Here is a 72,089-nt window from a genome sequence, read left to right as displayed (position 1 = left end):
TCTCCTTTTTCATTTTAATCATTTCTCAACATCCTAGTTTCTCAACCAACTTGTCTGTACCAACTTTCTCAACCCCTAGCCAGTCTCCAACTCACTTCCCATTGAGTTTTAGCCTCTAGATTTCAATAAAACAGGAAGCAACAAGATGTTATCAATAATTTCCATGCTGCTGAATTTTATAATCCCATCTCCCTTTTATTACTTCACAGCAATATTTGCTCAAAAACACTTGGCTTTCTGCAGCACTTTTTTTTATTCTTGAATTGTCAAACATCATATTTTCTCTCATGTTTTTTCTAACTTCAATGGCAATCAGACTTTTCCCTTTTTCCTCTCATTTTTGGACATATCAAAATATTGAAGTATTCTACTAATAATCCCCCAACATCTTCATTTTTCTCACATTCATACTCCCTAATAAACCACCCAACCCCAAATGCTTTAACATTGCATGCATTTTCTACACTGTCAAATTCAAATTTCCCATCCTTTTCTGAACAGTGAATTCCATATTGTACACCCAACTTTTTTACATCCCTGGTGATTAACTTACAAGCATAAGTATAACACATTCACAATACAACTCATGCTTCTACTGCATAACTCTGCACCTACCCAAAGATCACTATTTCTTTTGCAGTTAAGTAAAGTTGGCTCAATAGCAAAACCTAGGCAGCACTTTTGAATCCATTTTCCACCATACTAGTCTATCAATAGGCAACATCAGATGTATGGCAACATCAATTTCAAAGACCTTAACTTTTCTCTCTTCCCATTTCTATCTCCTTAACAAAGACAACCACTTCCTTCTCTTACCTGGACTGTGATTATGTAAGGAGGCCCTAGGAATTAGGATCCTGGAATGAAATGCCAGGCTGTGATTGAATATGGCCCATGTCAAGAGCCCTAGAGCCCTAGTGCAAGAAAGATTTGTCTCCCATGAGAAAGAATTCTTCCCAGGGGTGGTAACTGGGGGCCAGGGCTGAATCTTCATATGCATAATTGCTGGCTTTTTATTCATGTTTTCAATAGATTTTTTTAAAATTTTTTGTTTGTTATGCATAAAGATTTTTATTAAATTTTGTTGACAAGGTGTTGTGCAAAAGGGGTACAGATACATAATAAGGCAGTGAGTACATATCTTGTGATATCTTACACCCTTGTTTTTCTATCCCTTCCCTAGATCTGGTAGGCATATTTACAGCACCCAGTGTACAAAAATCATATATAGTAACCACGTGGCGTATGCCAAAGAAAATTCACCAAGAAGTTTAAATATAACTTCAACAATAGAGTCCTCCTGTGTCCTTCTCTTGGAGTTGTTTTTGCTTGTTTTCAATAGATTTTAACACTGCTATGGTCAAGACTATAAACCATTATATATATATATATATACACACATATATGCATATATACATATGTATCTTCTTTTAATGGAAGTTACTGTATTATTGTATAGACCTAGAGTCACAGTTTTATGACCAGGAATTGAAACAATAATTACAAAACCACTTTCACTATTTCAACTATTGGAGTCATATTCTTATTTTACCAGCAAATAGAAATAAATTCTTTAAAAAGTGATTCAGGGCATGTAGTGGACTTGCTTGACATGTATCAATATTTTCCAATCGTCCTAATTGTCCTGCAATACCCTGTGACAATTTTGGATCAGTCTGATGGTCAGCTCTGATTAGCCCTGCACCATCTTCTCCCTTTCTCCATTTTAGCTGTATCCTATTTTCTCTGATGCTCTAAATTTACATTTGGGTTTTTTTCATTCTAGAATGTTCCTCCTTCTCCTGAAATCTTTATTTAGTAACTCCATCTACATCAAAGTTTTTGCTCAAATAAATGCTCAATGCTCAAAGAAGACTTCACTGTTAATCATATCTAGTATTCTTCCCTTATATCATTTTGCCAGTCAATTTCTCCAAGATTGATCTGCTTTATTTCCTTCAGGGTATTTTTCCTTATCTATAATTATTTATGTATTTTTGTCTGACTCCTTCAATCCCATCTGCCTTCCTATAAGGTTTATGAAAACTTGGATCTTATCTGTCTTATTCATCCTACAATGTATGTGCTAGAAAAGATTCTTACATAAAATGGGTACTGGACAAGAATTGTTGTAATATAAATGAATATCTCAGGAGTTTGCCAAAAAAGAGTAAAATTTAGAAATTGAATGAATGTATACATTGAGAGAGACTGTAGTGCCATTTCTAGAAATAATTGGGGCATGTTTTAAAGGATATAGTATGCTAATATTAATGTACATCCTCATTATATAGACACTACAAAAACAAGCTTCACTTTATATCCACAGACAGCAAAAGCCTCACCTTACTAGTTCTATTTGTAACAAGTCAGGGTGGTGGATGTTATTATCTCTGCTTACAAATAGCAATATGAGGTCTAGAGAGATATAATAATTTTCTCAAATCCATATAGCAAATAAATGGTGAAGCTGGGATTCTAACCCCTCTGGTTTTTTATTATCATTCTAAGGTCTATATCTTTGCTTTTATCCTACAAATAATAGACTACTGAGTATAATGGTGACATTTTTTTTCTTGTGAACACATTTATTGCTATTCATAAGCCCAAGGATGTGAGTATAGGGGTTGGCCTGTAGGGCTAAGAGAAGGAAAATATGAAAACTGCATGCATAAAAACTGCAGATGATGGGTGTCCCTTTCAGATACTGTGGTGTTTCAGTGGGGCCTGTTGAATCGCACACACATAATCAGTGTAATTCCAGGAGCTAGCCCGCTTGGCTCAGCAGTTTTAATATACAGATCAATTTTACATTACCTCCTTCTGGCTGTGAGTGCTCATAGAGAGAGGTCATAAAACATTTATTGGGCCAAGGATGCAAATTGAGCAAAAAGTGAATCTTCATTCTGTGGATAGCCTCTTGAAAGAGACTTGTCAGATGAGTCTGTGGTGAGCATTTGCCCTGCTCTACACACTATGAAATTTTTATTTTCATTTCTTTTAAACAACTCACCTCTTGATGTGGGTGGCAGATGGAAAATTATGTATAAATATATGGAACATGAATTATTGTGCCATCATGTATATATAGACACATGAATTATTGTGCCATCACATATATACACGCATGTGCATGCGTGTATATATGTGATGTATATATGTGATGGCACAATAATTCATGTGTTATATATATTTTAAAAATAGAAATACTTGTGGCAATGCTGCTAGAAAACTGAACCTGGAATATTATGAGAGAAATTCTCCAATTATATCCTGTGAGGAGATCAATACTTGAGAACAACAAGAGAAAGTACCAAATCACCATGGATTGGGATGTCACATGCAAGGTTCATAGAGTGGCACCATATCCTGATTGTCAACTAGTTATTCATTGTGTAGAGAAGTCCAGGGCCTCAATTAGAATTTGAAGATGTGAAACAACCAGCATAATTTCTGCACCTGCTGTGTTGCGTTTAATTACTCCCACGGTGGCATGGCCTGCTGCTGCCTATCTCAATCTATCGCCACCATTTGTACTAAAGCAGCTAATGAGAAATGAAAAATGGATCACTGAAGCACAGTTGTCCTGGCATAGAGAAGCCAGGAGAGGAAAAAGAGAAGTATTATCTTGGTTGGTTCAGCTTAACCCACAAAATGTTTGTGTACACAGAACATTTTATTCTGAGCACAATTTAAAGTTGACCTTCCCAAAGGCTTGACTGGCTTTCCATTCCAAATAGGAGTGACTGGGGTGGGGATATGGCCTAGTGGCAAGAGTGCCTGCCTCATATACATGAGGCCCTGGGTTCGATTCCCCAGCACCACATATACAGAAAATGGCCAAAAGTGGCGCTGTGGCTCAAGTGGCAGAGTGCTAGCCTTGAGCAAAAAGAAGCCAGGGACAGTGCTCAGGCCCTGAGTCCAAGCCCCAGGACTGGCCAAAAAAAAAAAAAAAAAAAACCAAATAGGAGTGACTGGTTCCCCTTCTAGTCTATTGGAGAATTTAAGTCTGTGTTATTCTTTAGATCTTGAAGCATTATATATCTTTGGTGGACAATACCCTGGGGGACAAGAAAGAAGAATAGAGTATGGAAGTCAGTCACTGATGCCTCACATCTGTAATACTAGCTACTCAGAAGATAGAGACCTGAGGGTAGCATTTCAAAGTCAGTCCCGGCAGAAAGACTTTTAGACTTTTGTCTTCAATTAACCAGTGAAACGATAAAAATAAAGCTGTGGCTCAGCTAAGGGATAGCACCCATGCTCCAAGTTCAAGCTTTAGTATTTAGAGAGAGGGAGGGGGGAGAGAATATGCCTTATTCTACTTTTATTTACCTATTGGATGGACATAATGCTACAGATAATAAATATGTAAACAGTACCTGTTGAAAAAGATAAGAATTTGTGTTTGTATGTTTGTCTTAAAATATAACAGCAAACATATTAGTAATATCTGGAGATTTTCCATGCCAAGTATTTACAAGTTTACATCAATTGAAGAAGAAGACATTATTAATGATGCATGATATGTAATATAATTATCACTCTGGCCATAAGCTTTTTGGGGGTCTTAGTTATCCAACATCCCCTGTAATCAGCAGTGTTGGGTACACAAGAGATGATCAAAAATTACTTATTTAATTCAACACACATATTCAGAATATTAATAAGAGTGGACTTTTGTTTTGAAAATGATTCAGCACATATATAAGCATGCTTCTATGGCCAACAATTCAAATTCAATTGGGCCTTTCAGGAATTTTATGTTTTCAAGTTGATCTTTTTTTTTAAATTTTTTTATTGTCAAGGTGAAGTACAGAGGAGTCAAGTTGATCTTGATATTTTCCTTCATTCTGACCTATCCAAAATCATTTTTATTTCTCTACTATTGTTAAACCCTACATAAACTACGACTGCTATCCCAGTAAGAACAGTTCTGGGTTAAGAAGCCCAATTTTTTTTCTGTAGAAGTCCAAGAGACAGTCACTAGCAGGCTCTACTTTATTTCTGCTCACTAAAAGTCCCAGCAAAAGAGAAACAACTGACTTTAATGGCACTTATTTTTGGTTATTTTATGAAGAGATATTTAGAAAATAATGTAATTAAGCTGTCAATCCAGCAATAATTGCCACAGTTTATGTGAGAAGGCAGGATTCAGTCCAATTCCTACAGAAAATACTGTAATGTGTATCATCTCTGCTCTTAGTAAAAAACTATGTATCTTCTTCACAATCACAGAACTTGCAAAATCCAAACAGTTCTGTTCATAGTAATATACCAAACTTGCTTCAGTTTGGGATGAAAATACTTTAGTAATGTAAGGTGTCAGAAAAAAAATAAAAACAATTACTCCCTACAATGATGATAATTCAGATAAAGACAAATGAGTGTTTTATTTAGAAAGCAGACATCTCATGCTTTTCAACTGTCTTTTATATGAAAAAACTGTGCTATATGGGGGAGAAATATTTTGATTATATTTTGGTGTCCTTTATTAATAGTAAGGAAACCTTAGCCAGGAGAGCAAGAAAATTCTTTTTTTCTTTTCTTATTTATTGTCAAAGTGATGTACAGAGAGGTTATAGTTTCATACATTAGGCCTTTGGTACATTTCTTGTATTGTTTGTTACCTCCTCCCTCATTTCACCCTTCCTCCTCCCCCTTACTCTCTCCCCCTATGAGTTGTTCAGTTGGCTTACACGAAATGGTTTTGCAAGTATTGCTTTTGGAGTCATTTGTATTTTTATCCTTTGTCTCTCGATTTTGATATTCCCTTTCACTCCCTAGTTCTAATACCAGTATATACAGTATCCAGGGTACTCAGATGAGATACAGTGATAGAAAATATAATCAATTATGTTTTATTGCAACAGTTTCACGTGTGCATATTAGGTACTTTGGACAGTCACATAAGATTCTCTTGTACACTTCCAACCTTCCATCAGTTCTATCTCCTCAAAGAGTCTTCCTCCTACTTTTCTGTCTTTTTGAAGAACATAGAAGAGAAAAGCAAATGCTATTTGTATCTCAGAATCTGGTTTATTTCCCATAACATGATGATTTGCATTTCCATCTATTTCCCTCAAATGGCATATTTTTTGTTCTTCATGTGCCAATTTTTTTTTGTTGTTAGCTGTGGTGGTCATGAGGATGCTATCCCTGAGCTCTTTTGCTTAAGGGTAGTATTCTACCACTTTGAGCCACAGCTCCTCTTCTGGTTTTCTGGTGGTTAATTGGAGGTAAGAGTCTCATGGCCTTTCTTGCAGGCTGATCTCAGCCTCCTGAATAGCTAGGAATACTGGTGTGACCAACCCACACCCCACTTATAGCACATTTTTTATCTGTATTATAAGGCACATTTATAAATTCCATACCTTGGCTGATATGAAAAATGTGACAATAAACAGGAATGTGAGGGTATCTTTCTATTGCAGGCCAACTTTGATTTCTTCATGTTTATCCTTTCCTAGCAATGTCCATAGTGACTGTACTCATTTATATATCCCTATCAACAATTTACACAACAGTTTCAAGAGTGCCTTTTTTCCACAACAACCACAGCATTTATTTTCATTTGTTGGGCTTGTTTGTTCATTTGTTTTTATATACTGGGACTTGAATGAAGGGTCTTGCAATTTCTTCACAGGTGCACTACCACTTCAGCTATTTCTATTTTTGTTTTGTTATTTTTCAGACATGGTCTTGCATCGTCTCCAAAACAACCTGGATCATGGTTCTCTCAGTGATAGTTTTTGCATAATTGAGATGATGAGTGAACAACCATGGCTAGTTTTTCATTAGTTGAATGAGGTTGCAATTTTTTTGCTCCAGCTGACCTCAAACTACAATCCTATGCACTGCAGTCTCCCCAGTAGTTACCTGTGCTTTCCCCACCGTGCATGCCTTCTTTCTTTTGTTTTGTTAATGATAACTATTTGACTAGGATGAGAAGGAATCTCAGCATCATTTGATTTGCATTTCTCTCATATCTAAGGATGTTAAACATTTGTTTGTGTATAAATTGCCACTTGTCCTTCTTTGATCACTTTTTATTCATGTAATTTTACCATTTCTTCGTTGAATTGTGTGTTATTTTAGTATTTAATTTTTAAGCTCTGTTTATATTCTTATAATTACTTATAAGATGAAGGGCTGGAAAAGATTTTCTCTTATTCTAAAAACTGTCTCTTCAACTCTAGGAACTTTTTTCTTTGCTATGAAAAGGACTTGCAATTTTAGAATCATAAGTTTCACAATCCTATTTATTAATTTTTCCTATTATTTTTGAGCTATTGTACTCATATTCAGAAAATTCTGAACTGTTTTCTCCAGTAGTTTCAACTTAACATCTTATATTAAGGTCTGCTTAATCCATTTTGAGTTGAATTCTATACAAAGTGAGAGGAATCTAGTGCTAGTCTTTTTTTTTTTTTTTTTTTTTTTGCCAGTCCTGGGCCTTGGACTCAGGGCCTGAGCACTGTCCCTGGCTTCTTCCCGCTCAAGGCTAGCACTCTGCCACTTGAGCCACAGCGCCGCTTCTGGCCGTTTTTTTTCTGTATATGTGGTGCTGGGGAATCGAACCTAGGGCCTCGTGTATCCGAGGCAGGCACTCTTGCCGCTAGGCTATATCCCCAGCCCCTAGTGCTAGTCTTTTACATGTGGATATCTAGTTTTCCCAGAAACATTTCCTAAAATGTACTTGACTCCTTGTTGGGAATTTCATGGGTGCATAGGAGTATTTCTGGGTCCTTTAGTCTATTCCACTGGTCTATATGTCTATTTCAATGCAGGTACAATGTTCTTTTTCTCATTATAGCTCTATTTATAGTTTAAAATTAAATATTGTAATACTTTCAGCATTGATGTATTTTGTTCAAGGTCTTTTTTTCTGCCTCCATATAAACTTCAAGATTGTTTCAGAAGTTTTATAAAGAATGTCACTAAAATTTTAATGAGTATTACATTGATTTTCTTGGCAATATTGCCACTTTCACAGTATTCACTATGCTAATCTATAAGCATGATAGTTCTTTCCATCATCTAATATCTTCTTCAATTTCCTTTTTCAGTGTTTTAGAATTTTCACTATCAATTTTTACATTTCTTATAAATTTTTGAGGATTTTGTGACTGGGATTATTATTTTCTGGGTTTCTTTATTAACATGTTGATTACTGGAATGTTAAAAAAAATACCAGTTCCTAAGGTGGGAGAAAAATGAGGGAGGAGGTAAAAAGTTTGACAAGAAATGTATTCACTACCTTACTATGTAACTGTAATCCCTCTGTACATCACCTTGACAATAAAATTAAATTTAAAAAAATATAAAAAATACTAGTTCCTGTATGTTGATTTTGTAATGTGCTACAAAACTGTATTGTATCCTGCTAAATGTGTTAATTAAACCTAAGAGTTTACTGTTGGAATCTATTAGGTGTTTAAAGGATAAAGGTATCTGGAAATAGGGATCAGTAGTTTCTTTCCTTTCCTATCTTACTGCTCTAAGAATTTAAGCACTATATTGAACAAGAATGAAGAGAATGGACATATCTCATTTCTAGACATGTTTAACATAATGTGGTCTACAGGTCGGTTGCATAAAACCATATTGAAGTATGGTCTTCTTTTTTATTTCTTTCAGGCTTTCACCATGAAATTTTGTTGAATTTTGCCAATGCAATTTTCTGCATTTATTGTGACCAATAAGTGATTTTCCCTTTATTGTATTTATACAGTGCATTGTGATTATTGCTTGGTATATATTGAAGTATTCATGAATCCCTGGAATGAACTCATAGATTAAGTATGAGTTTAAAATATAACAAATGTCTAGTACAGCCATGTTCATAGCAGCATTATTTACCATAGCTAAAATATGGAACCAACCTAGATGACCCTCAGTAGATGAATGGATCAAGAAGTTGTGGTACATATACAGAATGGAATTCTACACGTCTATCAGAAAGAATGACATTGCCCCATTCATAGGAAAATGGAAAGACTTAGAAAAAAATCATTCTAAGTGAAGTGAGCCAGAAACAAAGAAACATAAACTCTATGGTCTCTTTCGTTGGTAATAATTGGTAGATGTCTAGGATAGTCCTAGTAGATGACCACAGTAGGTCAATAGGTATGTACATAAGATGATGATAAATGAAATGATCTCTAAAACATGGAAATAAGTGGTTTGATGTTGTTATTTTTAATGTACTATGTAAAATTATTTTTTCTGCTGTTCATTTTCCATATACCCAGTTATATTTTATGACTTTTATTTACTCACCAGTAAATCTGAAACACTTTTTAATTTTTTTTTATTTTTGAAGAATCAGGAATTGTTAAAATAAATACACTAGACAGCTAGATATCTCCCATTATTTTCCTTTGAGATGAAGTTCTAACGGAAAATGTGCTAAACCTGTTCACAAACATAGTCTAAAAGATGCAATTGAGGACTTGGCTGAGAAGGGAGAACAGAAGTCGATCAGACTCATGGAGACAGGACAATCATGGGCAAAAGGGAAATGAGACTTACCAGGCTGTAGTAGAGCTTTGCACAGAGATAAAACAAAGTGGGGGCTGAGAATGTGGCTTAGTGGTAGAGTGCTTGCCTTGCATGCATGAAGCCCTGGGTTTGATTCCTCAGTACCACATAAACAAAGCCAGAAGTGGTGATGTGGCTCAAGACGTAGAGTGTTAGCTTTGAGCAAAAAGAAGACAAGGAGAGTGCTCAGGCTCTGAGTCCCAAACACCAAGACTGGCTAAAAGTATATCTGAATTTTCATCAACTTCTTTTTTTGCCCCTTCTCCAGACTGCTCGTAATTGTATTGTGAAAGCCAAATACCAGAACAGAAGCAACTGCATTACTTGGGGCTTAGTAGATCCTGTAGAAGGAAATGGTTTTTCCAACAACTTAGAGAGACTGATGAATAACGGTGATCCTATCACTGGGAGTGAAGTTCTGGGCTCAGCAGTACTAAAAATGAATCGCACACACTTCAAGAAGTTCAAATTAGAGAGGAATTTGATGGGGGCCAAGAGTCATGGGAAGTCAGATGCAGGGTAAGTGTGCTGTGCAAAGAACAAACATTGTGGTTACATAGGACAAGGACAAGACTTAATCTTGGTAGTAAAATGAATTTACCAGAATTTATGAGCCTAGCAGTTGTTTATGATACTTGAAGATATTTCTTGAAGGAATTTAGAAAAATCTAAGATCCTTAGTAGTTCATGCAGTATGAATCAGAAGTCATAGATTTTTAGGAATAATGCTAATACTGTAATATTCTTCCTCCACACCTACTAAACATGGGCTCTTTCAAATTACATTATCTAGCTACAGACCAACTTTACTTTACATCAGTAGTCTGGGGTCCATAAAGGTCAAGCAGAGTTATTCATAAATTTGACTTTGACTTTAGGGAAAAGAGAGAGAGAGAGAGAGAGAGAGAGAGAGAGAGAGAGAGAGAGAGAGAGAGAGAGAGAGAGAGAGAGTGTCAACGGACATATAAGTAGAGGATTTTCCCCAATTGGAAACATAGTTCTGTGGACATGGCTTGAGTTGTAGAGCACCTACCTAGGAAGTGAGAGTCACTGAATTCAAGTCCAAGTATCAACAAACAAATAAACAAACAAACTAATAAATAAGGGAACCTGTTTTGAGGTATTCACCCAAGTACACAAACTGAAATCAGAAATGTCAGGTGAGGGCTGATTTTCCTTCTTGAAATCAAGGCTACGAAACTGTTTAAACTGTGCATTACATTTCAAAATACTGCATCTTTATTGTCCTAAAAAGAAGTTGGAGCTCTGCTATCCCAAGTTTATAAAATCAAGGCTCTTCCCTGAGAGCTTTTCAGTCCAAAACTCAATATTGTCATTGCAAAGATTATGCCTTTTTAAAGAGCAAGAGATGAGAATCTGTACTATTTGATATACGTGTGTGTATATATATATACATATACATGAAAGCTTTTCCATTATTTTTCTATTGTTCGTATATTATTTTATGTTTTAATATCATTCATATCATTTTATATTGAAATTTTTTCATTAACATTAATAAAATGATAGTGCTTTATGAAAATTTTAATGCAGAACCCCGTAAATTAAACAATAAACATCTTTATTTTATTGTCACTCTCCAGGTCTTGCCATGCTAAACAATTCAGGAGCTTTGTTCCGGGGCATTTCTTATGTAAATACAGTCATAAAAATATGCATATTTTTATGAAAAGTGGGACCTTACTCCACATACTACTTTTGTAACCTGCTTTTTGCACAGCAAACTTTCTTTACATATTAGGTCTTGTGACAGATTTAATATCTGATCTCTTTCAGGAGTATATAAGGATCCCAGGAGCATTCTGGCCAACTACATATAGTTTGTAAGTAGATTTCAAGCTCAAATCTACTGTCTCTTTAATCATTTATTAAAAATAGCATATGTTTAGACAATTTAGCCTCCACTTTCTAGTTCAGTGATTATTAAATATTTTTTGGCCAACAGAGAATAAATACTTTGGACTGCTAGGGCCACACAAGGTATCTTACTTACATTATCTTCTTTTCTTTTCTTTTCCCTTTCTTTCCATTTCTTTCCTTTTCCCTTTTAATCTCCTTTAAAGCACTCCTATCTTGAGGTTCCTACAAGAGAGCAGAAACATTCAAGTTTGTGTCCAAAGTCCTAAAGTATATTAATTCTGGATATAGTTGCAATTGCACAACTTAACAAAATTGGTTTTTTAAATGTCAAATTTTGTTTGCCTGCTACTGAATGCATCTTTTCTTTTGGACAGACACAGACATTCTTGAAATGTACCATTGCTTTAGGAAGCTCAGGATCACTGACTCTGTACGTGTACATGCCACTCAGCCTGACACTACCCATCACACAGTGAGCTACCAGGCTTCCCACAGCCCAGGCAGGTCAAAGGGAAGTGGAGCTTTGATCTGACTGAAAATAAGTATGAACATACAAAAGAAACAAAACAAAAAGGCAAAAATTGTTCAAATATCTTATGTTTTGGTGTGTGTATGTGTGTGTGTGTGCACATGTGCGCTCATGCACATGTGTCTGTGTGTCTGTGTGTCTGTGTGTGTGTTGCCAACAATTTACTATCATTTGAGCTGAAGTCTTCATTTGAAGATACTAACAGGCTGGTCACTAGAAGGTTGGCTTCCATTTCTTATTACAATGATGTCTTAGTTCTTAAGATAGTCAAGTCTTAACTTTTCCATGCCTCATGCTCAATTCATATAAGAATAAAAATAATTTGGTATGACATTTCTCTCTATGAAGACATAGCAAAAAAACTGTGTGTATACATATTTGCTTGTTTAGATTTTACATTTGTAAAAGAGTAGATTATGCTTAATTATTTTAAAGCAACAGTTAAAACAGGGAAATCTGACAAAAATAATTTTAAAGTACCAGTCACTAGCTGTGTCAGGAAACACAAAATCTAGTACAGTTTTTATGCCTCACAATCACATGAGAATAATTTTTAAATTCTACTCCCAAAAGGAGGAAGTCAGATTTTAAGGAACTTAAATCTTTTTCTATTTCTAAACTCCCACAATTACAAAACTAATGCAACTTTCTTTGGATACATTTAATACATTTATTCCCCAACAAGAACAGCAATGCTAACATAATGTCTGTTCTCTGTTTAATAATAGATTCAGGAAAGAAGGAATAGAACCTAAAAGATTCCAGTGAAGAGGCAAACAGCAGAGTGGCTGTTTTGCTTAACTGTCTGTCAGTAAGTATTCATGCCTGCCTGTGCTCTGATGCTGGCCCATGCTGCTCTGTGTGGTCTCCTCAAAGTTCTGTCAATAGCCTGAAACTATGTTCAGACAAACAGTCAAACGTGTCTTAACTCTAGCCTCTTCACACACACTGGCACAACGGGTTTCCATTTTAATCTCAGTGGTTTCTACAATGGTTTACATCCAAATTGTACAGGACTCTGTAGAAAATGGTAAGGATGAAGATTTTCTCTAAATTTACATGAACATTTTCTTCAACTTGTGACAGCATGATTTGAAGGAGCTGAAAAAGTAAAATAAAGAAATCAGAACCTATAATTCTTCCATAAAATCACAGTATAAACCTGAAATTGAGCCACAGGTGGGTGTGTGAACTGTAATCCCAGTATTCAGGAGACTGAAGGTCTGAGGATCACAAGTTCAAGGGCAGCCTAGGCTATATAGTTAAACCATGACTCAAAAGTAAATTATATAGACATTATATATTATTATATAGACATTGATTGTCCAAAATATGAGATACTTTTAATTAGGATCTCTCAATACTATTGGGTTTTTTAAGTTCCTCAGTTGTCAAGGTTTTAAGTGAAAAAAAAGCCCAAAGAGATTATCTTTCATGGGAAGTGCTAATTTTGAAACTTGTAAATGTAACTCCTATTGAGACAATTACAATCTTCTCTGACTATTCTAATTGACCATAGCTTTTCTCTTTTCAGTCTACTTTCCTAGGTCTCATAGTAACCTGTTCAGATAACATAGATTTTCCCTGGCCCATGCACACACACACAGAGTCTCCCCAGTGCCTATTCTTACCTAGATGCTTCAACATGTGACCTACTTCCTTTCAAATGCATTCTATATGTCTCTGCTTCCTATGAGGTTGATCATTTCCTGAGGTTACTACACACAGGCATGCCTTATACACACTGTTTCTCCATCAACACAATGAGAACAAACTCTGTGGCATTCCAAGAGACCATCATGTCTACCATGTATTCTCTTCTGATGTATTCAAATTTCACTTTTGTATACAAAGTTAAAGTACTGGTGTCATGTGCCCTGGAAATTACAGCTAATCCATCCATCTTCCACCAACTGGAAGCACTAATGAAGTTTCACAATAAGACTTGGAATGTCTAAATTTACTCAGTAGTACGCAACTAAGAACTCTTTTCATCTATCTCTACACCACCCACCTATGCTATTAAATAGAGTAATACTTAAAATAAACTCATTCAACCACACATACGTAGATGTGTGGGATCCTTTTCACCCCTTGTGATTGTATTAAGGTAATGATCTTGTGATGATTAGAAATTCTGTACTGCATTCAAAACAGAGCTTTGATCCACTTGTGACTAAAACTCATTCACCTTGCAGATTATTCAGGGTAATGACAGAAATCACATGTGAGCTTAGGTAAAATTTCAACATAAAGGAAGGTTTTTACATAACAATTCCCAGCCAGTGTCTGATCCTTCTATTATGTGTTCTTGCAGAGGTTGCACAATTTCTTTTCAGTGTTTTTTTCAGGTTTTACTCTGCAATTTATGACATTTTATTAATATCTATTCTTTGTACAGAGCTGTAGGCTTGATGGAAATGAGTAATATGTATATTTTGCTCAATACTGTAGGCTCAGCTGCCCAATGTCTAGCTGTGGGCTTATACCCATTAGGTATAAGCATAGTGGTTTAATGAGTGAACAGGGTACATACATTGAAAGTGGGCTCACTGATAAATTACATAAATGAATTCTAAGCACTTGCCAAGAAAGTAAGAGGGCAGACAACCTAAGACTAAAAAGGCAACAGCCCTATCAATGATTCATTTGGAAGTTGCTATGGTTTTAATGTGACCCACAGAGTTCATGTGTTCGATCACTTTGGGAAGTAGAGCTCTTGAAAGGTAGTTAGAACCCTTAAGAGTAGATTGATGTCATGATTTGTTATTCTGAGAGTTGGTTTGTTATAAAAGTATGTGAAGCCCCCTTTTGCTTTCTATCCCATTCTCCTGCACTGTGGCCTTGATTGGAGGATTGGCATTAGCACTAAGACTTTGCCAGATGGGGCCCTTCCACCTTGAACTTTCCAGAAATGTAACAAAGGAATCTCTTTTCTTCATAAATTACATAGTCTCTAGTTTCATAATAGTGTCAAAGAGGTTAAGAGAACCTACGAACCTATTCTTATGTTAAAAATATAGGTAGCCATATATGGTGCTGGTAGCTCATGGAGGTGATCCTGTATAATCAGAAGTACAGTATCTGAGTCAGCCCAGGCAGGAAAGCATTGTGAAACTCCTATCTCCAATTAACCACCAATATGCTAGAAATGGAGCTATGGCTCAATTGAGAAAGCACTAACCTCGAGCAAAAAAGCTTAGGATCAGTACCCAGGTACTAGTGCAAGCCTCCAAAACATCAAATACACACACACACACACACACTTACTGGTACAACATTTAAAATTTAATGATGCAATTTTACTTAATTACTTTTAAAGCACAAATATTTTATACTATTTACAGTATTCCCAAATGCCAAAATTTGTGACTTATGTAAAAATAACTGTATTTTTCATTACTTATCATTCAAGATGATAAGTAATCATTTAGTTACCCTTTGGCAATTAAATTAGTTCTTACTAATTCAGTCTTCATAGGAAAACACTTCGACAAAATTTGCGCCCAAAGTACCAAGTACAAATACCTTTCTTGGAAAGCAACTGAGGATGTTAGAAGGATACAGAAACCTAAAATCAACTGAATTTTAAGACACAACAATATTTCCTGTTACTCAGTTCAGGCTCAAAAAGTCTCCTAAAAAATTACATTTTTAATGTTTTATGGAGAATACACACAAAATACAACTTAAAATGGAATTAGATGGTGCCAGAGCTTATCTGTAATTGATTTGAGGTCCTCAGACTCCTTCCTCTCATCTCTGATATTCATGAACATAAAACAAAGTCACAAGACACCTCAAAGCCTACAATGTCTTCTGAAGCCAGCAAAGAATTCCTGCAGCAGATGTGAGCTTTTAAGGTACTGGAGGCCAGGCTTAAGCACTTCAGTTGGAAAGGCAATTTTGCCAGTAGCTGCTGAGTTTTTGGTATCCCTCAGTCCAAATCAACCAGGGCCATCCTGCTCTTTCTTAGAAGGAAACATTTCTACCTTTGCCATTTGACTTTTTTTCTTGTACTCAAGTGATACAAAAAAAAAAATCAGAGATGGGATTGTTTCTGTGTGCAGCCCAAGCATAACCCATCAGTAGACACAGCTCTGTTGTCTAGCCTTTTCTTGATGCTGTTATTCAGCAGTAAAAAGGAATCTGAAAATCTTGCTACTTGAAAGCTGTAGATCACAGCCAAGTTGCTTAAAGTTTTTGGAAATCAGTCCACCCCATTATGGAATGAGAAGAATTATAATTAACTCAACAGAGATTAGATCATAATAGTGATATCCTCTCAAGATTTTCCAAGCATATTATCAACTATGCATTAGATGTTAGATATTACCCAAATAGTGTTCAAAATAGTACTTAAAAGATTATGAGTATATATTTATTTGTGTGCACATTTAATTAAATCACTTAGATTTTTAATCACTTCAAAGTCATAGTTTTCCATTTATCTCTATCAATAGTGATTCACACTTTTTTCCAATAATCTAGCCCATGTCTTTCTACTTATTTTCCTTCCAATTAACTTCAATTTCAACACTGAACATCTCATTAATATCATGAAGATTAGATAGAACTGTACTAATAAGTCAAGTTTGCTACTAAAAAATAACTAGGTGAATATTCTTGGAGGAAGGATAGATGGTTTCTGAAAAGAATGATCATCCATATAAGGATTTAGGAAAAAAAATAGTAAAAGCCTGTAATAGGGGCTAAGACACAAGTACACCTATGACACTGTAGCATGAATATAGCTCTAGAAAAAATATTAATCAATACAAATGATTTTGCCCAATAAAATGTTATTCACAAACAAACAAAATACTTACTTTGTTACAGAAACTGGGTGTCACTGTCAATGAAACTGAGAGAATCAAGGTTCCAGCTCAGCCCAAGCAAAGAGTTGAAAAGACCAAATAGCAACAGAAAAGGCTGGTGGTGGCAAATAACTGCCACAAATATGCAGGAAACATAAATATTGGATAATGGTTAAGTCTGATTTATACTCCCTGCAAAAGTGAGACTTCATTTTAAAAATAACTACAGACAAAAGAGCTTGTGACTCAAACAGTAGGTGCCTGATTACCAAGCACAAAGCCCTGAGTTCACACTCCAGTATTGCCAAATACGGATATGTATATGTATGTATATGTATATGACATATATCTATAGGTATATAGTTATGTTTAGAAATTTGCCTGGGAATATGGCCTACTGGTGGAAATATGGCCTAGTGGTAAAGTGCTCGCCTCGTACACATGAAGCCCTGGGTTCGATTCCTCAGCACCACATATATAGAAAAAAGCCAGAAGTGGCACTGTGGATCAAGAGGTAGAGTGCTAGCCTTGAGCAAAAAGAAGCAAAGGACAGTGCTCAGGCCCTGAGTCCACGCCCCAGGACTGGCAACAAAAACAAAACAAATAGAAATTTGGGTATGCAAAAAGAAGAATGAAATGGGAAAACATGAAACAACACATAAGACACATAATGATTGATTCCAAATATGTAAGCTCTGGAAACAGGCAAAACACGTCTTAATTTGCTAATATGTGTATTGTATGTTACAGGGACATAGAGACACACTTAAAATAAATCCCCATGATTCCTGTCTCAAATATTTGCTCCTGTCATCTTTTCCTGTTGAATATGGATAAGGCCTATGGTTCACTTTTAATCAATAGAGTATAGCAGATATGAGATACACAGAATTATATGTACATGACAAAGTGACATAAGACCTTCACACCAGTTTAGATGGCTATAAAAATAATAATGTACTCTATTCTTCAAAGCAGTATAGGAGAAAGGATTTTTAATGCTTTTTTCACAAAGAAATAATTGTGTGAGACAGAAATATGGATACCCTGATTTGAAAACTAGAAAGTGTATGTATGAACCCAAACAGTACATAGTATCCCGTAACTTCTTTATCCTGCAGATTTCTTTTTTTATTAATTAATTTATTTATTGTCAAAGTGATGTGCAGAGTATTTTACAATTTCATATGTAAGGAAGAGACTACATTTATTATCAAACTTGTTATATTTGCCCTCATTTTTCCCCCACCTTTCCCCCTCCCCAATACCTCCCACAGAGTTGTACAGTTGGTTTGCAGCATATTGTCTTGTAAGTATTGCTGTTGCATTGGTTCACCTTTTACCCTTTGACTCGCCATTTTGGTGTTCCCCTTCCCTTCCCTAATAAACATATATGCAATACCAGGAAGTGAGAATGTCCAAGAGTTACTTGAGGAAGTGCTCAACCTCATTGGCCATAAAAGAAATGAAAATGAAAACAACGTTGACATTCCACCTCACTCCACTAAGAATGGCCATTATTAAGACAACTAATAACAACAGATGCTGGCGGGGATGTGGACAAAAGGGAACCCTACTACACTATCAGTGGGAGTGTAAACTTGTTCAACCACTCTGGAAACCAGTGTAGAGGTCCTTCAAAAGGCTAATCATAGAGCTCCCCCATAACCCAGCAGCTCTGCTTTTGGACATTTACCCAAAGGATTACAAGCAAGAACACATTAAAGCTACCAGAACAACTGTGTTTATTGCAGCACAATTACCATCACTAAAATATGAAACCAATCCAGATACCCCTCGGTAGATGAATGGATCAAGAAAATGTGGTACATATACACAATGGAATTGTATGCTTCTATCAGAAAGAATGGCATTGCTACATTCGTAAGGAAATGGAAAGTCCTGGAAAAAAATCATACTAATTGAAGTAAGCCAGACCCAAAGAAACTTAGACTCTCTGGTTTCCCTCATACACATCTAGGATAGTCCTAGCAGAAGATCACAGTAGCTCAATAGCTGTGTACATATGAACACATAAGATGATGCTGAATGAAAGGAATTCCAAGTTATGGAAATAAGTGGTTTATCATTGTTGTTATTGTTTTCAACATACCCTGTGAAACTTCATCTTTTTCTTTTGTCTTTCTTCCCCAGGGATTTACCGATGATGTCACTGTAACTTTTTAATCTTGCAGATTTCTATGCGCCCATTGATTAATTTAATCTTAAAAAATATCTTTTAGGGCTGGGGATATAGCCTAGTGGCAAGAGTGCCTGCCTCGGATACACGAGGCCCTAGGTTCGATTCCCCAGCACCACATATACAGAAAACGGCCAGAAGCGGCGCTGTGGCTCAAGTGGCAGAGTGCTAGCCTTGAGCGGGAAGAAGCCAGGGACAGTGCTCAGGCCCTGAGTCCAAGGCCCAGGACTGGCCAAAAAAAAAAAAATCTTTTAAAAAGTTCTCCCTCTCCCCACCCCACCCCACCATCAAAATGTCAAAATGACTGCCAGAAAGGATTTTGTGGTGACTCAGAATCAATAAGAAATGAATCTCTCTTTCCTATACAGCCAGGTTAGGAATTCTCCCATAACCTGAGTGGTCTTGGAAGTAGAACCTTCCACAGACAAAAATTCACATGAAACCCTGACCCTCACAAGAGGAGCTGGCCAAGCCTTGCCTGCCATGTTCTGATACACAGAAACTGTGAGGTAATAGTGTATACTGATTTGAGCCATGAAGTGTGTTGGGACTTGTTATGAAGTAATAGAAGACTAACACAAGATGTATCTCAGCTGGGTCTTAGAATCAGAGCCCAGGCAGTAGTTATGTTCAAATGATTAATGTAATAGGATGAAGGCTATTAGGAGAAAAAAAACTAAAAGAGGACAATAGTACAAGAGAAAAAAAGCCTACAAGAATAATATCTCAGCTGGAGAGTGGCATCAGCCTGACGCTAAGGTGAAGCACTAGAGCATTCACAGTTCATTCTACCTGGATATGGGGAACTGGCTTTTGGTGCTGCAGTCAATACTGAGGCTTCAGGGAGACAAGAGATGTGACTTCCCTGGTAGCAATTCCCATTTGACCAAGGGCAATTCTCCAGATAAGTGAGCATCTGTGAGCTTCTTTCCATGACAAACTCACAGCAAAAAGTAATATGGGAAGCAGGATGGATGGCTAACAGTACTCATGACAGACTAAGTAATTGAGGTAAAAGTTAAAGGAAAGCTAAAAGTTAGTATGTGTAATACAGAGACATTCTGGCATTGTGACTGTGTTCTATGTCTTAATCTAGGTGGTCCAGCATCATATATGCATTTTCTCATACCAGTATTATTTATTTTATGCGTTTTCCATACGACTATGTGAATTGTTTTATATTCAAAATATAATAGATGTTTTAAATTCTGCCTGGACAGAACCGAAATCTCTAAGTTTGGAGAGTGCCTGGGGATTTTATTGACCTCTCTATTACTCTATTATATCTGAAACATTTTAATTTTACTTTTTCACTAGTATATTCCGACTCTTCCCAGACCAAAATTTCAGAAAAAAATCTTCATATTGAATATTAGGGGAACAATCATGAACCTTTGAGAGTCTAGCTAGGAAGCTGGCTTGGTGTAGTAAAGAGGAGAAAATGCATAAAGTGTAAATATGTTCACTAGAAAACAAAAGAATATTCATGATCATGCAAACTATGTACAAGGTCAGAAGAAAGAAATTGCTGACATTCATCAAGAAGGTTTTCTGGTGAAGGTAAGTCTTTGCATTTTAATTAATGAATTCTAATAAAAATAGGAGAAAAAGCAGAGAGAAAAAAAGATTGCCAAAACAAGGCTTAAATTTTTAGCAGGATGGTTTCCACCAAATAAAATTTAAATCATAAATCCAAGTCTTCATATTAAAATGAAAAAATACCAAACAATGCAAACCCAGCCACTTGAGTCATATTAAGTTGAAATTCTTAGTGGTTACCTACCTTTTCAAACATAATTTTTCTGATAGCATGAAGAAAACCCAGGAGACAAATCCTAATATGATGACTAGCCACACTTCAAACACTGCTTGGAAAATGCTAAGCAATTGCTATCCATTACAGGCAAATAATTATCTTAGTGACTTTCATAAACCATTATCCTTCTGTAAGCACAGAAAAGAAGTTAAAATGGTAAGAAGTATCTAAAGAAATAGGAATATAAGAAAGCTTCAAAAGAAAAATAAGGAGGTTTGACTTTCTTTTTAATTAATTAATTTATTTATTGCCAAAGGGATGTTCAGGGCTGGGATGTAGCCCAGTGGCAAAGCACTTGACTAGTAAGTGCAACGTTCTGGGTTCGATCCCTAGTACCAAAAAAAAAAAAAAACAAACCAAAAGACAAAGTGATGTACAGAGGGGTGGCAGTTTCAAACATAAGGCAGTGAGAACATTTCTTATCAAACTTGTTACCTCCTCTCTCATCTTTTTCCTATAATTTTTTCCCAAATGGATGGTTAAGTCAGTACAGGCAGGTAACATATCATAGGAATAGAAAGTATTTCAGATGAAAGAAATAATACATAAAATCAGAACTAGTGAATTCTTTCATAGAAAGAGTTTGGAACTAGGGAGTCAAAGAGCATGACACAGACATGGAATAGCCAAGTCAATATAGACAAGTCACTTTCTTGGGTCTCAGTTTCCTCATTTGAAAGGATTGAATCCCTTTCACGTTACTACTATCAAATAAGCTTCTGTACATGAAAGCATTTTCAAACTACTCTATGCTAAAAAAGTAAAAGATATTTTTGTAGACTCTCTGAATTCACTTTTTGTTTAATAACTTGGACCAGAGAGATTTTCTGAGACTTCTGAGTCATATTTCAGAAGACTTTAAATAAGGATTAGGAGGGTGCAAAAAAAAAAAAAGAATGAAATTGTGAAATTAACCAAAAATACCAGTTTATCTGTGATACTAGCTTTTCACAGAAAAATACCAGCCATCAGCCCGATACTAGAAACATAGGAAAATGTTTTCACCTGGGAATGTTTGGTGAAATCATTCTGAGCCACCAGTCAAAGCATAATGTAAGAGGAAATGATAACTCCCCAGGTAAAAACTTTCCTTCTCCACTAAGTGGATCATGAATCAGTTCTGGTCTATGGTGTTCTACCTCATTGAGCCCAGAACATCCAGCAGCTTCCGGAATCTGCCAAACCATCAAGCACAGCAGACAATTCCCTTTAAGCCGATTCAAGTGCTGAAGAGCAGTGGGCTAGAACTTTCTCACCAAATCTGGAATTCAATGATGTGTAGGCTTCATTCTTTTTAAGAAAAATAACTCAAACTCTGTACAACTTTTGCAGGGCTCAGCTAGAGTATTTCTAATTTGATTGCTTCTCTAAACTTTTCTTTTGTTTCATTTTTAAGTGAGCATAACATTTTGAAAATTTGATATTGACATGTTTATTATTTTCTTAGATTTATTTTTAAATATTTTTATGATCTGCAAGTCATTATACAAAGGAGTTGCCATGCAACAAAGCAGTTTAGGAATACAGTGCATCTTGATCAATGTCACACCGTTCAACATTCTCACTCAATTCTTCAGCATTCTCACTCAACTCTCCCAACCAGTATCTTCCCTCACATTTCCTTAATATCGGAGGATATACATTGAATTTTTTGCCACTTAAGGCAGTTTATGCATTCAATGCATCATGACGTGTGTCATCCCTTCAACGTTTTTACTCCCCAAAGGCCCTTATTTTTCTTAATTTTGTTTATACAATTAATTCTTGCCTGCGTTCTCCTCTCTTTCCCTTTCATTCCTTTACCCCTCCTCCCTTAGCCCACCCTCTTCCTTGCAAGTACCTATTTCTTATTATTTATTTTGTTGGGCTTTGATTTAGTCCTTCTAGAGAATTATACTCATTGTTTTTGTCTATTTATGTGGTACCAAGGAATTGAACACAGGGTCTCATACATACTAGGCAAGCATTCTATCACCAAGCAATACTCCTAGCCCAGAATTATACTGATTGAGTTCTCTATAGAGTCTATTATACTTCATTTAATTCATTTTTACTCGGATGCTTACCACCTACTATGTTTACTTATATGCACATTCTATCTACAACAAATGAAGGTAGCCATGCAATCTTTGTTTCAACTCTGTATTTGAAAAATAGTTCTTTTTGTTTGAACAATTTACTCTGAAATAGATAAATTAATGTGATAATAAATATATCAAACAATACATATTAATGACTAATAATCCAATATCCAGTCATTATATTAGTGCCATGTATGCATATATGGCAAACATCATATTAGTGACATATATATAACAAATACATATAAACATATCGTATAGAAAGAGCTCTCTCTCTCTCTCTCTCTCTCTCTCTCTCTATATATATATATAATGTGCATGTGTGTGCATTCATTGAAGAAGATAGAATTCAATACCACAGATAGGAACAGTCATAAGATAACCAAATGGAAAAGGTAACCCTAAGAGAGAGGAAAACTTACTCTTGGGTCTATTAAAGAAAAAAAAAAATTAGGGCACATATATCCTGCATGTGGTAACCAATTTCTTATTTTATTGATTTATAATTATTGTTATTACATGGTATCAACATTTCCTTTTATAATGGATATTTAAACATAAAAGCAAGACTAAACATCTCAAACTTTTATACAAGTTGACTAAATTGAACTTCATGTAGAATATTGTATGTTTTTCTTTCTAGCTTCTTAGCTAATCTCATGACTTTATCAAATTCATTTTTCTTGAACTATAATTTCAGTCCAAACCTTTTAAATACATGATTGAGTTGAATAAAATAAGCATATTTAAATTTGGAAGACACCGGAGAATTAAGAGCTCCCCAAGAACAGATTGATTTCATTTCTTCTATGTTGCCAATTCTAAGTTGGTAATTGCTGTCATAGGAATGGATGGGTTTTATTTTATATATTCTCAGAGTTGTCTGGAGGTTAAAGTCTATAAGATAAATTATTTTAAATAATTTAAATGTTCACTGGATATGGGAAATATGCATTTTAAGTCAGCTTTGTGGAATCTATCCAATAATGTAGCATCTTCAGATACTAATGATAAGGTGCAACATAGTAGCTTTTGATTACTATTTTAATATTCAAAGGTAATGTTGTGGCCCACCACTTTTTAAAGGAGGATGTCAAACAGAGAGAACAAAGTGTAATAACCAGGTTGAATATGATAAATAATACCATGTGAAAGTTTGGAAATAACTCATGGCTGGGAGTATGGCAGCTTCCTTAGCAAACATGAGGGCCGGAGTTCCACGACCAGTAATTTCAAACTAATGAGAAGAATTGAAAATATTGCAATAAAATCCTTCACACTATATAATTAATATGTGTTGATAAAAATGTTGGGGGAACTAATATCATTTAGAGCTCTTGAAAAGAAAACAAAAATTTTATTTTTCTATCACTGAAGAAAATCTTTGCTACAAAGCACTGAATTTTCCAATAAAATGTTATTTTCTGCAATTTACTATGAATAAAAGTACTAATAAAGGTTATGAGATTTTTTGGTATCACTATAAAGAAAATCATCATCCTAACAGTAAATATTAATTGAGATTTTACTATGTGCTTAGCAAGTTACAAGTGTTTTGGCTGCATTATGCAATGTAATCTTCACAATAACCTCATAAGAAATGTATTATCTCCAATTTAAGGTTGCCATAGTGAACTAGCTTGCTTAAAGCAATCTATGTATCTTCATTTTGTTTTCTTATTTAGTGCTTTCATTTATTTACCAATACCACCTCCTGCCCTGTCTACCGCACTGCACAGCAAAGTCCATGGATGCCCAAGCACTCTATATACAATGATGTAGTAGTTGTATATAATATACGCACATCCTCTTATATACTTTAACCATATGACCTCATAGTTTAAGGGAATAATGACTCAGTAACATTTAGTCATGTTAAGTAAAGATTCACTTAAAAAATAGTTGATTCTCACTTGGTTGAACCCACTGATATAAAACCAAAGGTACAAAGAATCAATTGTATTTATTGATCACCTAGTACAAGTAAGGTCTTGCACTACTATTGATATTTCTAACTACTCTTAAGAATTCACTTACAAAGAGAATATTTTCCTTCATAGAGCAACTGCTCCCAATGTATTGAGACATAAACATACTTTAACTCTTTTAAAAGAAAATAGGATTCTAATATTCTAAAATTTCATTTCCACCTCAAACTTCTTGCCAACCAGGGCATATTGCAAAAGTAAATTTTGCAGAATTCTGAAAATCCCTACCAACTTGAGACACATCTCCTGACCTTGACATTGTGAAGGCATGTGTGCCACAAAGCAATATAAGTACTTTGGCAAAGCATTTATGATGATATAGTTTATTAAATCTGGTCACTACCTTCTTTTACACAATCTTAACTGCTTTCTAAAGTTTAACAAAGGGGGCTGGGAATATGGCCTAGTGGCAAAGTGCTCGCCTCATATACATGAAGCCCTGAGTTCTATTCCTCAGCACCACATATATAGAAAAAGCCAGAAGTGGAGCTGTGGCTCAAGTGGTAGAGTGCTAGCCTTGAGCAAAAAGAAGCCAGGAACAGTTCTCAGGCCCTGAGTTCAAGCCCCAGGACTGGCCAAAAAATAATAATAAAAAAATAAATTTGAAAATAAAGTTTAAAATGTTATTAGGTAATTGATTTAGAAGGATATATATTTTCCATCAAAATCTATCAAATATTTAATTAATCCACCATGAACCAATTTAGGTTCATTATTATGATTCATGCAGAAATCTATTGTCCTCACGCGTACCCTTCCCTGTTTTATGAAAGAAGAAATCCTTCAAAATGTTCTTGATAAAAATGAAGAATAATAATAATTTGGCATGTGCACTAAGACCATAAAGATAGAAGTAAAACTTTATGTCTGAGAGTATCAACTGTATAAAATTTTTTTTGATTATTCACAATTGTTGCTGAGACATTTTTCTAGCTGCAGACATTCAGGTCTCAGTTAAAGAGCAGAGGTTTAGAACTTCAAAATTTCCCAACAATTTTACATCTATTTCAAATAATCCTCAAAGTTATCATAAAAATAGTAATATCATCATAAAAAATACAAAAGTCAGTAAAACATTTGCTTAATCAGACAAGCTAAAAGATCAGATAAAAATTGCATTCTTATTGATGAGTTGTAGCAAAAGGCAGTTCACTTATTGTTGATGAACATGTGACTTGTTACAATATCAATACTAATTTGTTCACACTTATAAACCATTTTAAGTATATAGATATTCTTATAGATTGTAATTACACACTCAAAAATGTAGATATATTCACATAATGATCATACAATACTGGTGCATATGGTTGCAATATCAGTACTGACTGATTTGGCAATACTTATCAGTAACTTAAGTACACAGATATTCTTATATAGATTGTAACTATACATCCAGGAATTTGGACTCATGTAATAATCATTGATAATACTTGTAAAATTGCTTCCCTAAAAGAAGGTAGCTGGGCTAGGTAAGAATTCTCACTGTATCCTTTCAAGCTTATTAAATTTATTTCATGTACTTAAAATGACTTGTTTTAAATAAATAATTACACATATTGGTAAAATTAAAAAGAAAAACATCACCTTAGAAATTTTTCATCAACTGTTATTCAATCTCTACCAAGTAGCACATTCTCACCTGTAACCAATTACAAAATTAAAGTATTTAAACACATTTTTGCACCATTACTCATAACCATTGTCAATGTATGCTATTAAACAATGCTAATACTTCTTGAAATGTGTCAAAATTTGTGCAACCATTTATATTTATAGTGTTTGTTTGTGTTCAACAGTATCATTAGGAGCAAGTGTAAAAATATTTATAATCACAACAATTATAGAAGGAAGGTAAAATGACCTAAGCTCTTTTGATGGTGAAATTATTGTCGTAATATTTGCATACTAAGCTATGTTGCCTCTTTTGTGCACATTCCATAGAGAACATACTTATTTTGATTATTGTTTCTATTGTAAATATCCATTTTGACCTGCTAATCACCTATTGTATTCCATGAAGCACACAGTTGTCTGATACAAAGTGGGAGGCTATATATAATTAGGTGACATGCCCCAAACTAACCTGACAAAGAAAGATTTATTCCACACTTCCAGAATATAATATGATCCAAAGTTGAACAATAATGTAAAATGATAACCTACATGAACTTGAAGTGGAAGACTTATATGAGATAAGACAGGTCCACTCATCTTCATTATACTCTCCAGAAATCTGCTCCACTTATAGCCCTCTCTGTCCTCCATTACAGAAAGAAGGGATGTTATTTCTTCTAATTGTCCTCCATACTCCTCCATCTCTTCTCCCTCACCTCCCCGGTCTCATTCTCTAGCCTGTTCTGCAGCCAAATACTGTTAATTAATGCAGAACACCTGATCTTTTATCATTAGTGAACCAAGTAATTTTCTGTTCACAACCATCACTACCTCTTGCCTGAATTCCTGCAAAGGCCTTTCCAAAGTCTCTCCATCTATACAGCCTCCCTTCCACATGGCCTCCAATCAGCAGCCAGAGTTGTCCATTTGAAATCTGGGAGATCATGTAATTTTGATGCCTCAAATTTCCAACGAGTCTATGAAAGACCCAGAAGTCTCAAAAACATGATTTGACTCCAACATTTCTTCACATTCAGTTCTACAGCTTACCTCTCTCCCACTATGGCGTTGCTATTCTGTTTACTTCATCATGTGTGTGTGTGTGTATGTGTGTGTGTGTGTGTGTGTGTGTGTGTGTGTGTGTGTGTGTGTGTGTACTGAGGGTTATACTTGGGGCCTAGGCACTGTCCTTTAGCTTTATGGCTGAAGGCTGGCACTCAACTATTTGAGGCACAGTACAACTTCTAGCTTGTTCTGGTTAGTTGGAGATAAGAATCTCATTCTCTTTCCTGGCATCCTCCAATCTCAACTTCCTTAGTAACTAGGATCACAGGTGAGAGTCTCTGTACTTCACCAATTTTAATAGATTGCCAACTTCCATCTCTTCTGGAAACTCTTCAGAATATTTGGGCATTGGCCTGGCTTCATCTACCATCTTCTTCTAATCAGTGTTCAAACATCACTCAAAGAATATTCTCAAGATCATTCATTTCATAAAAATATTTTCATGAAACCAAAAATACTACTTTAATTTGTATCCTTAAACCTGATGCATAAATATTAGTTGGTAGAATGAATAATTGTCATTTTCTAAAATATATTCTACAGAATGCTATCATTGTGAAGTGCTTTCTTCAAAAATAGAGCAAGATTGGGCTGGGGATATGGCCTAGTGGCTAGAGTGCTTGCCTCGTATACATGAGGCCCTAGGTTCAATTACCCAGCACCACATATACAGAAAATGGCCAGAAGTGGCGCTGTGGCTCAAGTGGTAGAGTGCTAGCCTTGAGCAAGAAGAAGCCAGGGACAGTGCTCAGGCCCTGAGTCCAAGCCCCAGGACTGGCCAAAAAAAAAAAATAGAGCAAGATGGACTTACAACAAAATACATTTGGAAGGTTCTCTTTTCATATGTTTGTTCTCTGTGTGAACATAAATATATACAGCAAATGTTTACAAACACTATCTACAACTTGTAGATAATAAAAATATTTTTAAAATAGCATAACAGGGAAATCTGTAATAATACATAAATGTATCGTGTATTTATAGATAAATACATATTTGTAAGTATTTACATATAAATTTATATAAGTGAAAAGCCTGTGTTAATTATAGCAGAGTTACATACCTAACTAACAACATATAAGAACAAAGTTTGAAAAGTAAATGAAATTAAAAGCTGTGAATGTGCTAGATTAAGAAAAAGGTTCCAAGAGTAATACAGATGGGATGAATTTGATCTAAGTACATAGTATTTTGCCATTGATTTCTGCTAATAAAAATTGTTTTTATAAATGGACTGTAATTAATCAAATAGAAAAAACAGACTAGTTACTACAGATATTAGAAATGAGAAAGAAGACATGTAATGAGACAAATTAATTGTAAATTAACTCCCCTCCAAGAAAGCTTGAAATTACACAAAACTTTCTTGCAAAAAGAAATGGATTAAAAGAACATACAATGGAATTAAGATGTCATTTTTAGAAAGTATGCTAAACTATGTTTTTACTTATTTGGTTAGTAATTCTAGTTGATCAATTTTACTCTTTAGCCAGGGAATAATGACTCACATCTGTAATCCCAACTACTCAGGAAGCTGAGCCATGGAGGATAATAGTTTAAAGTGAGCCAAGGCAGAAAAGTGGAGAGATTACATCTTTTATTAACCAGCAAAATGCTGAGCTGAAGTCAGGGCTCAAGTAGTAGGGTGCCCAGATGCCATGAGCAAGAAAGCCAAGCCACAACACAATGACCAGAGTTCAAGTCCCAGTACAGGAACACCAAAGGAAACCATGCATTTTAGAATGTAAAATAAAAAATGTAGAACTAACGACCCCATCATCAGTTCATAATGATCTGCAGATGCAGTTGTTAAAATCGGACAGGCATGGGAATAACAAACAGGTCTATTAGCATGGTCAGGAACAATTTTGGAGTTTGTGCTCTTCCCAAAAGATGTTATTTTAAGACTCATAAACCTAAAGACAATAAGTGTTAAGAAAAATCTGCCTTAAAGCTTATCCTGACCTTAACTTCTAAATTTGTTTCCATTGACACTGATCATAATTTTTCTTTGCTTTGAATGAAGAAATTCCTTTATAGTGTGGAAACAAGAAGACAAGAGAAGAGGCTTTCCACTCATTTTCAATCTTCCAACTTGGTTTAATGGAAATAGAAAACATCTTAGTCATTGTAATCATGACAGAAGTTTCAGCCTCATGCTAAACATAGCCACATTACAAAATCATTATATCAAAGTACAAAACTACACTAGATAAGTGAGTGCTTTCTGGACACATTTAGAAAATCAATATTTGCCACATTACTCAGTTAAACAATACAGATCATTGCTTTTAAAAAATGAAAAAAATGACACAAAAGATTCATATTTAACACAAAAAATGAAAACAGACCTTCACAGAAAAATAATAGTAACAATAATAGTAATTGAAATAATCTAAGTCTCAAGAAGTTATGGAATTGATCAAGTGATCAACTTTCCTAAAAGTTGTGCTGGTCATTATTCATCTCTGTGACAAAATACCTGAACAAAACAATCTAAGAGAGAAAAGATTTATTCTTACTGATAATGCCAGAGGTTTTACTCTATGACCAGCTGTTTCTAATACAGCTCTTAGTCCTGTATCAAAGCAGAAGCACCATGACAAAGGGCATGAGGGAGGAAAGCTGCTCCTCTCGTGGCATCTAGGGGAGCAGAAAGCCAGAGTTAAGACAAAATATAACTTCAAAATATACCCTTCAAAAGTACACCCTCAGTGATACACTTTCTCCCAAATAGGCTCACCTACTTTTTCATGTTTGTTTGTTTTAGAGGATTTTTTTGAGACAGGGTCTCATGTGGTATAGCCAAGTTATACTGGAAATTCCTTGTGCTGATTAAACTCACTATCTTCCTTGTTCAGCTTGTTGACTACTAGGATTACAAGCATAAGATACACATCCTACTTTTACGTTCTACTTTCTAATATCTCATTCATTTATAAACTGAATGGGATGATTAATTCACTGGTGAAGTCGGTACCTCATGATCCAGTCACTTGGTCTAGGGACAAAGCCATCAACACAAAAGCCTTCAATGGACATTTCATATCTAAACAAAACCTTCCTGTCTCTGGCTCCAAAAGGTTCATATCCATCTCACAATACGACATAAACTAGTCCATCTCTAAGGGTCTCCATAATCTTAACAAAGTAAGACAAAAGTTCAAAACCAAAGGATCCTCTGAGACTGAAAGCAAACTCCATTGTGAGCTCCTATAAAAATCAATAAAGTTACATACTTCCAAGCTACAATGGTACTGAATAAACATCTCCATTCCAGTAGGAAAACAGAGGGGAGGGATTGGCCAATAACATAAGACAAAACCTAGCAGGACAAATATTAAATCTTGTAGCTCTGTGACTGACATCTGGAGTGCCTGTTGGTTGGATGTGAGCTCTGAAGGGCCTGGGTAGCCCCCTCCCCTGCCAAAGGCATTGGCAGATATAGGCCACATGGACTTTCTTTCTTGAACTTGTTAAGCACTACTGGCTAAACACTTTCTTAAACAAATATTATACTATCCAGGCATCTATAATTTTATGGCAACTCCACTGTAGCTTTAGCTTTACTCTCACAGCTTTATTTATGTGTCCACTGAGGCCTTCATTTGAAGAACTCTCCAGACATTAGAATTCTTGCATTCTGCCTATGTCAAAGTAGCATCCTTCATTAGATCATGGAATTATCTTCTTGGTCCTCAGGTGACTAAATGCAGGGGGAAAACTTCCCTGTAGTTACCAATATGTGAGCAGAACATCCTGGAACTTTCCCTAGTGAAAGGTCTTTCAAAGGAGTTTTCACCTTATATCCTTGGATCTTCAGTGGGTGAGGTATGGAAATTCCTGACAGTCCCTCAAGGAATTTTTTTTGTTTTCTAATTCCAGTAAGTAGTTTCTTTATATTGGCCCCAATGTCCTCAGTAGCCACACCTTTTTGGCCTTAACTTTACACTTAGCTTCTTTGCTGGCCAAGTTGTAAATTTTTCAAATCATTCTCCTATGTTTTTTAGTCCCAATCCTCTCTGTAAGTTTGTCATTAAACAACCAGCAAAATCCATGCCACCAATTATCTGTTAGTTTCATTTTGCCACTGATAAAAATATCTACACAAAACAACTTAAGGGAGATAAGTTTTATTTTACCTCATAATTTCAGAGGTTTTCATTCATGGTCCATCCATTGGTGAAGACAGTGACCTTATAATCCAAAAATCTCTCAATAGTGCCATGTACAGAGTACCAAGCCTATCAGGAGTATTTCTTATCCAAAGGCTTTGCAACAAAAAAAAAAAAAGTAGAATCCATTTTAAGGGCTTTCCTACTAAATCCAAAATTGATAGACTAGAATAATACCAAATTAGTCAGGCACAGAAATCATGTAGTTGGAAAAATCACTGGGGATTGAAATACAAAGAAATCTGTTACCTGCAAATGAGCTTAAAATAACTAATAATGGAAATTCATTTAGATCTATTTATTCAATCAACAACTTCTAGGGAGTAAAGACTTCTATATCGTATAGTAGAGGATATTAAAACATAGTGATTGAGTCAGTAAAGTAAAAAGTAGACTGGTTACATTTTGATAATGTGATGAAAAATGAGAGTCAGTCTTCCTCCACATTACTCATACAGAAGATGACTCCAAGACTGGCTGGGCAAATAGCTGCCCACTGGTCCTGCTCCAAGAACCAAGAAGCCAAACAGAAAGAGATCACAGGATGAAGATCATGGAAAAATAAATGCATAAGTACACTTTGGACACATGGAAATTGGGTTTCCTATGGGATTTCCAAGTAATGATGCTAAGGAAATGGATATTAAAATTCAAGGATATCTGGGATGTCAATGCTATTTCTGAATCACTTTTATTGGTTGGTGAACTGTAACCCATCTGTACTTCACTTTGACAATAAAGCAAAAAATGTGGATATGCTTCTAAATGTATGCTTACACAGAAAAAGAAATCTCAGACATAGGCATTTAACACCAATGAATACACAAAAAATAGAAATAGAACCTATAAAGTGTGATTGACATAATTTGGTAGAAACATCAGATTCCTGACCTTCTATACATAGGAAAATAGAAATTACCTCTGTATTTGGTCACCAGGCTGGTCCTACATGTGTACTGCCTGCTTAAGGGCCATTTACTTTGGCCTTGGGTCCATTTGAGGAATCTTTCTTGAAAAACCATCTCTTGTGTAGCAATGATGAGCACCTATACAAACAGAGGTAACTTGCCACAGGATAAAGATTTAAATGGCTCTCAGCTCTCAAGGTTAAATTATAGGAGACATTTCTCCATTGTACTTTCTCAAGAAAATGGACTTGGGATATTTAATTTGAATAATTCACATGAAATAAGCAATTTGGGGCTTGCCATTGTTTTAATGTTGGTATCATCATTGTTTTACCCAACTGGATACACTTAAATCTTCAATTTCACCTTAGAAACTGAAGTGTTCATTGTCTGTAAAACTCTTTTTTGCCAAGATAAAGTATAAAAGCTAAGAAGTCAGAAAAAGTGTACATTCTCAATTTCAGTTTTGAGGTAACTTCTCTGTATTGCAGAACACTTAACCATAGTCACATCAGGCCTTCTTCACAGGAGTGCCTTGCAAAGCTTTAGATATATTGAAATGATTTCCAAAAAGTATTCCCCCATCCCTTGGAATTTGAAAGAAACCCAAATCTTGTATAAAATAAAATATCCTTGGCTATCAGCATTGTCATCAGAGGTGGGAAATGCAGTTTGAGAACAAAACTTGGCGATACCAAGAGCCCACTTGAAGATAAAGATAAGCAGTTTTGTTGTAGCTGCATCCAAAATAAATCCCATTTAAGAACCCAGGACTGTTCAGAAAATGTTATTCAGAAGGGCATTTGGTAACAAGATGATCTCCTAATCCACAATAACAGAGGCCTATTTTTTACCACATAATTATAATAAAATTTAAGACAAAGTAAAATAATTTGAATTGAGGCACAAACCACAAACACTGTACTAGATTAAAGTGTGATATATATGTATGCATTCTTATGTCATATATGTCAACATATATACTTTGTATTTTTAGATATAGGAATATAGTTAAATGCTAAATATGATTGATAGATAAGATAAGATAGCTAGGAGATATGATTGTCACTGAAGTATTTACATGCATGTGTGACCCATCTCTAGGACCCCTCTCTTGGTCTCAAAAAGAGCAGTAGTTATTCTCAGCCCCAGGGAAGGGAAGGTCCTCTATATGTCTTCCTAAATCAACTTGCTGGTGTAAGTCCACCTCTAGAAATGTGTTAAGAGAATTTTTTCCAGATTGACTTACTATATTCTGCCCCACATCTTGCATACGTATACATCTCCTCCTCTCTCACTACATAGAGACAGAGATAGAAATAACTTGATTTTTGTTTTTTTATTATTGTTTGCCTCTTTGCTCTTCTTCTCTTCAATTAGAAAAAAAGTCTTGTCCTGAGTTTGATCTTAAGACAGAACATCCACCAAAGCAAACTAATACAGCCATTATAAAGGCATGCATAACATATATCATAAAACGGAGAGTCAGTGAATGTCTCTGCCTGGGAGAAACAAATTACTTCATTGAGTAGGTTATATTTTTCATTGAAGTATGGTCCAGAGAGTGACCCTTGAACTTGCCCTTTAAGATTGAATAGATGAGGGTTAAAGCCACAAGATTATAATTATAAAAAAATGAATAAGTAGAAATACTTTCTAGGAGGACTAAAAATATAATAATGAAGACTAAGATATAAAAGATATGGGAATCCATAGTCAGTAAGGACTCTGTTTGTGAATTGTGTGCAATGGAAAAGATACTGGATTTCATTTTTTGAAGGAGGTGACTTTTCCTGAAGGATTTTAAGCCACAAAAGTCAAGACCAAACTAGTATGGAAGACAAACCTAAAAGATTGCCAATCAAAAAAAAAAAAATGAAAGCAGCTTCTCAGATCCTGGAGCCAGCTGTGTTAAACACTTCTTGCCTCGACATTTATTTGACACAAAAGTACTATGGACATATAATAGGTGTGATATCAAAATAGTTTAAGCCTGTCAGGTGCTGGTGGCTCACACCTGCAATCCAAGATACTCAGGAGGCTAAGATCTAAGTAATGTGCTTCAAAGCTAACCTGGGCAGAAAAGACTTTTAGATTCTTATCTCCAATTAACCACCAGAAGAGTGGAAGGTGGAACCTTAGTTCAAGTGATAGTGCATCAAGCCATGAGCACAAATGGTAAGGGACATCACCAAAGTCCTGAGTGTGACCAGTACTGGCACACAAAAAACAGAATGAAAAGGAAAAGAGAAAAAGGAAATATAGTCTTAAATATACCTATAATGATCTCTGTTAACACTTCAACACTTTAACAAATATGTAATTGACAAGAAATGCTACCAAGCATATATTTTGGATAAAACAGTGATAATTTTACACATGAAAATGCCAAATTAAATCAATAAGCATAATCTCTTCCTCTCCTACTCAATATTACATATATACAAAAAGAACAGACTGTGCACAACTTTTGTTACAGCATAAGTAGCTTTCAACTGACTGAGGAAGGACCTTTGAAGATCTCCACTTAATTCCTACTCTTAGAAACTGAGAACACTGAGGTAGGGTAGATCATCTCAAAGACAAACCCATTAACTATTCTGTGATCTCAGTGGAGCCTCCCCCTCTTAACCTACCCTTCTTATCAGAACTTCTCCTCCCATGGAATCATTACTGTTTCAATGAGCTAATTTCACTCTTTTTATTTATTTTTTTCTTTATTGGTAAAGTGTACAGAGGGGTTATAATTTCACACGTAAGGCAATGAGTACATTTCTTATCCAACTTGTTCCCTTAAGCATAGTAGCAGGGCACTGGTATCTCATACCTGGAATCCTAGCTACTCAAGAAGCTGAGATCTGAAGATTGAAGTTCCAAGTCAGCCCAGGCAATAAAGTCCATGAAACTTTTATCTCCAATTACCAACCAGAAAACTAGAAGTGGAGATTTTTCTCAAAGTGGTAGTGTGCCAGACTTAAGCACAATGGCTCAGGGACCATGCCCAGGCCCTGAGTTCAAGCCTGTACTGACAAAAAAAAAAAAAAAGAAAGAAAGACAGAGACAGAGACAGACAGATACAGAGACAGAGACAGAGAGAGAAAAGGGAAAGAAATGGAGAAAGAAGGAAGAAAGAAGGAAGGAAGGAAGGAAGGAAGGAAGGAAGGAAGGAAGGAAGGAAGGAAGGAAGGAAGGAAGGGAGGGAGGGAGGGAGGGAGGGAGGGAGGGAGGGAGGGAGGGAGGGAGGGAAAGCATAATAAAACAGCTACAATCTTGGATTTATTTTCTGGAAATGCAAAGTAACTTTGTCATTGCTCCCAGGGTATAGGTGGGGAGTTGTTTGGTTTATTTTTTTTCGGGGGGCAGGGGAATTTGTCTTTCCATTTATGCCAACTTATTTGACACAGTGATGTTACTCCTTTATGACATATTCTCCCTATAAAAATAAAGTAGAAGATATAGTACAAGGTAAAGAATATTCCATACAATCATCACATAATTAAAACCCATACCACTTTCTTCTAGCAAAATTGCCTTATGAGAGAGGATGGCCTAAAAAGCTGTATATTAATTCAAAAATTGAATGCTAGCAAGCCATTGGGCAGATCAACTTTTTGATTTTGCCTATGGGGTGGTCACCATCACTCTTCTTTCTGCCACTAACACCATTGTGCAGCATAAAAGAGCTGCAAGAGCTAGTGTTTGAATTACACAGTAGTCAAGCCAGATAATTAAATTTCCCTTCCAGAAAGAATATGTCCCTGCTGAGGAAACCTTATTGCATACTGCTGTTCATGGTGACCATTATTAAATTTGTAGGACATGTCCCTCTATTATAACGATTCATTTGAAAGTTATCATTACACAATCCAATAAGGTTATAAAAGGAGAAAAAAGAGAGAGAGGGAAAAAAGAACACCAGCAAAGTTTGAAAAAGGATCTGAAATTCTCCCAAGATTTCCTCAATAACATCCTATCTCTACATCAACAGCAGAGAGAACAATTTTCCAAAGAATTGTTGCTGCTTCTTGGTGGAAGCTAAATGGGAAAGCTCTGCTTCAGGAAAATTGCATCCAATCCCCTGAAACCTACTTTTCAACAGTTCCTTGGGGACAATGCAATGACTTGTGGTGATATTCCATAGAAAGTAGGTACAATAGTGCCTGCAACATGAAAATCGGTTCTATCCATGTGTAAAGGAAGCAGATTCTTTGTATATGGATCATATATTATTGTATATGGATCATATATTGTTAAGAATGCTTTCACCAAATATTTACTGGGCCCCATAATATGCTGCATTTTTAATGAAACTTAAGCCAACACTACATTGAGCGCAAATACAGTTTTAAAAAATTTGGGTGCTATGAATATTCTTCATATTTAGAGCAGATGAAGAAAGAGATTAATGTAAATATTATAGTGTGTGATTTTAAATTGCATGCATCTTTTAGTTCTACTTGATTATAATTGACTAAGGGGAAGAGGCTTTAACTTATGGCTTTCTAAATTCTCATTAGTGTCTAAGTCAGAGATAATGCTTAAAAACACAAAAAAAGAATTTTCAGACACCAAATAATTACTGACCATACTCTGTGTATTTCATACCACTGAAAATAAAATATATGTACAAAAAGAAGCTTAGAAGACCTATAATGTTGTTGGAAAGACAATATATAAGCAAATTTTTTTCAAATTATCAAGTATTTTCTTTGGTCTCAGGTCTCTTTATAGATTTTCATGATCATATGTTTGTTGTACAGGGGAGAATTCATTGCGACGTACATACGTACATGCACTCATAAAATATACCTTAAACATCCCTTATCTATTTCTCCTTCCTCTCTTCCCTTTTCATTATTTTTATTATGAGACAATACTGGAACTTGAACTCAGGGCCTGGGAGCTGTTGCTGAGCTTTGTCACTCAAGCCTAGTACTTCACCACTTGAGCCACAGCTCCCCTTCTGGTTTGTTGGTAATTAATAGGACATTAGAGTCTCATGGTCTTTTCTGCCCAGACTGACTCCAAAACACAATCCTCAAAATCTCCTCCTGAGTAGCTAGGATTACCAGCATGGCAATGCCTGACTTCCTCCTTCTTAAAACAAGACCCAGCAGCCCCTCTTTTGGGCATCTATTCAAAAGATTATAAGACCACACCAAACCCACCGGTACAAATATGATCACTGCAGCACAATTTGTCATCACTAAAGTATGGAACCAACCCAGATACCCCTCAGTAGATGAGTGGATCAAGAAAATGTGGTACAAAAGCACAATGGAATTCTATGTCTCTATCAGAAAGAATGACATTGCCCCATTCGAAAGGAAATGGAAGGACTTGGAAAAAGTCATACTAAGAAGTGAGCCAGACCCAAAGAAACATGGACTCAATGGTTTCCCACATTGGGAATAATTAGTACATGTCTAGGATAGTCCTAGCAGAAGATCACAATAGCTCAATAGCTATGCCCATATGAACAGATAAGATGATGATGGTAAGCAAAATGAACTTCAAGTTATGGAAGCAAGTGATTTATCATTGTTGTTATTTTCAACATGCCATGTGAATCCATGCCCTTTTGTGTTCATATCTCTATCCCCTGGTTTTATCCCTGATATCACTGTAAGTGATTTCAGTACCCTGGATCTTGTATATTACGTGTATTGGAACTAGGGAAGGGAAAGGGAATAATAAAATTGTGGGACAAAGGATAAAAAGGCAAACCAAAGCAACAGCAATCTAACAAAACTATATGGTGTAAACCAACTATACAAATCATGGGGGTAAGAGGGAAATGGGGAGGGGGAGGAGGGGGAAAATGAGGGATAAGAAATATACTCACTGCCTTACGTGTGAAATGTAACCCCTCTATTTCACTTTGACAATAAAGAAATTTTAAAAATACAATTTCAATGGGTTTCATTATTTATTTTCATATATTCATATTAAGTACTTCTAGAGTATGCACACTCGTTCAGAATTCTCCATCTAATGCCATTACTATATGAGATGTATAACATATAGCAGAAGGGCATTTACCTCTTGTGTTTAGAGATCATTTATATTTCTTGTATTCTTTTTTTTCAAATTTTTATTATCTGATGTACAGAGAAGTTACAGTTTCATACGTTAGGCATTGGATACATTTCTTGTACTGTTTGTTATCTTGTCCTTCATACCCTCCTCCCTCCTCCCCCTTTCCCTTTCCCCCCCTGAGGTGTTCAGTTCACTTACACCAAACAGTTTTGCAAGTATTGCTTTTGTAGTTGTCTTTTTTTACCCTGTGTCTCTCAATTTTGGTATTCTTTCATATGCTTTTTTAAGAAAGAATTTTCCATTTTTCATATGCTTTTATAACAGAATTTTTCCATCAGCAAGAATGGCTTTAGTATATATGGAATAAAGTGGGAAATAAGAAAAGTACTGACTTTATATAGTCATTATAGGACTTTAATATGTGTTAGCTAATATCATCCCTGCTCTGGGTTCAAATATTTTTTGAGGAAACAGTCTATCGTATTGTTGAAATGCTAATATGTGTTTCTGACAAATCTTTGGTTGGGATTTCAGATATTGTGTATTTTCAGTCACTGAAAAAGCCTTAGCTGACTACTTTAACCAGCTGTTTTATAGTTTTATAATTTTTACTTTAACTAGAAATACATCTTCTCACTCACAAAAATTCACCAGGTTCAGTATTATACAGGACACCATCCAAGCATTATATCTTGGCAAAAAGAAGGCCTTTCATAAATAAACTCATCTAACTCTCCAGTCTCATGTTGGGGAGAGATAGATGGCAATTTTCTAAGACCACTTGGACAAAGAAGCCAAAGAGGGTCACTCCTATTTTGTCTGAGAATCCCAACGTTTTTGAACTTTTCATTGAGAAAAGACTTATATCTGTTTTTGAGACAAAAGAGATCATTTTACACCACAAAAACAAGCAAGGAAGCTTAGATGTTATCAAGGAATCAGGAGCATATAACTGAGCAAATCCTGCAGCTGATTGCAACATATATCAAATACAACACATATCAAAGGAGTAGCAATTCCAGACAGTTCATTATTAAACACAAAGATGAATAAAAGCAGGCTGCATTTTATCTAAATTATTCAGCTGATCAATCAATTCAAATGAGACTTTCTATTTCAGATCCCTAGATATCAGCCGAACTGGCACTCCAATCATTGATTAATAGATGAAGGTAGGATTAGTTTGGGGTCACAAGAAAAGAGTGAAACAACCATTCTCTTTTTCTATTTGTAAATCCCTTTTAAAAAAGTGACCAGTTTTTACACAGTTAGATGAATAAACAGGCATATCTACTACATTATCTTCTAAAATTTCAGGTGATGAAGAGTTGTCATGTAATTCTCCTTAATTACTTGTAAAAAGAAGTCAGATCCCAATGAACCAACTCCAATTTCAGCAAATTATAACTTGTGGCTGAAAAAAATGTTTGAATGTTGGAGAGTCTGGTTTCTCCTTATTCTTGGTACAAACCATTTAATGGGTCCTTAAACAAGTCGTGGTTTGGGCTATCTTTATGCTTCCTTATAAATTTTGCTGTCTCTTTGACTAGCTTGAAGGTCCCAGGGATGCTATGTTGATCTTAAACGGGCAGTCTGAAATGTGCTGCTAGTGACAGATTATGGTCAGGAGCCAGCTGTTCACATATTTGATCAGCCAGCAGGAAATCTTTCAGCAGCTCTTAAATAAAAAATATAAGATGGTGTCGGTGTTTGGTGACACTGTTTTTAATCTCCGCATTTCTCACTGACAGGAGGTAATGGTTATCCATGGGAGACTTGTCACATGACAGTAGCTTCTTTGCTACCAGGAGAGTTGCAATATGGCCTCCCAAACTTCTTTAATAGGCATCACATTTGGGGCTACTCATTCTGAAAAGACATTTCAAGCTGAAGGAGGAACAAAAGGGACTGATAGAGATTTATTTGTTCAGGAATGTCTTTTCAATTTCTAAATATCGATAAACATTTTTTCTTTAATATTAATGTTACTATAATTACAGAATTGAAGCAGAACATAAGGTTGTCTTCCTATTCCAATATTCTTAAAATTATGCCATGAAGCAAATGGATGTATTATTAGGTTAAATTGGTCAAAGAATTTATAACATTAGACTGACAACTACAGTTTTTATAACCACCAATAGAAAGACAGCCTTACCTCTCCTACTGATTAGAATGGAAGAATAGGTTTCATTAGAAGGTCCATCTCTAAGGAACATCTACTCCTAATTTTGGCACTCTTTTGGGAATATTTATCATTGATTTATAACAATGGCTGCATTATGTTCTATAGTCAATCACTAAAAAACAATATTTTAATAATAACCCCCAATTATTTTTATGTAATATAATAGATAGCAATTACTTAATAAATAATTTTGCAAAAGAAAGATTTAAAACAAAACATTGAGATGATGCAATGATGATCTTGGTTTGGGGGACCAAAACATGAACTTGAACTTTGTTAATGTCTTTTTATACGATGATAACAGAGGATGAAATGTGAAAATTTTTACAGAGTCATTCTATTTGCTGTTGTTGTTAGTTGTATGGCTTCAACTCAGCACCTGGGATTGGTCCCTGAGCTCCTTTGCTCAAGGATATTGCTCTACCGCTGAGCCACAGCTCTACTTCATGTTCTTGAGTGGTTAATTGGAGATAAGAGTCTCATAGGGACTTTTCTACTGGGACTGCCTTTGAGCCACAATTCTCAGATCTCAGCCTCCTGAATAACTAGGATTTCAGGCAGTAGCCACCAGTGCCTGGCCCAAAGATCATTCTTATATGAAGCATGGGAGCTTATTATTTTTTAACAGAGGGAGGAAAAGGGTGTGTATGCACACACAAATGTTTAGGTGATCTACTTTGTAATTAGAACACAAAAACTTGATAAAATTGATTTCTAGAAATATATAACCACAATTCATTTCAGACTTTCTGAGGCCCTATAAAAATGCAGTATTTCTCAGTGTCAGTGCTATTGTTGGATCAGATAATTCTCAATTGTGATTAGGTACTTCTCAAATATGGATAAGTTGCATCTGCATTTTAGAATATCTAGAACATTGCTGCCTTTATCCCACTAGTAACTTGGAATTGTCCTTCTCCTCATTCAAATGTATGACCACCAAAAATGACTTTGGATACTGCTAAATATCTCCTGGTTGACAGATATTGTATCAGTTGAGAGTCATTGCTCTAAATGATTGTTCTCTTTCATTCTTTTACCGGATACAGGATTACAGCCTTTCCTAAATTCTCTGTAGAACAGTTGAAAACAAGCTGTGCCCTTCATTTGGCCCATTGTTAAATATTTGTAAGGATAAAAAAAAGGCACATCTCTAGAATAATTTAGAGTTTAATTTTCAACAGTTCACAATCCTTCGATTCCCCACTGGAAGTCATCCTGCCAAGCTTTTTAGGGTTTTCACATCATAACCATCTAATCCAGCACCTCTGGCTTTGTTCTACATGTATTTATCTCAGAAATCAGGGTTTCAAAATTGCCTCAAAACAGGAAAAGTTTCTTACCTACTCTGCAATTTCCACATTATTCTGTACTTGCCTTTCTTTTCAAGACAGTCAAAACAAAGGGGAGAATACTAGAAAGGGCTACTGAAGCCAGGAATACTGGCAGTGACTGTCAATACTCTTGTTAGCTATAAACTAAATACTGAATTTGGAAATTGGAACATGAGAAATCTGACTTCTTATAAATTCATGACTAAAGATAACCATCCCACTTAATTTTGGACCAAAGTCTAGAGTTCAAAGATAATACTACCCAATACAAGTACAAATGTTTTCTTCCCTACTGAAACCATGTATGTACTCTTTCTTGTCCAAGTTTTCCATTCATTTTTCTGTTTTATACTCCAGTATAAGTGAATCAAGACTATAGTTACTGATGGTGATGCTTTTGTCCATAACATTTATTAATTTCTACTATTTTGGGCAAAAAATAAAGCATGCAAAATTATTTAGTTGGACAAGCCATGATTTGCATATAGCAAGGCCATTTTAAATGGGTAAATGACATTTATTACAGTTGAAGAAACAGAGAGTGCTCTGAAAAGTATACTCACACAAACTCTAAGTATGAAATGGTATTTTCCAGTCAGAGTCAACTAAAGGCATATATTTCACAACATCAAAATTGCCTCAGGCTTTGAGAAAACAGCATGTAGTGAAGGAAGTACTTAAGCTTTAAATTTTTGGAGAGGCTAATGTCAGCAAGGATGCCCCCTTCCATGTATGTTTCAGTAAGACCTAAGTACTACTTCATTCATTATCTATACCATGTAGGCAGCATCCATTGAAGTCTGTCCTTGAAGTTTCTATTACATAGAATCTAGCATCATGTAAAATAGCAACAGCCCAACAGGCCCACCATAATTACTTGCTCTCTTTGTTACTTATCACTTATCCTGTGTTTTTTTCTCCCCTCAGCATGTAAGGCTTTGTGGCATACTGCACATTTTACTTGTCATTTTCTGACTCCTCTCACTGGAAAACTCCATAATAGTTTTTGTCCGGTTTTTATTGTTGCATATTCAACAGAATAGAACTTCACTATAACAGGCACTCAATACATAATTGTTAAGTTTTAAATAGATAAAATGAGTGAATGGTGCAAAGAGCATTTGCCTTTATTCTAAACCTGGTTTACACTGAAAAGAGCCAACTCAATAGCAGTAAATAACTCTTCTTTTAGAAGGAAGACACAAAATCCCGTAACAGAATTTACTTCAAATATTTTCTTCAAGGAAGAGGCAAGTGTGCATGAATCTATCTGGGTTTCCTTATGAAGTGGGTAATGAGGAAGAATACAGCTGATCATACTGAGGATATCTAATTGCTTTTAATTTAAATCATTATGTTCTGCTTTGCATTTCTTTTATGGCCAGTGATGTAGGGCACTTTTTCATGTGTCTCTTGGCCATTATCCTTTCCTCTTCAGAGAAGTCTCTTTTCATGTCCTTAGCCCACTTGTTGAGGGGGCTGTTGGTTCTTTGAGGGGTTTTTTTTGGAGGAATTTAATTTTTTTAGTTCTGCATATATTTCAGATATGAGGCTTTTGTCCCTCGTATGGCCGGTAAAGATCTTCTCCCAACCTGTGGGCTTTCTGTTTATCTTGAAAGCTATGTCCTTTTCCCTGAGGAAGCTCTGCAGTTTGATGCAGTCCCATTTGTCCAACCTTTCTTTGATTTGTTCCATTTCTGGGTCTTTTTATTAAGGAAGTTTCATCCTGTGCCAAGGAGCCCAAGTGTTTCTCCTAGCTTGTTGTTGTTGTTGATGATGATCTTCTTGTATCCCCCTTCCTGTAGTTGTACTTGCGCTATCACTGCACCTCATCTGAGTACCCTGGATACTGTATATACTGTTATTAGAACTAGCGAAAGAAAAGAGAATATCAAAATCAAGAGATAAAGGATAAAAGACAAATGACTCCAAAAACAATACTTACAAAACCATTTGGTGTAAACCAACTAAACAACTCAAGGGGGAGAGGGAAAAGGGGAGGGAGAAGGGGGGAATGAGGGAGGAGGTAACAAATTGTACAAGGAATGTACCCATGGCCTTAAGTATGAAACTGTAATCTCTCTGTACATCACTTTGACAATAAATAAGTACTAATTTAAAAATCATTATGTTCCATTCAATTGCATTTCTTTGTATTTCTAGTATTATTTTGTCATTTAGATTTCATTGTGCTATATTCTGTTATTAACTGTAATACTATGTATGAATGTCTAGCACTCAATAACTTCTCAACAAATGCTAGCTAACATAGCTAGTTCAATGGGTATATGTATCTACTACTTACGAAAATAGTCACCAGATGGCACTCCGATTCACTTTGGCTACCAACATAATTCACAGAATTCTTCTGTGGAATGTTTAGAAAATTAAGAATATATTTTGCTACCCAAAATATTTACTATCAAATATTAAACACTAAGTTGATATAATTAGTCTTTCAAATGCACGAGAAAAAAATCCAACACCATAAGAAATGAACCTATCTCAAAAGAACCTACTAAATTTCTACATTGTTCAACACTCGCCAACTTACATTCTCAGACTTAGTGAATATATCTCTACTACTTTGAAAGACAAATATCTGTAAAGAATATTCAACCTTTTTTCCTCTCTTTATCTCAGGCTCTTCCTACCCCATGACTTTATTTTAAATTCTATTCTATTGATTTTCTAAATATCTCTGGAACCTGTTACTTGTCTTCCTACTCTATTTTTCTTGCCATAGCAAACTAAAAACACCCTTTCCCTGAACTAATTTCAACCATAAATCTGATCATGCTAAGTATGGTGGTTTGTGTCTGTAATCCTAGCTACTTAGGAGATGGAGATGAGGAGAAACACAGTTCAAAGCACCCTCCTAGGCAAAGAAGACTTATCTTAACCAATAAAAAGTTAGGTGCAAAAAAGCATGCCATGCCAACGATGTATGAAATGTAAGCAAGAGAATTGCTCTTCAAACCAACCTTGGCATAGATAGAAAATCTTGTTTACAAAAAAATTAACAAAAGCAACAATTGAAAAACTAACAGAGTTGGAAGCATTGCTCAAGGGGTAGAGTGCCTAAGTAGAAAGCGCAAAGCTCTACATTCAAGCTCCAGCATTGAAAAAAAAGAAATATCTGCTCTTATTTAATAGCTGATAAGACTCCTTCCATTGAATATCATCCTTTTATAATTAAAATAAAATTTAATGAGGCAATGAATACTGACACAGTCACATTTAACTCCCACTTCCATGAACACTCTATGTGTAGGCACCCTAGGGTGTTTCTATTCATGCTCCCTACTTTACATTAGGACCTCTGACATGCTTTTTTCACTCCCTTTAACGTCTCACTCTCAACTACATCATACTTATAACTACATAAAGGGCTGTTTTAACAAGAAGTTTAAAAGATCACATAAGATGATGCTAAGTGAAATTTACCACCAGATTTGGAAATAAGTGGTTTATCTTTGTTGTTGTTATTTTCAAAATACCACATGAACAACAAATTTTGTAGAAGCTTATCTAATGTCTGCTTCCCATTCCATTTTTGTTTGCTATCATAAAGCCATACTCCATTTTCTTAACTTATATTTATTTATTAAACTAATTTGTTACTATTTGATTATCAAATTCCTCTCATTTTCAGTAATCTAGAATGTCCTTGGGAAAATATATTATATGTGATGTTATTGTCATTGAATTCCCAGCCTACGCATAATGCCTACAACAAATGAGGCATTCTTTTTACATTTGTTGTATGACTGAAGGGAGGAAATCTTCCTATTGATAGTCATTAATGTCACTCAGCTCCAACAATCTTCAATTGTCTTCTCACACACTTGCCCAGATGCTAGGGCTTAGACAGAGATAAAGGTTTTTCTTTCAAGAGTTCATAAGTTAGGGGGACTTCCGAGAAGATGGTGGAGGAGCAACAGAGCCCTAGCTAAGCTCCCTCCAACATCGCAGTTTTACCACTCCAGAGAAACTTCTACTCCTAGAAAGACAGCCCAAGTAAGTTATAAAAGTTCAGGGATTCTGGCCAGGAAGGAAAAATCAACTTTGCTGGCCTAAAAACATAGATTTGAGCTCCAGGTGGTGACTCGCCACCATGTCAGTGCCCCTCACTATGCCCACCTAAAGCACACAGCGGCAACCAGGGAGAAATCCTTCAGACAGCGGCAGACACACGTGGAACACTGGCTGAGCACGGACGGGCCGAAATCGCAGAGAAAGCATCAGTATCCCATGAAAGACATTCTCACTCTCGCCCACAGAGCAGCTTCTGGGAAATAGCCCTTCCCCTACTGCCAGAGCAAAGTGCCATCTTTGACACTGGAATAGAGTCAGACCAGACTGGAACTAAAGAAGGCCTGGGGAAAGTGAGGACAAAGAGGCCATCTTTGAAAAGGGTAAGAGGGACCCACCAGTGAGAGCCAGCTCTGCCCAGGAGAACAACCCCTGCCCAGGCGTGAGGCACATCTCAGGCCCCAACTCAGCTCCCACACTCAGGTGAACTCAGCCAGAGGTGCCCCGCCCTGCCCGCTGGAAATTCTAAATTAAAAGCAAAAGCTGCAAGCAGCTACTGGCGGCACGGAACAACCAGATGGGAGAACCAACAGTTCCCGAGACAGATAAATGGTCCCATCACAGAGGAAGCCCAATTCCCAGCCCAAAACGGAGCTGAATTCCATAGCCAGCTCCGTCCAAGAGGGAGAAACCTCCCCCAGGCAAGTGACTCTCAGCAGGGTAAACCAGGCCAGAAGTGCCCGACCTGCTGAGTCCACAGCCTATTCAAAGCCAGGTGTTAAAGGCAGTGGCCCACAGCAAATGGGAGGAGCCACGGTTCCCAAGACTGTTCTTGTGCCCCATCTACAGAGGACACCCAAGTCCTACCTGCAAGCCCTGTGAACCACAAAGCCCCATGATTTCACTAACAGAGGGGAGGGTCAAATCAGATCCCCCTGCAAACTGAAAGCAAGTCAAACCAGACAAGAAGCAAAATAGACTACAGACCATCACAGGGAAACCTGAGACTGTAGAAAGCCCACCAAAACAAGGAAGACTGCATTTTTTTAAAACATTTTTTAAACATCTTTTTATCTTTTCTTTTTCATTTCTGACACATCGTTGGTTTTTTGTGTTTTCCTTTTTTTTGTTTGTTTAGTTTTTTGATCAGGTTTTGGGGGGAGATGTTTGTTTTTCTGTTTGTTTTCTTTTAAATAATTTTTCTCCGTTTTGTGCATTTGTCTTCCAGTATTTTTTCTTTGTTTCTCTCTTCACATTCTCTTTCTTTGAAATTACTTTCCTATCAATAAAACCTTCACTCTTTTCTGCTAACTCTCCATTGTCGATCATTTTAACCTGTTCTTTCTACGGATTCTACTCTTCTCCATATTTACACGCTGCTGAAACTAAACCAAAATCATCACACACACACACACACACACACACACACACACACCATATATTTTACTCTATTCTCTTCACTACCTCTAACCTACCCTCCTGATTTACTTCCAGGATCTCCACATTCCATTTACCTCTGTTTTTTAGATAGAGGGTATCCCTGTTCAATCAAAGTGAATCAAAGGAGTTCATAGTGAAAGCCAGTCCAAAAAGAACTTAATATAAGAACAAAAATTGCTCATAGGGTTGTAAGAGTAAGTAAGTAACTACTGAATACAGGGCTCAGGATTGGTTGTTATATCAAAAGAATGCAAATTCTTTAGGAACAGCAAATCTAATTTTATATACAGGTAGACAAGGTATGTGTATATAAGTGTGAAATTCTAAGATTTACACAACAGTGCTTGGTAAGGTCTGCTTTGGATATTAAACGGTGCTCACAGGTGCTTGTAGATTGGCATTCCCAATCCAAATGGGAAGAAGAAACATAAGAAAGATGGCAAACAATGGAGTCTTATCTCCCACTCAAAACAAGCAGGAAGCAGAGAAGTCAAAGACATAGAAGAGAACCCTCAAAATGCTCTTCAAAGACTACTGGCAAACATGATAAATGAAAAGTTTGAATCAATACAGCAATCCTTCCATAAAGTAATAGACGATTTCATGGTCTCGACAAATAGAAAGATAAATGAACTTCAAGAGTCAAATGAAAAGATAGCTACCCAGATAAAAGATTTGAGAGACAGCACTCAAAACCAAATTAATGAAGTTAATGAAGTAAAGAAGTCCATGCAGGACCTAAGAGATAACATGGAAATCATCAGGAAAGACCAGTCAGAAGGAAAAGACATTCAAAATCAAGTAGCTACCCTACAGTACCAACTAACTGGAGCAGAGGATCGAATCTCAGGAGCTGAAGATTCCCTAGAATCTATGGAGAAAGATCAAAAAGCAATACAAAACAAATCAAATCGACAAAACAGATCACTCCAGGAGCTCCAAGACACAATCAGGAAGCCCAATATAAGGCTGACAGATATTGAGGAAAACCTAAAGAAAGAAGTTAGTGGAATAGGCAAACTACTTAATAGAATATTAGCAGAGAACTACCCAAATATCAAGAAAGATAAGCCTATACAGATACAAGAAGCATCTAGAATCCCAAACCGACCTGACAAGTAGGACATCCCACTGACACATAGTGATCAAAACAGGATCAATAGAGTCCAAGGAAAGAATGCTTAAAGCTGTTAAGGAGAAGAAAACAATCACATATAAAGGAAAATCAATCAGAATTACCTCAGACTTCTCAGCAGAGACCATGAAAGCAAGGAGAGCCTGGAATGAGGTATACCAAACCCTAAATAAAAATAACTACCAACCAAGAATACTGTACCCAGCTAAACTCTCATTCATAGCCGAAGGTCAAATAAAAGTCTTCCACAGTAAGGAAAAACTGAAACTATATATCCCCACCAAACCAGCTTTACAAAAAATCCTCAAAGATGTACTATACAGGGAAAATAATCAAGATCCCAATACAGACCGAGAAATGAACACTAAATAGAAAACAAGAATATTAGATCAAGAATTGGGAAAACACAGCTTTTAACAAGATAGCTACAATGAAAGGAACAAAAGATCATCTCTCAATCTTAACTATCAACATTAATGGATTAATTCTCCAATCAAACGACATAGGCTCATAAGTTGGATAAAAATCAAGATACATCTTTCTGCTTCCTCCAAGAGACACATCTATCCAGCAAAAGTAAACATCTTCTAAAAGTGAAAGGCTGGAATAAAATCTACCAAGAAAATGGCCCCCATAAGCAGGCTGGAGTTTTAATACTAGTATCAGTTAAAATTGACTTCAAATTAAAAAAGGTAAGAAGAGACAAAGAAGGTTACTGCATACTAATAAAAGGATCTCTCCTACAGGAACATATAACCAACCTAAACATCTACACACCAAATACAGGGGCACCCAACTTCATCAAACAAACACTACTGACTCTAAAAATACTCATAGACCCAAACACATGATAATTGGGGACTTTAACACTCCACTATCACCTCTGGACAGATCAACACACTAAAAACTGAACAAAGAAACCACAGAACAAAACAATTGCATACACCAACTAAACTTAACTGACATCTACAGAATATTCCATCCAGCAACAACAGAATACACATTCTTTTCAGCAGCACATGGAACATTCTCCAAAATAGATCACATCTTAGGGCACAAAAAAAATCTGTACAAATTCAGAAGTATCAAAACCATTCCCTGCATTCTCTCAGACCACAATGGAATAAAATTAGAAGTCAACATAAACAGGCACCACAAAAAATCCTACAATTCATGGAGGTTAAACAACACACTGCAGAACCATCAGTGAGTCATTGAAGAAATTACAACAGAAAATGAAATGTTTATGGAATTCACCAAGATGAGTACACAAAGTACCAGCTCCTTTGGGACACAGCAAAGGCAGTACACAGAGGGAAATTTATATCTCTGAGTGCCTACAACAACAAACCGGAGAAACAGCAACTCAGTAATTTAAGGAAGCACCTTAATCTCCTTGAAAGAGAACAACAAGCCAAACCCCAAGTCAGTAGATGGATGCAAATAATGAAAATCAAAGCAGAATTAAATGAATTAAAGACAAAATACCATCGAAAGAGTCAACAAAACAAATAGTTGGTTCTTTGAAAAAATGAACAAGATAGATAACCCCCTAGCAAACCTGACCAAAAAACGAAGGCAGCACACTCACATAAACAAGATCGTAGATGAACCAGGTGACATCTACACAGAAACAACCACAATTCAGAACACAATAAGGGACTATTTTGCGAACCTTTATGCCAACAAATTCGAGAACCTGGAAAAAATGGACGATTTCCTAGAAAAAAATTGATATCTCTAAACTCAACCATGAAGATTTAAACCTTCTAAACAGACACATATCCAGCACTGAAATAGAAACGGCAAGAAGTGATCTCCCATCCAAGAAAAGCCCAGGTCCAGACGGATTCACTGCAGAATTCTACAAGGCCTTCAAAACAGAACTCACACCAATATTTCTCAAACTCTTCAATGAAATTGAAAGAGAAAGTTCACTACCAGACACATTCTAAGAAGCCAGTATAACCCTCATCCTAAAACCAGGCAGGGACTCTTCACAGAAAGAGAACTATAGCATGATTTCCCTGATGAACATTGATGCAAAAATTCTCAACAAAATTCTGGCCAATTGACTTCAACAGGTCATCAAAAAAATCATACACCACGATCAAACTGGATTCAACCCAGAGATGTAAAGTTGGTTCAATACACGCAAGTCAATTAATGTAATCCACAACATAGACTAGAGCAACGTAAAGAACCACATGGTTATATCTCTGGATGCGGAAAAGGTGTTCGATAAAATCCAGCACCCATTTATGCTAAAATCCCTGGAAAAATTGGGATTCCAGGGAACATTCCTGAATATAATGAAGGCAGTTTATGACAAACCAACAGCAAGCATAACTCTAAATGGTGAAAAACTAAAGCCATTCTCTTTAAAATCAGGAACAATACAGGGATGTCCACTCTCTCCCCTTCTCTTCAACATAGTACTAGACGGAGGAAGAAATCAGGAAAACAACTCCTTTTGCAATAGCCTCAACAAACATAAATTACCTAGGAATAACCTTAACCAAAGAAGTGAAAGACCTCTATGATGAGAACTTGAAAAACATGAAAAATGAAATTAAGGCAGAACTAAGAAAATGGAAAACCTCCCATGCTCCTGGATTGGGAGGATTAATATAATCAAAGTGGCAAAATTGCCAAAGGCTATTCACAAATTCAATGCAATACCCATTAATATCCCAACACCATTTTTTAATGAAATAGAGGAAGCAATCCAGAAATTCATATGGAGCAATAAAAGACCCAGAATAACAAAAACAATCCTAAGCAGAAAGAACAGTGCTGAAGGAATTACAATACCCAACTTCAAGCTGTATTACAAAGCTATAGTAATAAAAACAGCTTGGTATTGGCACCGGAACAGACCTGAAGACCAATGGAACAGAATTTAAGACCCAGAAATGAACCCGCAGAACTATGCCTACTTAATCTTTGATAAAGGAGCTAAAAAAGTAGGATGGAAGAAGGACAGCCTCTTTAACAAATGGTGCTGGCAAAACTGGTTCAACATGTGCAACAAACTAAAATTAGATCCTTATATATCACCCTGCACCAAAATCAATTCAAATTGATCAAAGACCTCGAAATTAAAACAGATCCACTGATAACACTAAAGGAAGGAGTAGGAGAAACACTTGGGCTCCTTGGCACAGGACAAAACTTCCTTAACAAAGACCCAGAAAGGCTACAAATCAAAGAAAGGTTGGACAAATGGGACTGCATCAAACTTCAGAGCTTCTGCAGGGCAAAGGACATAGCTCGCAAGATAAAAAGAAAGCCCACAGATTGGGAAAAGATCTTTCCCGGCCATACAACAGACAAAGGCCTCATAGCTAAAATATATGCAGAATGAAAAAAATTACATTCCTCCAAAACAAAACTACAAAGAACCAACAGCCCCCTCAACAAGTGGGCTAAAGACTTAAAAAAAGACTTCTCTGATGAGGAAATGAGAATGGCCAAGAGACATATGAAAAAGTGCTCTACATCACTGGCCATAAATGCAAATCAAAACAACATTGAGATTCCATCTCACCCCAGTAAGGATGTCCTATATCAAGAAAACTAACAATAACAAATGTTGGAGGGGATGTGGCCAAATGGGAACCCTACTTCATTGTTGGTGGGAATGTAAGCTGGTTCAGCCACTCTGGATAGTGGTATGGAGATTCCTCAGAAGGCTAAACATAGATCTCCCCTATGACCCTGCAGCCCCACTTTTGGGCATCTACCCAAAAGACCACAAACAAGAACACACTAAAGCCACCAGCACAACAATGTTCATCGCAGCACAATTTGACATAGCTAAAATATGGAACCAACCCAGATGCCCCTCAGTAGAAGGATCAGGAAAATGTGGTACATATACACAATGGAATTGTATGCCTCTATCAGAAAGAATGACATTGTCCCATGGGTAAGGAAATGGCAGGACTTGGAAAAAATTACACTAAGTGAAGTGAGCCAGACTCAAAGAAACATGGACTCTATGGTCTCCCTCATAGGGAATAATTAGCACAGGTTTAGGCTAGTCACAGCAGAGGATCACAAGAGCCCAATAGCTATGGCCTTATGAACACTAAAGATGATGCTCAGTGAAATGTACTCCAGTTTATGGAAACAATTGTTATATCACTGTTGTAACTACTTTCAACATGCTATGTGCAACTGTAGCTCCTATTATTGATGATCTTCTTGTATCCCCTTCCTGTGGTTGTACCTGCACTATCTTTGTATATTACCTGAGTACATTGGAAGCCGTGTATACTGGTATTAGAACTAGGAAACTGAAAGGGAATACAAAAATTGAGAGACATGGTAAAAAAGACAAACGACTACAAAAGCAATACTTGCAAAACTGTATGTTGTAAATGAACTCAACAACTCTTGGGGGAGAAAGGGAAAAGGGGAGGGGGGAGGGGGAATGAGGGAGGAGGTAACAAACAGTGCAAGAAATGTATCCAATGCCTAATGTATGAAACTGTAAGCTCTCTGTACATCATAAATAAGTTAGAAGCATGGTCACCCATCTGATGATGCTGAGAAGTAGAGTGGAACATTAGAAGGTGGGCCTACATGTGTTGAAGTCAGTAAGGCCAGTACCCTTGGAAACAATTACCATAACTTTTCAAGTTATTTCTCTAAAGAACTATTGCCAAAAAGCAAGGCTGGCCCCTCCTAGATCTCTGGCTTCCTGTCTCTTCCTGTTTCTACACTTACTGCATGTGTCACTATTAATCAGGATTTGACTTAGACAAAGAGTAGTAGCCTCAAGAAATTAAATTCACTAACATCAAACCACCAAAGAATCAACCACTCCATTAAGAAGTGGGCTAAAGACGTAAAGAGAGATTTCTCTGAAGAGGAAATGTGAATGGCCAAAAAATTCATGAAGAAATGCTCAACACTGCTGGCCACAAAAGAAATGCAAATCAAAATGACATTGAGAGTCCACCTCACCCCAGTTAGAATGGCCATTATCAAGAAATCTAATAATAACAGATGCTGGCAAGGATGTGGCCAAAGGGGAACACTACTACACTGCTGGTGGAAGTGCAAACTTGTTACAACCACTTCGGAAAGCAGTATGGAGGTTCCTCAAAAGATTAAACATAGGGGCTGGGGATATAGCCTAGTGGCAAGAGTGCCTGCCTCGGATACACGAGGCCCTAGGTTCGATTACCCAGCACCACATATACAGAAAACAGCCAGAAGCGGCGCTGTGGCTCAAGTGGCAGAGTGCTAGCCTTGAGTGGGAAGAAGCCAGGGACAGTGCTCAGGCCCTGAGTCCAAGGCCCAGGACTGGCCAAAAAAAAAAAAAAGATTAAACATAGAGCTCCCTTATGATCCAGCAATCCCACTCCTGGTCATTTGCCCAAATGACCACAAACAAGACCATACTAAAGCTACCAGCACCACCATGTTCATAGCAGCATTATTTAACATAGCTAAGATATGGAACCAACCCAAATATCCCTCAGTAGATGAATGGATCAAGAAGATGTGATACATATACACAATCGAATTCTATGCTTCCATCTGAAAGAGTGACATGGCCTCATTCACAAGGAAATGGAAATACCTGGAAAAAAATATATTAAGTGAAGTAAGCCAGACCCAAAGAAAAGTAGGTTGCATGGTTTCCCTCATTTGTAAGAACTGGAATATGTCTATGATATTCCTAACAGGGCATCTCAATAACACAATTTTTAAGTGCATAGAACCATATATAATGGAGCTTATCAACATGAACTCCAAGTTATGGATATAAGAGGCTCTTGCTATGTCCTGTATGTAGTTTTTGTTTGTTTGTTTCTCTTCATTTTCTGTACCTTATATCTTGTATATAAAATTATTAGATCTGAGGAAGGGAAAGAGAATCACAGAAACAGCAGAACAAAGAATGAACTAATGCAACACTGATACTCGACACTTTGTCATATAAGACCCTTACAACTTTGGGGGAGGGGAAGAGGGACGAGTAAGCCAGAGAAAATGATGGATGGCGTTACAATGTTTAAAAACCACTGTACTCACTACCTCACCTATGTAACTGTAAGCCCTGCTAATCACCTTTTCAATAAAGATTTTTTTAAAAAAGAGTAAGAGCCTTACAGGAGAACAAATCTATGGGAATGCCCAAACTTGGACTTTTGGGGCTTCTAAAACTATGAATTAGATACATCTGCCATTTAGCAAATTCACAGCCTCAGCTATTTCACTATAGCAAGAGAAATAAATGATTAATCCTAACATTTCCAATTTCTTAAAAATGAAAATCTGATTATATATGTTTGGGTCATATCCAAACTATGGGACAAATAAGCTATGGCCAAACCTTTAATGCTAAAAGTAGAGATAGCCTTACCATGGTCTAAAACATGCTGCTGCTGCTGCTGCTACTGCTGTTGCTGCTGCTTCTCCTTCTCCTTCTCTGCCTCCCCCTCCCCCTCCCCCTCCCCATTCCCTCCCCCTCCCCCTCCCCTTCCCCTCCCATTCCCCTTCTCCCTCCTCCTCCTCCTCCTTCTCCTTCTTGCCAGTCCTGAAGCTTGGCCTCTGGGCTTGAGCACTGTCCCTGGCTTCTTTTTTGCTCACAGCTAGCACTCTACCTCTTGAGCCATATTGGCACTTGTGGCTTTTTCTGTTTCTGTGGTGCTGAGGAATCCAACCCAGGCTTTGTGTGTGCTAGGGAAGCACTCTACCACTAAGCCACATTCCCAGCTTAAAACATGCTTTTTCCCACAAAGGAGACCAACATCGACTCAGCAGACCCTCCAAATTGTATTGACTACAAATGCCTAACAAGGAGCTCATAATGAGATAGGCAAACAAAATATGATGTTTTGGACAGTTTTAAGAGAGAACTACACATAAAATGTGACCCCACTAAGGTATAAATCAGCAGGTTTTTGAATGGCTGTTTAAATGTTGGCATGATAGTTTTCTCTTGCAGAAACCACAATTTTATGCTTGATTTCTTTGCAGGAAAAGTATGGAGACTGAACTTCTTTGATCTTAAAAATCACTATAGGACTCTATTAAATTTGTAATGGGTAGGTTATAGAAAATCCAGACTGCAATGAAGATCTATCCTCTGAAAACCCATTTTCCTCCCATTTAATAGCAAAGATCATCCCTAATAGTTTGTAATTTTTTTTTGGTGACTTTCAAGTATCTATTCTGCATTTCTTTGATTCATGGAGTCTACAATAGAATTGAACTTTTCCTCCAATTATAAAATATTCTAATTTTCTTCCATGTTTGGGGGAGTGGGTATGGGTGTGGGGGTGTGAGGGGGTGTTAGAATTGGGGCTTGAATACCTCACATTCTCACTCAACCTTTTCTCTCATGGCTTATGCTTTATCACTTGAGTAACACCTATTGTTCCTAATTCTCTTAGTTTAGATGAATCAAGCTAAAATATAATTGCTCAAATATTAGTAACTGTTAAAATATGGGGAAGAAGAACAATGTGAACTCTGGCTCTGAAACAACTGATGGGACATATACTATTTTATATATATTTCCTAGGATTACAGTTTTTTACACCTTTCTTTCCTTTCATAATTGTATATCGGATCTAAAACCCTGTAGTTAATTCTTTAAGTTAGGACTCCTTAACTAATTCGTTTGAGAGTACTCACAACCTCCAAACAATAGGTTTCCCTGCTAACTTTGAGTAAGCCAAAGCTCCTCCACCTACTCTGAGTTATTTTAAGTTATTCAAGAATTCATTTTAAATGTTAGATGGTTTCTTCTGAAAGGCTAATATTAGGCACACCATTGTCAAGATAAATCCTATTTATTTTTGCTATCTACAATTTCCACTCGTTTCTATTATCATGATTTTCTTTTCCTTTTTCTTTTTTTTTCTTCTGGTAAATACTGCTTAGTGAGCTTTTCTCAGATTGTTCATTTTTAGACTATACTTCTCCTGCTTTGCTTATCAATACATCACTGAGAAATAGGAAAGATAAAGTATACTTTCCTTCAGTAGTTTGCTTACAGTGAAATACATTAACTTTGAACTTCCAAAAAAATCCTTTCATCAGGTATTGTATAATAAAAACGATATTTTCATTGTTGTTGTTATTTTTAATGTACAATGTGAAATTATTTCTTTTACCTTTCATTTTTCTTTCCTATGATTTGTCCACTGTTGTCACTGTGTTTGATTTTGGTACCCTGGGCATTGTATATATAATTTTCTGAATTAGCAAAAGGAAGGAGAACATCAACATGGTGAGATAAAGGATAAGGGTGAGCCAATGCAAAAGCAATATTCACAAGACAATATGTTGTAAATTAACTGTAAAATTCAGCGGTGATTTGGGGAAGGGAAGGTGGGAGAACAATGAGGGAGGGGGTAACATGTTGGACAAGAAATGTACTTACTACCTTACGTATGTAACTGTAACCCCTCTGTATATCACCTTTAAAATAAAATTAAATTTTAAAAAATCCTCTCATCAGGTATTGTATAATAAAACAGATATGATGAGCACACAATCAAACCTCAGTAAATGAATATGCCATCTCATAGGACCAAAAACACATTCCATTGCTCAGCTCTCCAAACACAGAAATTTCCAAACAAACATTCATAAAATGCATTCATCGCTTCTGTGGCCATTTATTTATACTTCCAAGAATGCTTGCTCCAGAGACAAAGCAAGTCAATCCTATTCAGAATCACAGGAATGAATAAATGAAACACAATTATGCATCACGCAGAATAAAATTATCTGAAAGGATTAAAACAATGGAATAGACAAACCAACATCCATAGAAAGGTCCAGAAGAGCATACAGGATGAACTCTAACTTGAAACACATGACACCCATGATGGAGTAGAGGAGATGTTCTGACAACTACATCTGCTACTAAAATAGATACTGTGACAAATAAAAATAGCAAGAACAAGCCCTGTAACGGGATTAAGGCAGAGCATAGGAAACTAATGACGGAGGATAAAGACGAATGTGGTGACAATGGCAGGTAGGGTGACAAATGAAATGCTTGGATAAGCAAAATCTAGGAAACTAGACAGCTGAAAGACCCAAGACTGAGACTAAGACAAATCTGTCAGCAATAGAGATAGCACCACACTGTGCCAGAAGAAAATGCTAAATTATAAATGTTAATGATGAATGGATTCCGTGAAGTTACCAGCAGAACAAAAGAAAGGAAATGGAAAAATGCCAATGCTGCAATGCTTGCTATAGGTCTTCATTTTAAAGAGATGTAATGGCCATGTGATGCTTACTTATAGAGCAGATCCCTGATTTCAGATACAGTAGCGGCATGCTATGGAGAGCTACCAGCCCTTCTCTATCACCATTCTTTACCGGCTCTAGAAAATACTTCCAAATAGACTTTGAAACTGGGAAGTAAGGGTTTTTACCATGCAGGGTAGATAGGTTGAAGATTAAAGACAGAAAATATAGGAGCAATGGATTCAAATGACTAAAAATTGAAAAAAGGTTACACAAAGCAGAAAAGAACAGAAGAGTGAATAAAATCAACTATCCAAATAATTTCTGAGCAGCTACTACCAAATTGATACCACAGGAGAGGTTAGAGGTAATGTGTAAGAAAAACAAAAGGCAGCCATCATTTCTGGGTTTATAATTTGATAGTTCACAATTTACTTAGTTAACTTATGAAGAAAGTAGCCATACAAAAAAACGCAAAATTAAAATGCTGGCTCAGGTGTTTCACAAAGGTGGTACCTGAGTGTTCATGGCAGGCATTAGAGGGAGGTCAATGAAGTCGTTTCTAAAGTATTGATAATGAAGCTGCAATGCAAAAAAACTAAGGACTGCAGGCATTTTGGTGCAGAGTTCTCTAGGCAGTGGCACTCACTGGCCACATATATGAGTTCTATAATGAGACCAGGGAGAGGAAAGGATCAAAGGAAGCAGGCAGTTTGGAGAGCATAACATGTTTTCTTGAGGCTGGGGTAGAATCAGACAGTAAAATTTATCCTCCAATCAATAACAGCCATTGATATTTGTAAGTAACAACATGAAATGATCTTACCAAATATCTGCCACATCCCACCACATGGACCAGTCATGTCCTCACGGCAAACTTGCATCATCCTACTTCTTTTCTTCTAGCAGGAAAGCTTCAAGCTCACTGAGCAGCCTTTGGACTTGCTACTCCATCTCTCAAGCTCTTTCTCCAAATATCCATATCTTTTGCCCCAAACTTCACCTCAAGCCTTTGCTCAATTGTCTTCCCAACAGACAAAGATTTTTATTACTAACTCTGCACACACACACACACACACACACACACACACACACACACACACACACACACACACACACACACACTTCCAGAGGGGGGAAAAACAGAGTTTAAAGTATGTATTAGAAAAAAACATAATGAACTGCCTTAAGGCTAGATGACAAAAGAGAAAAAAACTTATTTCTTCCCAAGTTAAAATCAAATCCCACCACTCTGATCAACTAAAACATAAAGACCACTAAATAAATATGTCTGTATTTTTCTTTGTTGTGCAGTTAAAGGCAAACCAGCTATGAGAAACTCTAAAAATATATTTATGAAGGAGAGAGGAAGAGAAAGAAGAAGTAACAACTGACAAGAAGTCAGTCTTCGATTTCTCTATCACCTATATAGGGAAGGTTTGCTCCATCAGCGCTCTGCCATGGCCTCCAGCTATGCTATTCTATGATTCTAAGTGGCATTTTACCTTTTATGTTGAGCCCTGTTAGAAACACTTTGCTAACTAACATAGTCAACTGCCACTGAACTTTTGTCTTTCAAAAAGTTATGTGACTCTGTACCTTAAGGAGATGGCAATTTGTGGAAGGGCACTTAAATAGTACAGCTCTTTTCTCTTTGTAACCATCTGTTCCTGTCTTCTCTCATTAAAAGAGTTACCCTCATTACCAAGAGAAAGTTTCACAGTGATTATTGGAGTAAAATAATGACAAAGGGAGCTAGGATTGGAACAGTATAAAAGACAGGAAGTATGGACACATCCACAAACACACACACACACACACACACACACACACAAATACATTATATAGAAGCTATAACTTTTTTATATTATTCCCACTATTTCATCAACTTTTAACTTAAATTTTAACCTTCTTTCACTTGTCACTACAAGGAATTAATGGAAAGTGTCCATATCCTTACATGTGGAAATATATTAGCCTAAGTGAAATCTTTTATCCAGAATTGTACAACAGGACAGGTAGAGGTTGGCTTATGAGTGGAGTGAAACATTATCCCAAGAACAAATTTGTACATATCATGGGCATCCATTAAGAAGCCTCCATTCCTGGGAACATGGTTCCACTAAAAGGAGGAGGAGGAGGAGGAGGAGGAGGAGGAGATGGAGGAGGAGGAGGAGGAGGAGGAGGAGGAGGAGGAGGAGGAGGAGGAGGAGGAGGAGGAGGAGGAGGAGGAGGAGGAGGAGGAGGAGGAGGAGGAGGAGGAGGAGGAGGAGGAGGAGGAGGAGGAGGAGGAGGAGGAGGAGGAGGAGGAGGAGGAGGAGGAGGAGGAGGAGGAATTTGTATCAAAGAATAGGGAAGACTTTGGTAGATTTAATTGTAAGAAATTTCAGTAAGAAGTCTAATTTTTATTAAAAACTCTAAAAAAGAAATATTGAGTGTTTTGATTTTTGTGTTTTATGTTTTATGGAGTAGGATGACCAAGAGGAACCTTTAAAAAATAATGCAGATGCAAGAGATGAAGATTATGCATTGATGAAGGAGTAGTACTCTTATTATATTTGAGTTTCTTGAGTTGGGACCCATTTTTTTTTCTCAAATTTTTATTATCAAACTGACGTACAGAGAGGTTACAGTATCATACGTTGGGCATTGGATACATTTCTTGTACTGTTTGTTGCCTTGTTGGGACCCATTTTTTAAGAGCTGTGGGCCTTGCACTTGCCAGGCAGCTGCTCTTCTGCTGAGCTAAATTCTGCTGAGCTGGTGTAAATTGATCAAATGTGTAGTCTATTCAATAACCCACAAGGATTGTCCCTCTGGAGATTATTTTAGTTTGTCCTCATGTGGTTTCTCTACTCTAGAGTTGAACCTTCCTAACAGTCACCTTTGACTCTTGCAACTCTAGTCACTCTTACTAAATGACAGATTAGAGAAACCTTCCTTCAGGAAGTACTCTGCTAAATTCCTCCATCATTTTCATTTTTTGTCAATGCATTTAATAACATGGCCACAGATGATTCTTATGACATGAGTGGTCAGAAATATCCAGCTCCTGATTCACATATCTACACTTGATGTTCCAACCATGGCAATTTCTAGGCTCTGCTCTCTGTTTCTTTGCCACACTGACCAAGTCTACAATAGCAAACACCTGAAAACTAGCAGGACTTGATGATCTAAGCATAAGTTGGGGAATCAGTCACTTTGAGTTCATACCACAACTCCACCGACACTTTTACTGAAGATCAGAGACTATCCTGTAAAAGCACTAACCATAACACTAATATAAGTCTGGAAGCAACTGTGGTGGTATACTAACACAGATAACTCTTCCCCACAGATACGCTTGTGATATTTTTTCAATAGTCTTCTAATGGAGGTTTGCCCATCTTGCTCTTCAGTCAGAATGACTTTAACTGTGCAGAGTCCAGTAGCCAGCAATAGGAAGCTTTCAAGGTCAATTTCCTAAACTTTCAAACCTGTGATTTCATAATAGAAGATCAGGCTGTCAGCTCTTCTGTGTCAACAATTCTCCCTGGGAAGGCTAATGTCACTTCTAAGCTTAATAATGGCTCCAAAGTTAGGAATGTACTGTAAACATCTTGAATGTGATGAATAACTCGAAATATACAAGGATGATAAATACAAACTGTGCCTAAAACTCTTCAAAGCTAATACTGGTTGCAAAAGAGGAAGACATAGCTATGTTTATATCATCAAGGGTTGGGTTGTATTATAAGAAAACCATCCATTCTTATGCAATGACACTGAATATACTACCTTATAAATAAATAAATAAATATTTTTAGTGTTCAGGACATGTAACATATTACTAATTTACAAAATCAATATAAACTCTTAGAAATCTCTTTGGTAAAATTATGTCTCATCGCCTGCCTTACTCAAGTCACAGATCATGGCAGGTTTAAATGTGATCTTTAGATATTCAAGAAATTAATAGGATTATAAATCACTGGGAAGCAATCAACGTTGGCCACTAGTCCTGAAAATCATATCAGAACATATTTGTTCAGAGAATTTCACTTTTCTCTAGGACAAATTCTAATGCATCCTAGCATGAATTTTGCTTTTCTTTAGGATAATGGTCCCCAACCTATTTGCACATTACAACCATTTAGGTTGATTTTTTAGAGTTTCTAATTCATAATGCCATTATCACATCCCTAATGTATACTTCCTCCAGAAAAATCATATTCACTAATGTGAGACAGGGCCATTGGGAAGAGATTTAGTCAATGGGAAGTACCTTCATTAAGGACTCCTTTCAAAAGGGACTCAGACCACTATCTTCACCATCAGGTGAAAAAACAGCAAGAAACAGCCATTGATAAACTAGAAACCCTGTCCTCATGGGATATGTAATCTGCTGCCAATTTCATCTTTGACTTCTTATTCACTAAAACTGTGGAAAATTTAATTTCTGTTGTTTATAAGCTATTATTTTCTGACATCTTATTATAACAACCTGAACAAACTGGCACAAACACACACACACACACACACACACACACACACACACACACACACACCATACATCTAGAAGAATGACTGAGAAATTTCAGTTTTTCAAGAAGTGTTTCTAATGTGTGCTTAGGTTACAGAATCTTGGAGCTACATAAGCCTATACATAATAGAGTGTTAAGACAGGTGCTAGTGGCTCACGCCTATATAACTACTCAGGTGCTATAAATTAGGAAGAGTGAAATTCAAAGGCTACCTTAGTTAAAAAAAAAATGAGGGACTACATCCCCACAAACAGCTGGTCTCAGTGGCATGTGTATGTACCCCAGTTATATGGGAGGAAGAGATAGGGAGGACCATGGTTGCAAGCCATTCCCAGCAAAAAGCTTGTGACACCCTCACCCCACAAGAGACAGCGAGATACATCTGTTATCCCAACTTCGCAGTTTGAGTGGGAAGCATAAAAAAGTGAATCATAGTTCAGGTTGGCCTGGGTAAAAACTATGAGACACTCTCCCAAAAGTAACCAGAGCAAAAAGGGCCAGAGACATGGTCCAAGAAATAGAGTGATAGTCAGCAAGTGTGAAGTTCTAAGTTCACATACTAGTTCTTCCACCAATAAATAAGCAAATAAATATATACACAAATAAAGTGTTAGGCCAAAAGCTAAAAATGAAAGTTAGACATGCCTCAGACTATTATACAAACATCACCACATCTGTACATCTTTACATTATCTCAACTTCAAAGCAACAATGAAAAGAGAAAAATTACACAATGTTAGCCAATTGGAAAATTCAATAAAAATTAATGAAAATTCAACATGCTAAAATAATTTTAAAAGAAACATATAGAGATTAATCAAATCATCTGATGGATCACTCCTGTCATCCTAGCTACTCCAGAAGCTGAGATATGATGATCACAATTTGAAGTCAACCCTTGCAGGAAAGTACATGAGACACTTATCTCAAATTAACCACCAAAATATTGTAACTGCAGCTGTGGCTCAACTGGTAGAGTACTAGCCTTGAGCAAAAAAGCTCAGGGACAATGCAGAGGTAGGTTCTGAGTTCAAGCTCCAAGACAGGCACACAAAAGCATACATACACACACCAAATTAATTGAAGTATGAAATGTACCTTTATCAAAATGAAGGCTTACAAAATCAGCCAATTTCTTGTTAAGAAATCTCTTGAATTGTTTTCACTTAGTAGATGCTTGTTTGTTTGTGTGTTGGTCCTGAGGCTTGAACTCATGGACTCAGTACTGTCCCTGAGCTTATTTTTTCCATTGCTAGTACTCTACCACTTGAGCCACAGCCCTACCTCAGTATTTTTTAGTAGTTTATTGAAGATAAGAGTCTCATGTTTTGGTCAGCGACTTTACAGTATGTCTCTAAAATAAAAAATTAATAAACAAACAAATATTTCTTGGATAGACCTACCAGAGGATCACAATAGCTCAGCAGCTATGTACACATGATTATATAAGATGATGCTAAGCAAAATGAGCTCCAAGAGATGGAAACAGTAAGATTTTATTGTTGTCATTATGTTTAATGTACTAGGTGAATTTCCTTTGGCGAACCCCCTGTGGTCACAATATATGATTTTGGTACATTGGATATTGCATATATGCTTATCTGAACTAGGGAAGAGAAATAAAAATGAGGGCAGGTGTAACAAATAAGACAAGAAATGTACTCATTCCCTTATTATGTAACTGTACCCCCTGTGTACATCATCTTGTCAATAAAATTTAATTTAAAAAAAGATATGACAGGATTACCTAATCTTGTTGTGTAACTCAGCTCTTTAATCATAGCAGGTTAAATAACTTGGAGTGCCTGATCTATTTTATTAAATACATATATGCCAAATATTTGGAATATATTCTAAGTTAGGCAGAAGCTGAAAATAAAGCAAATGATATTTATAAATAAAAAAAAAGTCATGGACTTTCCTGCCTGGGCTGCCTGTGAATCATAATCTTCAGCTCTCAGCTCCTGAATAGCTAAGTACACAGGCATGAGCCACCAGCCACCTGGCTCAATTAATAAATTTTTTTAACATCTGTAATTATGAACTGTTCATTGTAGCAAACACTACTTATCTTAATTCTTCCCAGCTATGATTCCTGTAACTTTTGTATACTTGTAAATAAACAATGTACTTCCACTTCTTACTTCAATGCTCTCTTCCTCTCTCCAACTCCATTTCCCTCTCCCTTCCTTTCTGTCTCTTTCTCATACACATTCTTGCTCTCTTGAGTTTAGACATCACAGCTTTATATAATTGTGTGAGAAATCCCATGTAATATATATCTATACCTATATCTATCTATCTCTATATGTTTATATGTATACATATCACAAAAGCTGTGAAAAGGCAGGTTTATCTTCAACTCATTTCTCTAATAAAAATTGCCAATATATAAGTCTTGTCTTCTGTGCATGAGATATCTACCAAGCTCTGGATAAGGACTGAGATATCAATCATCATTGATGTTCTGTATTTTCCATAATGTTCATGCAGTTTAAGCTGGTTTGAGGGACTAAACAAAACAGAGCACCATAATATCACTAAAATGTTAACTATTTCTAAAAGTATAATAGAAAATATTTTATGTGGAAATCTCCTCAAGAACAATGTCAAATACCATAAGTATGAGTGTCCAACTTACAAGGAGACTCTGTCCCTCGTGAAAGCTAAACTGCTAGCACAGAGAAAGGTGTGGATAACAATGTTTTTGAGGCAATGAGTTCGCATCCATGGTTACTTTGCTTAGAACCCTTGCAGGGAGACTGAATACTTCCATCATTGGTTCTCTATCTATCTTGCTTTTTCTTTAGATGAGTGGTTCTCAGAGTGAGCTGCCCCATGCCTGTTTCCTAAGAGCTTATTAAAAATTCCCCAGAGGTGCTGACTCAAAAACTGTAGTCTGGAAACAAGTCATCTTTTTAAGCAATCTCTCTGTGACTGTAATACATTCTTAAACTTCAAAACTACTGCTTTAAGAGTCAAAGAAAAACTAAATGATGATAAAGTAAATGGGTACCAAATTATTGTTCCCAAGAAATAATCCTTCAGATTGCTTCTTTCTTGTTTATAATAGAATCATCTTTATGTCTAACCCAGGAGGCTAAGGACATGTCCATTTCTTGCCATTACCTCCCCTATATTTGGAGGAGAACAAATGCTAGAACTTTGTCCATTCAATTACCAACTGGAATAGAGTCATGAGCTCACCAACTGCCGCAAACAAGAACTGACACTTTTTTTGCCTCTTCCATGCCATAATGACATGAGCCTGTAACATCATTCCATCTCCTGTTTTAGTCACCTTACATAGAAGTGATTTCCTTATCTACGATCCAATGAAATCTTGAACTTCATATAGCAAAGTATCTACCTATACCTGACTTCCTAACATTAAATAATTCTTCACCCATCTATATATTGCCCAAAAACCAAGAATGAGTTAAAATAGTTAAATTCTCATTATCTGATGAAAAGACTTGATTTACAAGGTTTTCCAGTTTCAGGACAGAGTAACCAAGAGATGTACTTATTCTTCACTAAAGAAACAACAATCAGGAAGCAGCTCTACCCTGCCAGATCTTCTTAGTAACATAAATAATCCCTATGTCCAAGTTTACCCAGTTTACAAACATATGACTATTAAAATTAATGTATAAAATAAAGAAAATATGAGAGGATAAACTTGCAAAACCTTGGTTATCATAGTCAATGTACACTATGCATTGAATAAACATTTTTTAAAATATCTACTAGGTAGACGATGGTAAGAAGTGGAAATAAATTAAACAAGATATATAAGGTATAGAATTTCAATTTCAGCTGTGGTCAGAAAGAGTCTCACTGGTAAGCAGCCATTTTAGCAAAGGCCTAAGGGAGTGAGAAAAGAATTGTCAGTGGAAAAGCAAAGGTAAGTGGCTGGAAAACCCACAGTGTGCTCAAGGCACAGCCAGGAGGCAGATGTGCTCTGAGTGGAGTAAACAGACAGATGAAATGACAGGATGGTGTAAAGGCCCTGTAGGCTTTTCACAGTAAGATATGAACTACTGGAGGGCCTTGAGGACAGAAGCTACATAACCTAATGTGTACTTCATAAGAATACCTTTGGATCATTTGCATAGAATCCATGATACTTGTGCAGATAGAGTTGGGTTTAAAAAAAAAAACAGAGAAAACCATATAGAAAGGAGTTCCAATCCTTAAAGCTGCTAGGGAGGAGAAAGTAATCACATATAAAGGAAAACCAATCAGAATTACCCCAGACTTCTCAGCAGAGACCATGAAAGCAAGGAGAGCCTGGAATGAGCTTTGCCACAACCTAAAGAAAAATAATTATCAACCAAGAATACTGTACCCAGCTAAACTCTCATTCATAGCCAAAGGTCAAATAAAAGTCTTCCACAGTAAGGAAAAACTGAAACAATATATCTCCACAAAATAGCTTTACAGAAAATCCTCAAGGATGTACCACACATAGAAAATAATCAAAATCACAATACAGACCGAGAAATGAACCCTAAATAGCAAACAAGAATATTAGATCAAGAATTGGGAAGACACAGCTTTTAACAAGATAGCTATGCTGAAGGGAACAAAGGATCATCTCTCAATCCTAATTCTCAATATTAATGGACTTAATTCTCCAATCAAATGACATAGGCTCATAAGTTGGATCAAAAATCAAGATACATCTTTCTGCTGCCTCCAAAGACACATCTATGCAGCAAATGCAAACATCTTCTAAAAGTGAAAGGCTGGAATAAAATCTACCAAACAAATGGCCCCCATAAGTAGGCCGGAGTTGCAATCCTAGTATGAGATAAAATTGACTTCAAATTAAAAATGGTAAGAAGAGACAAAGAAGGTTACTACATACTAATAAAGGAATCTCTCCTACAGGAGGATATAACCATCCAAATACAGGAGCACCCAACTTCATCAAACAAACACTACTAACTCTAAAAACACTCATAGATCTGAACACATTGATAGTTGAAGACTTTAACACTCCACTGTCACCTCTGGACAGATCAAAATGCCAAAAAATGAGCAAAGAAATCTCAGAACTAAACAACTGCATACACCAACTGGACTTAACCGACATCTACAGATTATTCCATCCACAACACAAGAATACACATTCTTTTCAGCAGTACATGGAACATTCTCCAAAATAGATCACATCTTAGGGCACAAAGAAAATCTGTACAAATTCAGAAGTATCTAAATCATTCCCTGCATTCTCTCAGACCACAATGGAATAAAATTAGAGATCAACTCAAACAGCCACCACAGAAAAGCCTACAATTCATTGAGACTAAACAACACATTGCTGAATCATCAATGGGTCATTGAAGAAATTACAACAGAAAATCAAATGTTTATAGAAATAAACCAAGATGAGCACACAAACTACCAGCTCCTTTGGGACACAGCAAAGGCAGTACTCAGAGGAAAATTTATATCTCTGAGTGCCTACAACGACAAACTGGAGAAACAGCAATTCAACAACTTAAAGAAGCACCTTAAGCTCCTCAAAAGAGAACAACAAGCCAAACCACAAGCCAATAGATGGAAGCAAATAATTAAAATCAAATCAAAATTTAATGACTTAGAGTAAAAAACAAACAAAAAAAAACATCAAAAGGATCGACAAAAGGAAGAGTTGGTTCTTTGAAAAAATGAACAAGATAGATAACCCCCTAGCAAACCTGACCAAAAAACGAAGGCAGCACACCAAAATAAAAAAGATCATAGATGAAACAGGTAACATCTACACAGAAACAACCACAATTCAGAACATAATAAGGGACTATTTTGCAAACCTTTTTGCCAACAAATTCTAGAACATGAAAGAAATGGACGATTTCCTAGCAAAAATTGATATCCCCAAACTCAACCATGAAGATTTAAACCGTCTAAACAGACCCATATCCAGCACTGAAATAGAAACGGCAAGAAGTGATCTCCCATCCAAAAAAAGCCCAGGTCCAAACGGATTCACAGATGAATTCTACAAGGCCTTCAAAACAGAACTCACACTAATATTTCTCAAACTCTTCAATGAAATTGAAAGAGAATGTTCACTATCAGACACATTCTATGAAGCCAGTATAACGCTCATCCCAAAACCAGGCAGGGACTCAACAAGGAAAGAGAACTAAAGACTGATTTCCCTGATGAAAATTGATGCAAAAATTCTCAACAAAATTCTGGCCAATCAATTTCAACAAGTCATCAAAACAAATCATACGCCATGATCAAACTGGATTCATCCTAGGGATGCAAAGTTGATTCAATATATGCAAGTCAATTAATGTAATCCACCACATCAACCAGAGCAAGGTAAAGAATCACATGGTTATATCCCTAGATGCAGAAAAGGCGTTCGATAAAATCCAGCACCCATTTATGCTAAAAGCCCTGGAAAAACTAGGATTCCAGGGAACACTCCTGAATATAATAAAAAGCAGTCTATGACAAACCAACAGCAAGCATAATTCTAAATGGTGAAAAGTTAAAGTCATTCCCTTTAAAATAAGGAGGAAAACAGGGATGTCTGCTCTCTCCTCTCTTCTTCAACATAGTACTAGAATTCCTAGCTAGAGCAATTAGGCAAGAAGAAAACATAAAGGGGATCCAAATAGGAAAACATGAAATTAAACTTTCTCTCTTCGCAGATGACATGATCCTATATCTAAAGAACCCCATAGGGGCTGGGGATATGGCCTAGTGGAAAGAGTGCTTGCCTTGTATACATGAGGCCCTGGGTTCGGTTCCCCAGAACCACATATACAGAAAATGGCCAGAAGTGGCGCTGTGGCTCAAGTGGCAGAGTGCTAGCCTTGAGCAAGAAGAAGCCAGGGACAGTGCTCAGGCCCTGAGTCCAAGCCCCAGGACTGGCCAAAATAAAGAAAGAAAGAAAGAAAAATAAAGAACCCTATAGACTCTACCCCCAAGCTACTAGAGCTGATCAAAAACTTTGGCAAAGTTGCAAGATATAAAATAAACCCTCAAAAATCAATGGCCTATCTATATGCTAATGACCCGAACACTGAAGCTGAAATCAGGAAAGCAACTCCTTTTGCATTAGCCTCAAAAAAACATAAAATACCTAGTAATAACCTTAACCAAAGAAGTGAAAGACCTCTGTGATGAGAACTTTAAAAACATGAAAAACAAAATTAAGGCAGAACTAAGAAAATGGAAAAAAAAAAAAAAAACCCTGCTCCTGGATTGGGAGGATTAATATAGTCAAATGGCAATATTGCTGAAGGCTATCTACAAATTCAATGCAATACCCATTAATATCCCAACACCATTTTTAATGAATAGACGAAGCAATCCAGAAATTCATATGGAACAATAAAAGACCCAGTATAGCAAAAACAATCCTAAGCACAAAGGACAGTGCTGGAGGAATTACAATACCAAACTTCAAGCTGTATTACAAAGCTATAGTAATAAAAACAGCTTGGTATTGGCACAGGAACAGGCCTGAAGACCAAGGGAACAGAATTAAAGACCCAGAAATGAACCCACAGAACTATGCCTACTTAATGTTTGATAAAAGAGCTAAAAAAAAAAATAGTATGGAAGAAAGATAGGCTCTTTAACAAACGGTGCTGGCAAAACTGGTTCAACACATGCAACAAACTAAAATTAGATCCTTATATATCACCCTGCACCAAAATCAATTCCAAATGGATCAAAGACCTCGAAATTAAAACAGATCCCCCGAAAACACTAAAGGAAGGAGTAGGAGAAACACTTGGGCTACTTGGCACAGGACAAAACTTCCTTAATAAAGGCCAACAATTGGAACAAATCAAAGAAAGTTTGGACAAATGGGACTGCATCAAATTGCAGAGCTTCTGCAGGGCAAGGGCAAGGGACATAGTTCACAAGATAAACAGAAAGCCCACAGATTGGGAAAAGATCTTTACTGGCCATACAACGAACAAAGGCCTCATATCTAAAATATATGCATAGCTAAAAAAAATAAATTCCTCCAAAATAAAACCTCAGAGAACCAAAAGCCCCCTCAACTAGTGGGCTAAGACTTACAAAGAGACTTCTGTGATGAGGAAATGAGAATGGCCAAGAGACATATGAAAAAATGCTCTACATCACTGGCCATAAAAGAAATGCAAATCAAAATAACATTGAGATTCCACCCTACCCCAATAAGAATGTCCATTATCAAGAAAACAGTAACAAATATTGGAGGGGATGTGGCCAAAAGGGAACCCTACTTCATTGTTGGTGGGAATGTAAACTGGTTCAGACACTCTGGAAAGCGGTATGGAGATTCCTCAGAAGGAATACGTTAGGCTATTGAAAGTAGACTGATTTATCTTGAAACCTAATTTCTACAAATTAGGGATATATTATACGTTGATAAATATCTTGAACATAGAGCTCCCCAATGACCCAGCAGCCTCACTTTTGGGCATCTACCCAAAAAAACCATAAACAAGAACACACTAAAGCCACCAGCACAACAATGTTCATCGCAGCACAATTTGTCATAGCTAAAATATGGAACCAACCCAGATGCCCCTCAGTAGACAAATGGATCAGGAAAATGTGGTACATACACAATTTTATGCCTCTCTCAGAAAGAATGACATCGCCCCATTCATAAGGAAATGGAAGAACTTGGAAAAAAATTATACTAAGTGAAGTGAGCCAGACTCAAGGAAACATAGACTCTATGGTTTCCCTCATAGGGAATAATTAGCACAGGTTTAGGCTAGTCACAGCAGAGGATCACAAGAGCCCAATAGCTATGCCCTTATGAGCACATAAGATGATGCTAAGTGAAATGAACTCCATATTATGGAAACAAGTGTTATATCCTATTGTAATTACTTTCAACATGTCATGTGAAACCATAGCTTCTTTTCTTGATGATCCTCTTGTATCCCCTTTCTGTGGTTGTCCCCACGCTATCACTGAATCTCATCTGAGTACCCTGGATACTGTATATACTGGTATTAGAACTAAGGAAGTGAAAAGGAGTATCAAAATGGAGAGACAAAGGATAAAAAGACAAGCAATTCCACAAGCAGTACTTGCAAAAACATTTGGTGTAAACCAACTGAACAACTCATGGGGGAAGAGGGGAAGGGAAAGGAGGGAGGGGTGAATGAGGGAAGAGGTAACGAATAGTACAAGAAATGTACCCATGGCCTAATATATGAAACTGTAACCCCTCTGTACATCACTTTGACAGTAAATTGTAATTATTAAATAAAAAAAAGGAGTTCCAGCTACCCAGTGCAGAGTGGGTATAGACTATATAATAATAGTAGCAGTGGCTATCAAGAAATAAATGGTCAGATTCCACTCAATTTTGAAAATAGACACAAGAATTTAATAATAAATTAGATGTGTGTATAAGAAAAAGGGCAGAATCAATGGTGAATAACTCCATGGTCTTTGAAGTTTGTAAATATCACAGTGAAACAACTTTGCACAATTAATTTATGCTAATAAAAATTTTAAATCTTTATAAATCCAAATATAAATAAAAAGACAA

This window comes from Perognathus longimembris, chromosome 1 (genome assembly GCF_023159225.1).
Source record: "Perognathus longimembris pacificus isolate PPM17 chromosome 1, ASM2315922v1, whole genome shotgun sequence".
NCBI classification, from domain to species: domain Eukaryota; kingdom Metazoa; phylum Chordata; class Mammalia; order Rodentia; family Heteromyidae; genus Perognathus; species Perognathus longimembris.
Note: the sequence above shows the minus strand (reverse complement) of the source record.